Here is a 72,089-nt window from a genome sequence, read left to right as displayed (position 1 = left end):
TAGATTGTTGGTGATATAATTGGGCTAATCGGACTGGCCCACTTGTTTACCCTACTTCTCAGGACTTTAGTCTAATAGATTGGGCCAGCCCAAGGCTTGGATCCGACCCATTTTATATTTAGTCCCTTCAACCGGCGTAAGAAAAGTGGCTAGAAAAATTGGCCAAAAAAGTCGGCGACAGCGGTGACGGCGGATGGCGGCAACAAATAGTGGTAGTGAGGTAGAGAAATATGTGATATTCAACAAATTAGATGTTGAATGAGTAATATGTATCACATTTCAACAAATCGGTAGTTTGGTAAATTCCAACAGATAGTAAAATAGGCTTGGTGAATTTCAACAGATAGACAAATTTGATGACTTCAATAGATAAGATGATTTCAAGAGGCAGACAGATAAGTTAATTTCAACAAATAGTAGTTATTTTGGACAAATTGTGTGCTTTTAGCCAAAAAAAGATTAGAACTTAGGTATAATGACAAAAAAGATTAAAAAATAAATTTATGGTTAGTGTCTTTAAATTTATCACTTTAGACCTCAAATTGTCTTACTCATCCAATGTATTTTCCTAGGGCTTAACTAGATTTGTATCATATCATATGCCTAAGATATAAATATAAAATACGACCGAAAAGATAGTATTGATACCGATCCTGGCTTAAAAACAAAAATGCAAAAGTCTAGGGAACACACATCAAAGTTAGCAGCTTACAACATGCAAAATGTTATGTAAAATAATAATTTCGACAAATAAAAATATATATATATATACTAACTGATGTGTCATGAAATATATATATATATATGGAAAAAGCTTCCTACCCCCAGCTGGGGGTGACACCCAGTGAGGTGTCACCCGGGGGTTGGAAGGAAAAAACAGTTTTTTTTTTTTTTTTTTTTTTTTTTGATTTTCGACCAGTGGGGGCGCGCCACGTCACTGGGGGCGCCACCCCCACTGGGTGTAGGGAGCATTGTTGATATATATATATATATTAATTTGAAACAAATCCCCATTTTAGTAATATGATAAATGTCACAATAATGAGTAAAAAAATATAAAATTTATTAATTTATATAACACTATTATATTCTTACGGCCTTTGATAGGGTCGCGTGAAAAAGAGAATTCATATAACCGACCCTATTTAATGAAATTCAAAACTTAGTTTAATTTAGTTTGGTTTGATTTATTATGTTTTTACACAATAACCATATACATCTTAGTTAGACTTGGTATATATGCTTTTCATGCACGCTAGGGAACTTCTATACTATACCTCTCCTAACATGACCATTTTGCACATATTTGAAAAAACATAAAGACCCTTATTCTTTTCTTTTCCCATCGAAATTATTCCAATGTCACCTTTCTTTCTCTACACTTCATATAAAAACACCCATCACCATATGGATTCCTTGTGTCATCAACATTGAATCCTAACATTCTCCTATTTGTCACCGGAGAAAATGCACCCATCCCAAAACCAAATTCAGATCCAAGGCACCCGCAATGACCGCCAATACGGGCAGCCCCACATGACCAAGGATGACGGCCAATACGGACAGCCCCACAAGACCCATGATGACCGCCAATACGGGCAGCCCCACATGACCAAGGATAACCGCCAATACGGGCAGCCCCACATGACCCACGATGACCGCCAATACAGGCGGCACAAGACGACCCGGTACTATGTCCACCGGGTCCGAGAAAGCCTCACAACCCGGATCTCAAAAATAGTATGTGCAATATTTCTTACCGTACTCTTCATTTTGGGCATTATTTTCTTCATTTTATGGCTCAGTTTACGCCCGCACCGAACCAGATTCCATATCCGGGAATTTTCGGTCCCGGGTCTGAACCAATCAAACGGGTTCGAAAATGCGGAAGTTATATTCAACGTAACGGCCCGTAATTCAAACCAGGTGATAGGGATTCACTACGATGCGATGCAGGTGACTCTGTATTACCAAGATCAGGCCATTGGGAAGACTTTTTTGTTATTTCCATTTTATCAGAAGCCGAAAAATACTACGGTGCTTTACGGTGTACTGAGTGGGGCCACCTTGACGGTGAATAGCAACCGTTGGATGCAGTTTCAGAATGATCGTGATCAAGGGGTGGTGGTTTTTCGACTCCAAGTAACGTCGACCATCCGATTTAAGGTGTCCAAGTGGGATAGTAAGCACCACAAGATGCATGCCAACTGTGAAGCTGGGGTGGGCCCAGATGGCTCAATCTTGGCAAATTACAAAGACAAGAGATGCCCAGTTTACTTCACTTGATGAGTGTTTATAATTGGGATATGTAGATTCTGCTGTGTCTTTGGACATAGCAGGCTGTTGTGTTTTTTTTGAAGTGTTGTCTCAAATCTCTTTCGATAATTCGAACGGTTCATATTGTAGGATTCGTCAAGTAGATTATATATATAAAAAAATCAAGTTAATTAGATATCTGCAGCCCTATAATCAATGTACATTTGTTTTTATAAAACTTAACGATTAACTTAACTTTAATAAATTTTTGAAAACAATTAAGACTTAATTATAGGGTTATGAATATCCGATTAACTTGATTTTTTATATAAATAATATTTTTGGCAAACCTTATGATATGAATAGTTCAGATTATCAAAAAACATTCAGGACATCCTCCCACAGAAGGGCACATCAAGCTGGAGTGCCTTCAGTACCCCTAAGTCCTCATAATTGTGCTGCGTGTAGAGAAATATATATATATATATATATATTCACCAGAATGACACAGAGATGTGATCTAATGTTTGATATTTTTTGTGCACGTAAACCCTTTTTATTATTTTTATTTTTAATTTGTAGCATTGCATGTGTTTTTGCTTTCCCTTTTGGGTTTAGATTTGACTTTGTACAAAGAGAACCAAAATGTTTGTGCATACGTACTGACCCAACAAATGAAATCTATTGTCTTAACATTATTGATTTTAATGATGTATTTAATCATTTTGATTTGAAATAATTTTGGTATATTTTTGTTTTTATTGCTTATGCACAGGTTAAAAGACTGACCCATTGAGCTTCTGCTTGGGAAGAAGGTTCATGGGTTTTTTTGGCTATTTTAGCCATAAAAGACAAATTAGATTATTTTAGCCATAACAAACAAAATATCACATTTAACTCATAAATATTACACTATTTTCTCACAAAAAAGTCAAAAAAGCCAAAAAATTCTTCCCAAGCCAAGCTTTTTGGCCCACGATAAAATAACCAAAAAAAATCAAAAAGTCAAAAAGTCAACTCACTTTCCAAACGACACTTTTATTCTTATATGATGTTTTGGTCTAGCTATTACACAGTAGAATTTCTCCTCTCTTATTCTTTTCTATCAATTTAAAAAAAGTATTTAATTAATTATCTGTGTTCGAAAAGTAAAATACAATCTGAGACTCAAGTTTACATTAGATTACAGGCAGGAAATGAGTTAATAGCAATTTTTGTGGCTTTTACAAAAATTCAACCAATGACTAAGGCTTTGGGGTTTGATTTTTTAGTACTTTTTTAGTTTTTTAAATTTTTTATGAGATGAAAAAAGTTAATGTGTTTGAAAATTAGGAGTTCGGATCCTCTGCCGCGTTTCTCTGCGGCAGTCCCTGTGGCACTCCGAAAACGACGTCGTTTTGGGAGAAAATTTCAAAAAAAAAAAAGAAAACGAAAGCACAGAATCAAAGAGAGAGAGGAAGAAGATGGCCATCTGTGTCATGACTTACCAAGAACACAAGCTCTGTCGTCATCCAAAATGGCCATGGTCATCCAAAGAAAAATTTCCCAAGAACACACAGAATAATTTGAACAATCTAAAATGGCCATGGTCATCATTCGAAATGGCCATTTTTCCCAAGAACACAAACAATAATTTCATAATCATCATCAACAAAAACAACTAAAAAAAAAAAAAATTGCAGTCCCAGAAAAAAAGAAAAAAAAAAACAGAGAGAGAGAAAGAAGCAAAAACACAAAGAATACAAAAAATAAACCATCTATGAGAATCATAGAGAAAGAGGGGAAGAGGATGGCCATGGTCATCCAAAGAATAATTTCCCAAGAACACACACAAGTTCTGCATTTCAGATTCTGATTTCATAATCATCATCAACAACAATAACTATATGAAAAAAAATGTAGACCCAAAAAAAAAAAAAGAAAAACAAAATGGAGAGAGAGAGAGAGAGAGAGAGAGAGAGAAGCAAAAACACAAAGAATAAAAAAAATAAACCCAAGAATTGATATAAATGAGATTTACAAACCCAATCAACATATATGAGATTCACTAAAACTGATATAAACTCAAGAACACTGATATAATTTCATCATCATCATCAACAACAATAACTAAAAATAATAATAAAAAAAAGAGTAGATAAAGAGAGAGACTCAGATCTGGAGAACAGAGAGAGAGAGAGAGATGAGCGAGATTCGCAATCGGCAGCGACGGAAAGAGAAGAGAAGAGTTTGACGGTTTGATGGCGAAGGAGTCATCGGGGAGTTCGCCGGCGAGAGAGAAAGAACTCTCTTCCTCTGTGCTTTCTGCGTTCTTCTCCTTCTCTCTCTTCCTCTGCTTTCTTCTTCCTCTATTTCTCTTTGATTTTGTGCTTTCGTTTTGTTTTTTTTTTTTGAAATTTGTCGTTTTAGGGGTGCCGCAAGGACCGCCACAGAGAAAGGCGGCAGAGGATCTGGACTTGAAAAGTAGCCAGCGTTTGGTTTTGTTCTAGAATCACGATTTAGATAAAAAAAAAAAAAAAATCAAAATTCCTTTCAAGACTCATAATCAAACATACAACTTAAAATTCAATTCAAAAACTATTTTCAAACTCATATATCAAACACGCTTATAACTCAATTTAAAAATTCTTTTCAAAACTCTATTTAAAAAAAAATCAAAAAATTATTTTTTTATTTTGTCCTTTAAAATTATTTTTTATTTTATATCTTTTTCAATTTTTTTTAAAAATTTTTTCAAAGAGAAATATTTTGTTATTTTTTTAAGTATTGGTCAAATAATTTGTTATGATTTAGATATATATGAGTGATCCAAAAGTATTTAAAATTTAAAAAAAAATTAAAAAATAAATTAAAATTTTAAAACAATATTAAAAATATTAAAAATTTAAAAATATATATTTAAAATTAAAAATATTTAAAATAAAAAAATAAATTTTTTAAATTTTAAAAAGTATTTAAAATATTGAAAGGAAATACAACGCACAAATGTAGTAATACAACGCAAATTAAAAAGATTAATAAATATTTGCAATGAAAAATATTTACTCTAAAAAAATAAACCCAAAAAATTTCAAAATACAAGTCAAAATACTTTTCAAAACTTATAACTAAACAATTTTTTTTTTTTAAACTCATTTCAAAAACTCAAAATTTAAAATACAACTCAAAACTTAAATTATGATTCAAAAACTAAACCAAAGAGAGAGTTTTTTTAATTGTATAGAAAAGCAAGAATAATTGGTGTGTTTGACTTTATTTTTTTACTAATTTTTTAACTTTATGGTCTTTTGTGATTTTTTTTTTTTTTTTTGATTATTTGACATTTTGTTTTAGTTTTTTTAACTTTTTTACCCAAAAGCCTAATTCTCAAATGAGGCATAATTGGGTGTTCAGAGCCAATAATGCTTATGATAGAGTGGAAGAAGATTATCTCCAGTTGGTTAGTCCGTGGGTTTATTTTAATAATCAGAATCATTCATTTTTTAACATTCTTTTGATAAGATCAATCATAAAAAAAATAAAGTTGATCATATTACTATAGAAAAATATTTGGTGATCCGAATTTTTGTGGCTCAAAAGTGTCAAAATGACGTTGTTTTATACTCAAAACGACGTCGTTTTGAATGTTTTGAGCCATTCGAGTCATGATTTTTCGGGTCACCAATCATTGTTGATTACTATAACAACATAATTACATAAAAATTAAAATAAAAAAAATTAAAAAAAGAAATTCGATGTATTTTGGTCGTGGCTGGAAGCAAATGTGAACAATAAAGATGGAGCAATTTGGGGTGCAGGAAGAATTTTTTGGAGAAAGTTTTTTGCAACAAATATAGTTGGACCAAACTCTTTGGTTACCTTTTATTAATTCTGATCTTAGTCCTTCCAATGTATTTTCTTTTTCTTTTTCTTTTTATCTTTTCATTCATAAATCTCTTCTCTTTTCTTTAAATCTTTTGCATGCGTTTAAAAGGGCCCATGTTTTGGTCTGGATTGAAGAGGTCTCGGCCACTATTGATCCTCTTGTCATTGCTCAATTTTCTATTTTTTAATCTCTTCTTTTTCCATTTGCTGGGATTTCCAATCGAAAAGAAAAGAAAAGAAAAAGAAAAGTGTTATTATTGAGTCCAGATCCAATTCAATGATTTTTTTAGAATAATTTTTTTGTATGACTGATATTTTTATGCATAATTTTTGTAGAATTAAAATCTCAAGAATGCAAAATATCACATTAGAGGATCTGGATTCGCCATTATTTTCTATCACATATTGTTCACTTTTGCTACTGTTCAATTGTGTTTGGATAAACAAATTTGAAGAAAAAATAATTTAAAAAGTGAAGGAAATTATATAATATAAGCAAAAACTTCCATCCTATTTGAGGCTGGAAGTCGCACTCTAATTTTCTCATATTTTCTGAATTTTTAAATTTCTATAATACAAACGGCATTTTACAATTGATCTAAACTCTAGTTTGGGTAAATTAAAATCTTTTTTGTTTTTGCATTTTATATTTTGTGTGTCATTATTCTCTTTACTCTCTATTGACCATTTTCTGATTTTTCTTATGATCAATTTTTGTTCAAAAATATTATTTCACTAGAATATTTATATAGAATTTTACACTAAAAAATGATATGATAGTGTCATTTGTATAATTAGAAACATGTCAATGGACTCTTTGTTATAAAGTGTACATATCAAGACCCAACCAAATCATTATTAATTACACTTCGTATTGTTTAGTTTGTATATCACTACTGTTTGTTATTTTTTTACTTTTATTTTTGTGACATTACAATATGTGTTAATGGACAATTGGTATCTATATCTATATCTATGTTTTTATATACTAAGAAAATTAGATTTTCTAGGCTCATTTTTATTGTTTAATCTAATATTGAAACCCTCAGCAAACTGAGAAACTATGATATAATTTATACATAATGTTTAAATTTATTATTATCAAATATTTTTACTAATTAACTGATCAATGTTTTAGATTAAGTATAAGATTAGGGCTAGAATATGACCTATAATTTAAGGTGGCTCTATCTTAAATGAATTTTTCATACATAAGACAATTTATAAATTTGAGTAGACAAATTTTTAAACTTTACAAACAAGAAAAAACTAGCATATTGACAAAAGTGATTTATTACTATAATATGATAAATTAAAATTACGAAACTTAAAAAATAAAATGTATTTATATTTATCATAAATATAATTTTTTTTTATTTTTTACCAATTAAATTATGACTTGTATTTTTTATTAAGAATTTAAAACACATAATTAATAACAGAAGAATAAAATAAAAAAAACCTTTAACTCTAATAAAAAGGAAGAAAATTTAATTGATTTTAAACTATTTTTACTATATATTTTAGATAAATTTGATATTATTATTTAATTTTAAAACTTATTTTTAATTATTTATTTATATCCATACATAGCACGGGTATTATGCTAGTGTATATATATATATATATATGTATTTTCACTTTTTCATATTTATTTCCTTTCTAATTAGGGGTGTAACTCAGGCGGATTTGGGCAGATTAAGAGGTTGTCCTAACCCAGTCCGAATTATGCTAAGAGTTGCCTAGGTCCGTCCAAGCCCGAATTGGAACTCAAGGTTGTCTACCCAAGCCCTATCCGAGTTAAGCCGATTTGCCTGATTTGCACAAAAAATTTGAGTTTTATTTATTTATTAATTTATTGTAATTAAATTAATTAATTTTTTAAAATTAAGCTTTATTAACATTTTGTTTAAATCATTAATAATATCGAACCAAAATAATTTATATGATGTAAGAAAGATAAGAATTGAACAACCGATATTCCACTACAGTGATCTTTACAATTTTTAAGTGAGAAAAGAAACATATTAAGTTATATATTATATTACTTGTGTTTATAATATATATTAAATATGATAGAACAATTTAAATTATTTTAACATCATCTAATGACTAATAATTTCTATGTATATACAATATTTTTACATATTTATGTCTATATAATTCGAGTTGCAGATTGTTTGAGTTGTTTGGTGTTTTTGTCTAAGTCCGTCTAAATTTTTTGGACTTTTGATTTTTTACCCAACCCCGCACCAAATTTAAAAATATTTTGCTAAAACCCTAAAAAAATATTTTGCATCCCTATTTGCAATCATTCCTCAATTCCTTAATTCAAATACAACTTCATAGTAGCATAATCTATGCAATAAATCTAATCTGCCAACATAGTTATAGTAGGTGGAATTCTATTTACACCCAAAAATATTTAAATGGGCCCAATTTTTAATACACCTTATTAAATTATTTAAGATTGTCATTTGTGCTCAAAACACCTTTTTTTTTTTCCCTCCCAAATTACCCTTTTGAGGTACACTTAAATAAAATAAATTCAAAAATTCAAAATACTTTTTAAAAGCACTTTGAAAAATCATTCTTTTATTCACGTGCATACAGGGAACACGATCAGGGAACTCAGCACTGGTGAAGGAGAACAGTGAAGGAGGACGGCAAAGGAGAAGAAGAGACTGAACTTCGTGTTCGGACTTCCAGAACCGAACAAAGTAAATTTGTTCAAACTTTCAGAACCAAACAATAATGACGAAAAACAGATTCAATATTCGTTTTTATGTAATAAAAAAAAGCACAAAAACCAATAATTGTATTTTGATATTTATGTGAATACTTGCCTCGTCTTTAATGGTTTTTTTAAAAAACTGTTTTGATTATTACTCTCATCAATTATTTGATTTTATTCAAAGTTTATTCTATTTGCAAGTAACAATAAAATAAAAAACAATGATGTCGATAATAATAATGAGTTTTGATAGGATAGATTAGAATTTTGGAGTGAGAAAAAAGAAAAAGAAAAAATAATTGAAACGTGGGGAAAAAAATAAAGAGATTTAAATTGAAAGAATACGTATAATTGATTAGGGTATATCATAAAAAAAATATATATATATTTTATTTTAATATTTAATATGTAACCTTATTAGTAAATTTATATTAAGATATAATCAGAATTAAAATTTTAAAATTGAAGTTAGACAAACTAAGATAATTTTTTAGTTCAAATAGAATAGCCTTCTAGTAGGAGACCTCGGTCGAACCCCAAGTTGTCCGGAGAAGGGACTTGAATTTCATTATGAAGTTTTATTCATGAAAAGCCATTGATCTGCCTAGTTTTTAACTACTAACTAGTTAACTTGTTATTTTGTGCCACAAAATATATATATGATTTTCTCATATTAAGATCATAATATGAGAAAACTTGAGATGCTTACTACAGGTCTTATTCATTTTGTAGAGTACTCAATGTATTATTTATGAAAAAAATTAGTTCGATTCAATAATCGTAACTTTTTCATTTTATCACATTTGTTTTCAAAAAAATAGACGACAAATATATTTTTAAAATAGACCATCAATTTTTTTAGAAACAAATGTGATAGAATGAAAAAGATTACGATTATTAAATTAACTTAAGTTTATTCATGGATGATATACATTGAGGATCCTATAAAATAAACGGTTCAGATAATTGAAATGAGACTCGTAATAAACCCTATAGGCCTCTCAAGTTCTCTTATATTGAAATCTCAATATGAGAGAAGTTATAGTGTTTTTCGGCTTAGACCCGACCCATTGTATGTTTTGGATCCGGGTTTTGTTGTCGTTTATAGTTATTCATGTCTTGTTTCTCTTATTCCTCTTGAGTTTAGCTTTTGGTATGTGTTGGTTGTGTTTGGAATAGGTTGGTACCTTATTTTTCAAAAAATTCTTGTTGCTTAGAATTTGGCTTCTACGCTCGAGTGTAGATTCTTGCGCTCAAGCGGTCTATGACAACTCCCAGTACTTTGACAGGTCTGCAAAACTTCTGAAAGATTGTATTTTCCGCTCAAGCTTTACTTCTTGCGCTCGAGCGGTGACGCTTTTTTCCTTGTGTCGTGACACACGAGCGTCACTTCTTACGCTTGAGCGGTAATTATTTTTGTGTCAGGACGCTCAAGCGTAAGAAGTGACACTCGAGCGGTCTATACATATATCAGATCGTAGAACCACCTTTTTAGGTCACCTTTTTATCTCATTCTCTCTCTAAACACTCCAAAACCCTAGATTTAGACACTCTCTCTCTCTCTCTAAAACTTACATTCTGTTTACAAAAACACCAAGATCTAGTGATTTCTTCACCTCACTCCCTCTGTTAAAAAGGTAGAACACTATGTGGGCTCTCTTTTTATCCGAACAAAAGTGGATTTCGGCTTTTTTGAGGTTTCTTCACTCTCTCCTTGGTCTTCTAGCTTCGAGGTAGGGATTCTTCACTCTTGTATGAGTTTTACCTAAGCTATTTTCTATTTCAAGAGATTATAGTGGTATGTGGGTTTTTGGTAAAACCTAGGGTTTGAAATCAAAATGAAAAAGAGAGGTTTTTAAATCGTTTCTTGGAAAAGCTTGTGGGTGTGAAATTGGGGTTGATATATGTTGAAATGAGATATTTCCTACATTGAAATTGATTTTCAAAGAGAAAGGGATTTCACCTTAAAATGTGAATATTTGAGATTGTTGTAGACACCTCATTTTTGACCGCCCTCAAGACTTGGACGTCTCGCTTGTGCACTCGATGATTATGACTGCATGCGCTCGTTTTAGTGCCCGAAGTCCTCGGCGGAATGCCCTGTCTTTGAGCCTTTAACCCCTATCCATTCTATGCCTTGTTTTGGACCAAAACCCTTGCGCTTCAAACCACAAGACCCTAGGACCTGCAGGCCTCCTCTGGCAGGCTGCTGGCCACCTTTTGTGGGCTGTCGACCACCCTTGTGCCTTGTCGGCCAATGGTGTGGCTTGCTGGCCATTATTGGTGGCATGCCGGCCATTAGTGTCCTTTTTTCAGATATTTTGTTGACAGCTATGCTAGCTGTTGGCACAATTGGCTGCATCTCCCTATATGTGTATGGAGGGATATATTTTAGCCAAATGCATGTTTTTCTATATATAGGGGGTCTCTTCCCCCATTTTTGAGGGTTAGAATTTTTGGAGCAAAAATTATCTCTATCTCTCTATCTCTCTCTTGCAAGTTTGTGCATATTCGCTTAGATATTCTACACTTTTGCCTACACCTCCTTAACCAAAGTTGGTCATCTTGGAGCTAAGGTTATTGGAAGCCTTCTTGGAGCTCTAGAAGGTGGTTTTGGCTTGAATTGTTGTCTAGAGTTGATCTTCTCTTCAAGAGGTATAACACTTGCCTTTTTAACTTGCTTTGCATACTTGTTTTTCTATCTTTTTCTCACTAATTTTGGGCTGTTTTGGGCTATAAACTCTGTTTTTATAGGCTGGAATTGGTGGTTTTAGGCCATTTAAAGTTAGGGGGTGGTCCATTCTTCTTTCTTCCTTATTTGTAAGGCCTTTCCACATTTATTTCCTACTTTCAAACCATCTTTTTTGGGACTTTTAAACACTGAATTTCAAAGTATTTTCAGTGGTGAAAATCATGTTTTGAAGTCTAAATTTGGAGGGGTTAGCCTCCCCTCCTTGTGCCTTGTTTGCTAGCCTAGTTAGCTCTATGTGTTAGCTTAATTTTCTAGCCTTTTGTAGCTTAATTCCAGCATGTTTTAGGCTGTATTTTAGACTGTCTTGCCTCTTTTTTTGGCTGGTTGTTGCATTTGAGTCTTGTTTTGCATGCTTCTAGTGTAAGTGTCCTCATAAGCTTGATGTTTTAAGCCTTTAGACACCACTTGTTTGAGTTGATTGCATTGTTTTAGTATTTTTCTTACTTAATTTCAGCAAGCATAATCTCTACAACCTCCTTCATTTCTTGACTCTTTGTTTGCTTTGAGGGTTGTTTCAACCTTAGGAACGTTTAAGCTTGAGATTGAGGTCCATGTTTAATGGTTTAATCATCTTTTGGGGTTTATTATCAATGGCATGACACATCTCTCTTGCCTTAAACCACCCCTTGTTTGACACTTTCTTCTCTTTTAGAGGACTTAACTCACCAATAAACTTAATTGGTTAAAGAATGGAAGGGTAATTAAAATGAGTAACTAAAGTTGAAACTAAAATTGTGCAAAGATAAGAATTTGATTGTGTTTCGGTGTGTTCAATCGGATGTTAATTGAACTCAAGGAAAATTGGGGTATTTCAACTCATATATTCAAATACTCATCATATATAATGACCCATCAATACATATATTTGTTGTATTATTCCAACCGTCATACTCAATGACATACTCAAATTGATTAGTTTTAATTCACCTAATCATCATGCAGTGTCTACAATAATCAAGACTATCCTCCACCGATAGCCCAATGCAATTATTTCTAGACAGACAATAATGATATCAACAGATAATTTATCAACATCTTCAAAGGTGAGTGATTAATGAATCCAACTCCACCATTCTACCTTATAATGAGCCAATTTCATTATTTCCACTCAATTTCATATTCTTATAATAAATATCATTAATTACACTAATAATCCAAATATACCCAAACATGGCATTTTTCCCATTTTCTCAACATTGACCCAAAGATCCAAATATTATCAACAACATCAATAACCTCCTTTTTTTGACCCAAAACGCATATGTTTGAATCAAAAAAACAAAACCCCTCTTTCCAATATAACACATCTCAAACCCTAACTTCCCAAATCAAACCATTTATACAAAAAAATCAACATTTAGGTTAAAGCTCATAAAAATAAGTAGTTATCCCTACCTCAAAGTTGGAGCTCAAAGGAGAAGGTGAAGAAAATCGAAAGTGCTCCAAATCCCAAAATTTTCGGATTGATAGGTAGTCCTAGACAAGCTCCACACTTTTAACAAAGGCCCAATGGTAGAAGATCACTCATACTAGATCAAACCCTAGAGAGACGTTGGAGTTTTAGAGTGAGGTGCGCTCTAATGGAGGTTTTGAAAAGTAAGAGAGAGAAAGAACGTGTAAAAAGTGATTTAAAATCACCCAGCTGCCATCTGATATACGACTAGTCCGCTCGAGCGGAGAATAGGACGCTCGAGCGTCAAGCACAAAAACTAGACCCACTCGAGCGTCAAGACACAACTGCAAAACACACCCGCTCGAGCGCAAAGAGAAACCCGCTCGAGCGTAGATTACCCTCTCCCAGTATTTTTACAAACATTGAACACACACTCGAGCGCAAAAGGGTCCGCACAAGCGCGACCCGCTCGAGCACGACCCGCTCGAGCGTAAGGAAATCCGCTCGAGCATGAAAAACACATCTGCAGTACTTTTGCAGACGGACAAACTCCTGAAGGTGTGCAAACTCCGCTCGAGCGCAAGAAGACCCGCTCGAACGAATCACTAAAAATCTGGGCAACAAGAGTTGGGACAAAAGCTCAACCAACCTGTTTGAAACACGCCCAAGACAATTCTAAACTCAAATGCAAAGAGTTAAAGGGCAAAAATGAAATACAAACAACAACAACTATCAACGGAACCGAGTCCGAAATACAGTAAACATGAGAGGAAAAATCGGGATCGCTATGGTTTTTACTTTTGCTTACCAAACAAGAGAGAATCTGACCACTTTTTGACAAATCATATTTATCAATATTATGAAAATTTACAAACTCAAAAATTTTTTATCAAGAATTTTCCCATAAAATATATGTGCAGTGAAGATTTATTTTAGATGTAAGATTCACTATTCAAGAATTGAATTTGGATCATTCATCAAGATTCTCAGTAAATTATGAGTTTAAGCTTCTTGTTTCTTGCAATTTTTGCTTTGATATTCATCAACCAAATCACATTTGTACATCATCAAGTTTACTTTATATTAGTAGATCTACGACTTTCTAATACCGAACTTCTTACTCTCACTTTTCTCACATTATGAAATATTCTTTCTTGTTGTATATCAGTTTATAAATTCACATAGTTTGTAATGTATTTTCACTTAATTTGGGAACACACTACTAGAAATACGACTTTCTGCGTCTATTTTTTTGCGACCGTTTGTTTTGCGGTCGCAAAAAATCTCTTTTTAATTGACCCAATTCTCAAAAATAAAAAAATAAAAAACCCCCCAATCATTAAAAAAAACTTGACCCGTCCCCCTTTTTTTCCCCTTATTTCTCAAATCTGAACTCTCTCTCTCTCAAAATATGTCTCTCGCTTGACTCTCTCGCTCAAATCTCACTGTCTCTCTCACTAGACTCTCACTTTGAAGAAGATTTGAAAATTTTGATCGATTGTTGATGAAGATTTGAAGATTTCAATCTGCTGTTGATGAAGATTTCGATCGATCCATAACCGAGATTCATAATCGGTAAGCCTAAACACTTCTCTTTGTCCCTTTCTGTAATGTTTGGCACATCTTCATCGATTCATCTTCATCGCTCGAATCTTACTCTTTGTAATGTTTGACGTATCTTCATCGTTTAATTTGTAATGTGTAAATTGAAACATTAATCGATTCAACTGTCTGTCTCTCTCTGTAATCTTGCTCTCCTCTCTGCTCTTCGTACTCTCTCTCTCTCTCTCTATATATATATATATCCATGTAATGTATCACCGATATGTGTTGTTCAATTACAACAGTGTGTAAATTACAACAGTATCACCTCCAGATGGAATGTTGCTAATATATTGCTTAGTGTTGGTACTGTGAACGCCTATTTCTGAAATGTTTACCAGTTCTGAGCATTACTAAATAAAGACCTTTTTTTAAAAAAAAGGACTCCTAGACATGCTGTTGTTGATGAAGGTACCAGAAACCAGGGTGCTTCAAAGCTCTCCTTTGTTCATTTGACTTTGTTCACATGTTTGATAGTTTTATTTGATGGATTTAATCATACCTCTGTAGTCAAATAGTTTTATGAAATATGTTAGCTGTTTCAGATCCTTCCAATTTAGATTAATTTTTAAATTTTATTTTTTATTTTTTTAATGTTCATTGTTTTGTTAATTAGCTAGAAGGTTTAAGAAATGAATGTGGATGCTATTATTTGAAAGCTAATATCCATGCAGATTATCTTTAGAGTGAGTGACCTAATTCTGGGAAGTTGTATTAACAATTGTACTAGAAAGCAACACCAAACTGCCTTTTTCTTTTTCTTTTTTTCTTTTTTTTTTTCGCTTGATTTGGATGCTGTTTATGGCAGTCTGTTTGTTTGTTTCATTTTGTTCTCTTCTTGGCTTTAGCCTTTCTCTCTGGTGTTTGTTACTTCTATAGATTTCAAAAAATTGCAAATACCTTATGTTGTTGTGTTGTAACATCTATTAAAATCTTCTGCTGTTCAAATGGTTATGGTGATGCTTAATCTTTCTTTCCTTATTTCTTTCTTTGTATATATGAGAAAATTATATTATACTTTTCACTCTCTAGTTTTCTCCCAAACTTCAGTTTGATTAAATCTTCAAACTTTAACATATGTTTCATTATAATTCTCCAGTCACTCACTGTTAAAACTTGAATAATTCTAATTCCACATAATCGATCACAGAACCGAACATAACTACTCTCTAAGTGAACTCATTAAATCTGTTGGTTCCCACATATAAAAGAGTTGTGTCTGATGAAATTTACGTGGACGAACTGTTAAAAAACTTTGGACAAGTGTGAGGGTATGTGAGCACATTTTAAGGGTATTAGAAAGAAAAAATAATATGATAAATTATACTTTTCACCTTCTGTTTTTCACACAAATATCATTGAAGTCTTGAGAACTTAATTGCTACAATTAAATAATAACATACCAAAATAAAATTCAAGTAAAATGGAGTGTAAAAAATATAATTTACTTTATATATATATATATATATATATTATGGAACTCTTTTCTATATTTTGGTTTCCAGTGGTTGCATAAGGTAATGATCCTATAACTTTATTCAACACAGAGTCGCAGCTTACATTATTGGGAATTACAGGAATGGACAAAAAAAATATATATATGTATATATATATATATATATGTATTAGGGAACATTACCAATATGGATATCTTTTCTCTTCAAGTTACTATCAAGTCCTATTAACTTTTAATTGCAAGGCTTTCTGTGAGAGAGAGAGAGAGAGAAACACAGATTCTGTTGCATGTGTAGTGTAGTTGCTTGTTCTAATCTTGAGAGGATAAGGAGACTTAAGAAAAAAGCTGAATTTCTCGATGTATCTTTTAGAGAAAATGCAGTTTCCTCGCAGCAAGTATGTTTCAAAACTTTATTGAAGAATAAACATGCATCCTAGAATTATTTGACTGACAAGGACTGTATTCAAACATCTTGATTAGTTTGAACACATCCATCTTGAAGAGCTCCCTTCTATACCTCAAGTTCCAGCCACGTAATCCATCCTTGCCATTAAAAGGTTCCTAGACAGATAAATCCTTGGTCCTTGAAAGCAAATACAGTCATGAATATAAATCTTTTAAACAACTATTTCCCATCCATTGGTTAGACCAAAACATACATCTTATCCCATTGCCTAGTTTAATTGAAGCACTTGATTGAAAAAAAAGTTAAAAGACCCTAGGATTAGTTGTAGCTAATAATAAGATATCCCTTCATACTCTTGATAATCTGCTATGTTATTGGCGGATTGATTGTCACTTACCACCATGTACATCTTTCCCTGATATTTGATGTAGAAAATATTTTGACTCCTGTCCGTGGAATTGTTGCCAAAATTTTACATTAGGTGTTTTCATATTTTTAATCTAACATATTTGATCCTGATATTTAAGTTTCTCTCTAATTTCATAGTTTGCTAATGCTTAAACTGGTATGTATCTTCTTATAATTTTTACTTACTATTTTCCTTTTGGGTTTCATTGGTTAAAGCCATATCTTCATACTTCAACAAATGTCATGCTTCAAGGTACCCCATTGAACTCTCTTCTTGGAAATTCATTCATGCTGTGTGTATATTATGTTCTACACCTCTGGGAAATCATCAGTTTTCCCCTGTTTTTGCCTCTTTGTCTAGACTTGTTATAAAGATGGCCCAAAGGTATTCTATTTTATTGGTCCTGGGTAAACAAAATTCTTGTGTGTCAACATTTTCCACTATTTTTAACATGTTTTGATTGTAAGTTCAGCATGGTCCATAAAGAGTATTTATTTTGTCTTGTATGGATTTTTGTTCTTAAACTATCCTACTACTTTTGTCCCTTGAATTCTGAGATGATGGTACCATGAATTCTAGGGTGTGGCTGGGAGTATAAGCTTGAGAGAGGTGCAATACTTACAAATTAACAAATTTTACGTTTTATCAATTTGTATATATACATATGGAAATTATTAACACATTATACTAACATATTGTAGGTGTCAGATGCATCTAGTGGGCAACAACCTTCAAAAGAAAATGAATAGGTATGCCACTCTACTATATTTCTGCATGTATTTATGATATTTGCTGTGTATGAAGTTCTTGAAGGATATCACTATATTTCCCCATGTATTATGTCATATTAGGTCTGAAATTTATCCCTAGAGCATATCATATGGACCAAATCTGGTACTGCAAATGGGCTTTCTTCAGACTGTAATCTGATTCAATTGCAAATGGGTTTTCTTCAGGGACATCATTTACCTAGAAAGCAAGTAACATGCATATGCATAAAGGGTATATCATTTGCTGTGGAATGAGTTCAGACAATCATTGTCTTGATCCATAAATTTTAATGAGTAGTTATAATTATCTGAGTACAGATTGTTACACAATGGAATTTTAATTTATATCACAATTTTTTTCTTTGTTATGCTAGAATCTTATTCAAAATACGAATGAGATAAGACTGGAGTTATAATCCTTCATTTTTTAGGGGCTTGGCTCATCTAAATGACACCTCAAGAGGCCTTGAAAATTTGATTGGGCTGCAGGCCTATGAACCGAATACCGAGAGAGAGCCAAGTTCTGTATGCTGATTGACCCAAAAAATAGTGGCCATGTTTACTGAAAATTTGATTCCAAAAGTGATAGCAATAGGCACTATTGTTAGTCTATACAATATTTTAGTGCAGCTGCCTTTATCCCCATCAATGGTAACACAGACTTCTTGCCTAACATGAAATCAAAGCCTATTGAATTTGTTGCTTTTTAAACTTGGTTGCATCTATAAGTCTTTGTTTAATTGCCACTTGCAGATTGAGTTCAGATGTGGTGATTCATGACCATCATTTACTATACTAACACTTGTTCCACGTTTGGACTTCATAGATTTTAGAGCTTAGCTATTATCAAATTTAACATTAAATTTTTTCGATCCATCTAAGTAGCAAAATTCAAATTCCCTTATTGATCAATTACTAGAAGCGGGTCAAATTCAAGAATGATTGTCTTGATGATGGTCATACCAGTAGTTATTTAATTTTTTTTTCCCTTTTGTTTATTTATTTTTATTTTTTGACAACTCCACTAGTACCTGTCACATGCTAGTAAAATTCTATAGACAAATTTTAGATTAGCCAGATATTTATACATTCTAGCGAAGCTATATACATACCTTGACAGCTGCACATTAGCTTATGTAATTTTAGTTATAGTATGCATCTGAGATCCTACTCTTATGTGCTATATTGACAGGAAGTTCCTTAGCTTTCAGGTTGATAACTTGGAATTCTGAGGGAAATGAGGATCAACCCAATAAAGGTTGGTTTTTTTAATTTGGCAATAGATTACACTAGTAGTTCTATTATACATATTATAGTTCCCGCAATCCCTCTTGTTTCACTTGTTTTTGTTCTGATAACCAGAATTTTGATTATATTTTCTAGTCTTTCTTATGTTCATCTGACATAGAATAATTATGTGTGTGCTTGCTTACACATGCACATGCGCAACAAAAATTAACCCCATGAATCTGGAAGGACTTCTGCTCTCACCTTTATAGTGAAATAATTCATCTTTGTTGCTTGTGACATTTTGGTTGGCATCAATTATAGGTTGCCAAAGCATTAGTGGAAGTGTTTGCTGAAATGATTTTGATGAATATGGGTGCAAGGTGTTATGCCAGTTCATTGATAGAGTGGAGAAACACCCGAGCAAGAAAATTGATGAGAAGATTGGCCAGTTCTGGATTGTATTTTTTTCATAAAAGAACTTTTTTCAAGTTTTTAGTTGTAATAACTTTTACATGTAGCTCAAATTTTGAGACTCAAATAGAATGTTCAATAAAACTATAATGATATACTGTCTGAATTCTTGTCATTGTTATTCCTAGAGTGCTTAACGCTACACTTTCATTTTTTTATTTTTATTTTTATTTTTAATTTTTTGCTACGGTAACAAGATGGTCGTCAAAGATCATGGTAGTGTTTTTCTTTGTTTTTTGCGACGACAAAATAGCAGTCGTCATAAGTAGTTTAGGTGGTCGCAAATAATTTGCGACCATTGTTTTGCCGTCGCAAAAAGTATTTGCCACCCTCATATTCGCGACCCCTATTTGCCGTCGCATGGGCCGTCGCAAAAAGTCTTTTGCGACTGTTTTTTATTATTTGCGACGGTTTATAGCGGTCGCAAAAAGTGGTTTTTTTAGTAGTGACAATTAATAGTAGTTTTGTATATCTCCACGTTTACGAATGCATAATTGTTGAAAAGTGATAGTTAAATTTTAGAAAGGAAAATACTATGGATCCCAAATAATCTACCAAATTTTTCACGTGGGTGTGGGATCCACACAAATGTGTGAGTCCCACACCTATGTAAGAGATTTAGTAAAAAATTTAATAAATTATTTGGAGTCTCTAGTATAACTCTTTTAGAAATAGAACATTATAACTTGTTACACTCAATCTGGCACTTAAAGGGGCAAAAACTCACAATTAAAACAGTAATAACATGCCTCTATCAACAAATGAATCTTTCTTTATTTAACTTATTCTTTTGCAATATTTTCATTTGTGTTTAATATTATATTATTTTATAGTAGTATTACATATAATTTACAACAATGTGTTATCTCACTTTTATTATGCTTAATTCTAATTATTTTCATACTATGATATTATGCCTCGAAATTTATAGTACTTAATCACCACCAACCGTTCTTGAATTTAAAAAATGAATGAGTTAAATAGTAAGGGACAAAACTCGTTAGGTATGCGATATGCTTGTTCCATCTTAGTTTCAAACATATACCTGTCATAAGTAGTTGGCATATTAAATACTTTCATTACATTACCAGGACTTTCTAAAACGATTATGAAAGATTTTTATTGACTCATATTTGTGGAGATAACATTCTTTCATGATGCCAAAATAATTTTTGATTTTTTTTTTTTTTGGTGGGGGGGGGGGGAGTGTTTGCAGTGATATTTAGAAGTGAATTGTAGATATTTGTGTGAAGTTAATAGAAACACAATTTGAATGATACTATGGATTAAGAGTTTGTTATGTTGTATTAGTTATGTTGTTTTCAATAGTAAAGTCAGATTAACTAATATTGTTTCAAAATGATATGTAGTTATTTAATTTTAAATAAATCACCATGACATGAGAAACCATAAACAAATATATATATATATATATATATGCATGAAACCCAAATTAAATTACCTAAAAATTATTGAATGTGAGATTAGTAAGGTGTTGTTTGGTAACACTTACGTTTTCAGTTTTCTGTTTATATTTACAAAAATTTTAAAAACTCAAATAAAAACTTGTTTGGTAAATTTTTGATTTATAAATCAGTGGTCTTAGTTTATAAATTTGGTCAAAAAATGTAAACTCAAAAAATGTGTTTCCGTTTTGAGTTTTTTTTTTTTTTTATACCCAACACTAGCCACTACCTGCCACCATTTTCCACCACCGTCTTCCACCACCACTACCCACCACCCACCCCCCACCACCACCTGCCACCACCACTCACCACCCACCTACCACCACCACCCCCCACCCGCCACACCATCCACCACCCGCCACACCACCCACCTGCCACCACTACGCACTACCCACTGCACACCTGCCACTCACTCGCCACTACCACCCATCCCTCGCCGCCACCACCACCACTATCACCACCCACCCACCACCCACCTGAGATCTACCCACCACTACCATCGACCGCCCGCCACCACCACTAACCATCCACCTGCCACCACCATCCACCACTAGCCACCCACCACCAACACCACCCACCTGCCACCCACCCACCACCATCACCCATCACCACCCGCCACCCATTTGCCACCACCACCCACCACCCACCATCGCCCACCATCCACCACCCATTTGTTACCACCCACCACCCCCCACCGTCACCCACCCATCCACCTACCCGCCACTTACCCACCATCACCCGCCATCCACCACCCACCACTTGCCACCACCACCACCACCACCCCACTCGCTAACTCTCACTACCGTCACCCACCCGCCACCACCCACCCGCCACCACCCACTCACTACCACCCACTACCCGCCACCGTCACCCACTACCACCACTCGCCACCTACTCGCTACCGCCGCCCACCCGCCACCCACCTGCCACCACCACCCACTCGCTACCACCCACCACCCACCACCCACCACCCGCCACCGTCACCCACCCACCCACCACCACCACTCTCCCGCCACCACCCACCACCACCCGTTACCCATCACCCACCGTCACCGCTTTTCACCACCGTCTTCCGCCGCCACTTGCCACCACTTGCCATTTCTCACTCTTTTTTATATTTTAAATTTTTTAAAACATTTTGTCAATTACCAAACGCGTTTGTAGTTTATATTTTTCTAAAAATAAACAAAAAAAAAACAAAAACTAATTTATAAAATTTTTATAAATATAAACTGAAAACGTAAATGTTACCAAACAGACCCACGTTTTCAGTTTTCTGTTTATATTTACAAAAATTTTAAAAACTCAAATAAAAACTTGTTTTGTAAAATTTTTGATTTGTAAATCAGTGGTCTCAGTTTATAAATTTGGTCAAAAAATGAAAACACAAAAAATGTGTTTCCATTTTGAATTTTCAGTTTTTTTTTTTTATCTCCCAACATTAGCCACCACTCGCCACCATTAGCCACCACTCGCCACCATTTTCCACCACCGTCTTCCGCCACCACCCACCCTCCACCACCACTCACCACCCATCTGCTACCACCAGCCACCACCTGCCACCACCCACCTGCCACCCACTTGCCACCACAACCACCACCACCACCACCCACCTGTCATTAACCCCCTACCACCCACCACCTGCCACTACCATTCACCGCCCGCCACCACCACCCGCCACTTACTTGCCACTACCACTCACTACACATCTGCCACCACCATTCACCACCCGCCACCACCAGCCACCCACTACCACCAGCCACCTCCCACCCACCCGCCACCACCACCCATTACCACCACCATCACCCACCACCCACCCGCCACCCACCTGCCACCACCACCCACCGCCCATCACCACCACCACCACCACCACCCACTCGCTACCACTTACCACCCGCCACCGTTACCCACCCACCCACCACCACTACTACCCGCCACCCACCTGCCACCACCATCCACCACCCACCACCCACCACCACCACCCACTCGCTACTACCTACCACCCGCCATCGTCACCCACCCACCCACTATCACTACCACTACCACCACGACCCGCCACCACCCGCCATCCGCCACCTACTTGCTACCACCACCTACCACTCGCCGCCACCACCACCACCACCCACTCGCTACCACCCATCACCCGCCACCGTCACCCACCCACCCACCCGCTACCACCCACTTCCACCCGCCATCCGCCACCCACCAACCACCACTACCCACTCGCTACCACCCACCACCTGCCACTGTTACCCACCCACCCATCACCACCACTCGCCACCTACCTGCCACCCACCACTACCCGCCATCCGCCACTCACCACCCACTACCCACTACCTACCCGCCATCCACCACCACCCGCCATCCGCCACCACCACCTCCCACTCACTACCACCCACCACCTGCCACCGTCATCCACTCACCCACCACCACCACTCACCCGCCACCACCCACCACCACTAGCTACCCACCATTCACCGTCACCACTTTCCACCACCATCTTCCGCCTCCACTTGCCACCACTTGCCATTTCTCACTCTTTTTTATATTTTTAAAATTTTTTAAACATTTTGTCAATTACCAAACACGTTTGTAGTTTATGTTTTTCTAAAAATAAACAAAAAATAAACAAAAACCAGTTTATAAAATTTTTGTAAATCTAAACTGAAAACGTAAACGTTACCAAACACACACTAAGTATACCTCCATGTCTATTTATGAAGTTTTTTGTTTAAAATATATAATTACAATAGATGAAATATCTTGTGCAACGCACGTGGACACCATCACTGATATATATAAAAGTAGTGTTTACTTTCAAAATTTTTCTTTCTTCTATGTTGCCCAGTTCTCTTTTCTTCTTCTTTATTTATTTATTTATTTTTTTTAAAAAGTGCCATGTAACATACCTTTATACTAATTATTTTTAAAATATAATATTTAAAAGTTTTCTAATTAATCTAAACTACCCATAAATAAAAGTTAATAGAATTATATGAACAAAAAAAATTAAATTTCTTCTATTTTTCTCACTCATATTCAAGTATTCAAATTTTGTATTAAAATTAAATATATTTTTTATTTTCGTCTAGCTTATTCATATTTCATTATTAATTTATATTGAGTTTTCTATTTAACATGAAATTGTTTATTAGAAAAAGTTTACATTTAATTTAAATTTTATATAACTATATATAGAATCATATACAATATGTAGAAACAGTGTAAAAAAGATATTAAAGAAAAATCAATACTTAACATAATTAATTAGTCTATTGGTTTTTTCTTAATGTAACCACAACGCACTTATATTTAATTTTTTAAAATAAATTTGATATAATTTCTATTTCTACATATTTTTATTTCCAAATGAATAAAAAAATTAAAAAAAAATTAGAATCACTTTTAATTTTATGTTATTAATTTTTCTTCCAATTTAACTATTATTATTAATGTCAAAATGAATGTTTATTTTATTATGTTATAATTTAATATCATATAAAATCATTATATACATTTATTTCAGTTATATAGCACGACAAGATTAAGATTATTAAAATATATATAAATAATTAAAATACAATTATATATATTTAAATAATATTTTGGTAGAATGATATGGTTAAATTTATCAAAATAAATAATAAAAATCATTCTTTAATTTTAAATGACTTTTTCTTTTCTCTAATTTAATCACTATTTTTAATATTAAAATTAATATTTATTTTATTATCATATATATATATATATATATTTAAAATATACTTTCATAGTTCAATCGAGCGAAAATTACGCTGCATATTTCGTAATACATTTTTTTAAATAATTTTATACATATGTACACATAGATATATACATAAATAATTCAACTAAAATTATTATATATATATATATATATATTTGTTAAGGTTATATTTTATATTATGATAAAATTAATATTATTTTTTTGTAATGCATAGATTGTAAAATATTTTTAAAAATAATTTACATATAAACATATATAAATAATTTAACTTAATTTTATTTAATATTTTTGTTAAAAAAATTAATCCATACATCACACAAGTCAACTATATATATATAATAACACAATTCTAGTTGTAAAAATTGGGCGAGATTGCTAATACTCATGTGATTAGAGCATCTCCAATGCACTAGGCATATAATACTTGTTAGTTAAAATACCTAGTATGATTCACTTTTTTCAATTCCAATACACTAGGCATATGATTAGGCATTTTGGCTCAACTCATTTTCACTAGCTACATGTAGCTAGCCTTCAACGCTAGGCAAAATGTATTCAATCATTAGGATCATTTCCCTCCATCTTTGTTGTTGACGTGGAATTTTATAAAATTAATAGTATTTGGATAAATAGCTAAAATAAAGAGTTGGAGTAAAAACATAAAACAGTTGATAGGCAAAATAAAATATATACTTTATAGTAATATTCAGATAGGTAAAATGCCTACTACCGTTGGATATGCTCACTAATACATCAATTATTAAGATAATCATTTGGTTGATACCACTAATACATCAATTATTAAAATAATAATGATTTAGATCTCTTTTTTTTTTTTTTTTTAGAGTTTTATAATTTTTTTTAGATCTCAATCATTGATGGTGTGAGCCTCACATATATGAGTGAGTCTCACATATACATAAATGGTTGAAATTAAAAAGGGTTGTAGTGTCCCAAAAAAAAAAAAATCCCAAGGATTAATCTTATTTAAGCGACTGAGTTTGACTTCAACTATGACATTGTGGTTACCCACAAAAATAATCCATTCCTAACCTTATTAGACAAACCAAACATGGCCTAAAAGGATACACACAGGTAGATGGGTGGTAGCTTCCACCTATATCACACTTAACCGCACAGCATATTCCTATTCCAATACAAACTTTAAAAACCCCATTACGCGTTTATAAGAACCCAACAAGAAAAGCACAATGTTCCGTACTTTCTCAGAAAAAACAACATCCTTATATTTTACTCTGCACTACCAATCCTCCATTTCTAAGTTTTCAATCTCTTTTTCATACATATATGTTCTTTGTTTAGTACCAAATCATATCTTAAGCACCCATTTTTCGCCCGACTCTTTGGCCTTAAATAACGAGTTTTTACAAGTATCTCTTCTCCGACCCTTACTGCCCAACCTGAGAGAAAACAAAGCAGTTTAAACCTCCACTCTTCCTAAAAAACCATGTGTGAAACCAGAAGCTTCACCTTCTGGCTCTTCCAAGTCGTCGTGCTCTTCGGCCTCCTCATCTTCTTTCTCTGGCTAAGTCTTCACCCCAGACAACCAACCTACACCATCGTGCAATTCTCCATCCCAAATCCCAACAACACCAACACGAATTCAACGGCAAATGAGGATGGGCAAAGTGGCACGGTCTTGTTTGAACTCGAAATTGAAAACCCTAACCAAGATTCCAATATTTACCATGATGATACTTTCCTGACGTTTTATTACAGTGAAGAAGCTCTTGGACAAAAAACCATATCTTCTTTCCACCAAAAGAAGGGCACGACGAGCCAAATATTCGATCATGTGAATACTGATGCACAAGTGTGGAAGAAACTAATGAATGCAGTATCGAATGCAACGGCGGAGTTGAAGGTGACTGTGGTTTCTAAAATCCGGTATCGAATGTGGGGGCTGACTAGTAAGCATCACGGGATTAACTTGCAGGGTAATTTACCAATCGGTTCGGATGGGAAGATTTCGGGGAAGAAGAAGAAGATTAAGTTGGGTCACAATTCCAAGAAGTCGACGAAGAAGGGTACAAGATAACGAAGGACTATAGCAAAGAAGTTGACTTTTTTTGTTTTCCCCATAGATTAGTCATTTTTTGTAATGTTTGAATTCTTGTAAATATCATAGTATAACAGATATTGTAGGAAATATTAGGTTGTTATGTATCGTGTCGTTTTAGCCAGAATTTTGAACTTCTGCTACCATCATTCATCAATATATAGACTATTAGTGTTATATCGACCGATATATGACCTAATATATTCTTGTACAAAATTCATAGATGGCTTCTCCATAAATTGATCCTATCAATTAGAAAAGCAGACTATGCTTCATGGTTGTCTGGCAGTCATGTATTTTAAATTATCCACAAAACATACAAGAGATATGGATTGTTAATCAAATATCATCGATTTGTTTAAATATTGTATAATTCAATCTAAGCATGTTTGAACTGTCGAATGGGTTACACATCAACAAAATTCTCTTGTATCAACTTTTTGTGTTCATCATTAGGTGATTGCACTAAACCTATAACTTCACAACAGCATATAAAAATCAGCAACATTCCATACAAGCTAAACCCTTAACTTCATCTTTGTTATCTTCCAAGTAATTCTCTTTCTACTTCAATGTCCGGTGGTGGATAGCAACTTGTCTTTGCCATTCACGAATTGGAACCTGCAGGAAAGACCATTTAAATGTCGATATGGCATCATGATATTTAGCCCCAAGGGTAAGCCAACAACAAAATTTTGGCAGATGTACTCAACTAATTCTGATAAGACATCATTATATGCAAGAGTAACATGTATATATACTTACAGCAGGAAAGCCACCATAATCTCCAGGCTCATTGATGTCCTTGGTAACGCAGCTATTACCTGCTAGCCGTACCTGCAGTCCCAGATGTAATCAACTATTTTGATTCAACTTCATTAAAGTGGTTATAATCAACTTGTAAATATGACAGTCATACATGGTTGTCAGTGTGCATTCTGAGGAAAGTTATAATTCAGTATGCACAGATATCAACAGTTAATTGGCTAACATAATATGAATGTTCTATAGCTCTATGTATTCTCTTCAGAATAGTCAAGGACACACTTGAGAGAATTTAGCTATATACTGGCCTCATCTTTGAAGAAGTATAAAACTGTGTTGTCAAACCATGTTATCAGGATGTTCTACTCATGTACAGGGAGCATGACAGAACAGGCATTACAATAACTATATTACACGTGGTGTTTATACCTGCTGTCCTATGAAATTGTCTATTTTGGTGCAAATCAATCATTATTTGTTGGAGGCAATAGTATTTGTTGGCCAAGAACCATCCTGGTCAGTATACAAGTTTAGAGTTTTCGTCGAATGCATATGGGTATGACCAAAGTCCACATAAAGCATACACAACACAATGAACCCTTATTCCAGTCATACTAATAAGTAATAACCAACACTATCTTTGTCTTAACAAGAATCACAGGTACTATCTAAAGAATAAAAATTTTGCAGCTACAACAAATTAGGCATGAAGGAAAAGTTAATTCAACAGATTCTGTTAATTAATCGAAATTATAGGTGAAACAATAGAAGACTAATTAAAAAGCTCTGAAACAGGGAAAATCCAAACTAAAGGTGTAAGGGCACTGCTATTGTCAACTAATCCAGTAAATATACCTTTGAACCAATCGAGACATGATCACGAACTGCTACCCGTCCGCCTAAAGTAACATAGTCACCCATCCTAGAGAGTACAAAACCAAGTTATGAATCATAGGAACTTTGGAAGCTAACCAAATCCTTAAACTGAAAGTAAAAGCAAAATCAAAACATTGGTGCATTGAAAGTACAAGCTAATTAAATTTATGGATTAGTACAAATAAACATCAAGTTACATACGTCACTGAACCAGCAATCCCAGCTTGTCCACAAAGCATACAATATTTCCCGATAACCACGTTGTGACCTATCTGCAAAGTGAAGTGCACTGTCAGTTTCAAATTCAAGAACAAGTTAATAAGAAATCTAGGAAACTAAATCACACCTGAACTAAATTATCTATCTTTGTATGATCCCCTATTGTAGTGTCTCTCCAACTGCATAACCAAATATGTGGCACAGTTAGTCTTTCGAGTGCATCAAAATTTAGGATTTATGGCAACCACATGAGACAGAATTGAAGGCAACAGAAATCTCACCTGCCCCTGTCAATGCATGTACTTGCACCTATCTCCACATGGTGCCCTATCAGTGCTTTCAAGATCTAGATAAGGGAAGGGGGAAAAATCCGTAAACTGGACTAGATATAAGATGCAACCCTATTTGGTAATTGTTAAAAGACTGGGATAAAAAGAACAGAAGTAAAATTCAAGGACTACGTAGCTTCATATTTTTTTTCACAAAGAAGTGTAGATAATTGAATGCAAAGCAAGTTCTTGGACAATTATTTAATCCCATTTTGCTATTCATGTATCTTGGAAAATGTAAATATCCTAAGAAGCGCAAATACAAACAACTTTAATAAAAATCAGGACATAGCATGGCCGTTACATGACATTTATGAATTAGTATATATATTTTTACATGCGAACATGAGATTTTTTACATTATAAATTCAATTAGAGTATTATATCAAAATAGTAAGTCATTTCCTACATTCTACATATTGGAATAGAATTGTGAACAAGAAGTCTAGTATCTATTCTCGAAAGCTCTATTGATAAATAAATTGAAAGTTTTGAGCTTCAGAATTCCTAAAATTAAAAATCCAAAATGAGGAAGGATTGATATTTGATAGGTATAAACTCCACATTATTTTTATGTCAAAATGGAATCCTATGTTTTTTTATTCAAACTAGCAATATGCTTTGTGTAAGTCTAAGTGATGGACACGTGCGTCCCCAGTGTCAATAGTGTCTAGTTCTTTTAAAAAATGACATGTTTCAATGCACGACCTACAAATTTTATGCTTTTTGATTAATGCTCTGTAATAGATATATGATTGAGCTCTCATCATCAATTAATTATTATTATTAATGACAATCTAATGAAGAAAATGAAGCCTTGTACTAGTTACAAAAAGGTATAACATTGCACACAATTGAAGTAAAGAAAATGACCCATCTGAGCAATGGTGCCTGTTGTGACATCATTTTTGGCTTGGATTACCAGGGAGTTTATGACTATTCCCTGATTTTCTTACTATTGACGACAGGAGAGGTTTTTGGTTCTTTCAATTGTCAATGTATGATTACCCATGATGAAGGCAATCGCCTTCAAGAATGATTCAACTCAACTTTATTTGTTCCTTTACAAGAAACCCATGGATGAGTAATGTTGTGGGAAACAATTCAAGACTATTCCCAGTATGTACACAGGATCTGAAAGTGACTGAGAAAATTCGTCATTTCTAGAACTTCATTAACAGCCCCTTAGATTTATATCCTGTGAAACAATATCTATGTAGCAATCTAGAATTAACAAATTAAAATAGTACTATAAATTTCAGGAGTGGCCTCGGGCACCTATATATTTTACGGTTCTCAAGCAGTAAAATGCAACATGTGGACCATTCAATATTCTTTTTCATATAAATATGATGAACCATTCAATATATCTGTCAATATTACAAGATAATTTGTTTCATAATAGGTTCTTAGATATTTATATGTGAAAAATAAGAATGCTAAAGCACCATAGGTCCACAACAAAACAACAGTAACCTTGAATCAGAACTAATTTAAATATCACCTACTTGAGGCTTCTTCACCATATCGCCATGCTCATCCAGAAAAAAACCAAATCCTGCAAAGAAACAACATGAATCCAAGCTATAAGATGAGAATTTAAAACTGACAGAATTTCATTAGCAGCAGCATGCAATGCTCATCTATAAGAAACCAAAGGAAACAAAAACTGTGTCCTTCAGTGTCTATTGCGAAATCTATAATGTTGATAAACAGTCACTTAAAGAATTTACTGCATTGTTCAATGCTCATCTACCAAAGGAAATAAAGTTCCACATAGTCCAGTCGTACCATCTTGACCAATGCACACTCCATTGTGGATAACACAATAATCACCAATTGCACAATTACTGAGTGCAACATTATACCTGGAGAAAATATAGTAGTTCAATCAAAATCGAATAACAAAAATTACATAGTTAACAAGACAACTGTATCCAGACAAGATAAACAAGTTAAGCATACCCTAGTTTTGTTGATTGACCAATTGTGACAGCAGGTCCAATGATAGCCCCTGATCCAATATGAGCATTTGCACCAATGACAACTTCTGGATGAACTATGGCACCAATTTCTATGAGCGCTGTTGCAGCAACACACGCTGACTTGTGGAAAGTTCCACCTCCATTATGCCATTTCTGAAAGCCTTGGTCATCCTCTGATCTTGAATTTAAAGTGTAAAAAATTTCCAGTTAAAACCATAACTGTAAACTCAACTCATGCATAGACCATAGATATACAACACACTCATAAAACCCTAGTTAGGGACAGCATTTCAAGTTTAATGGAACACTATCATCAATCTGCCTCTGGCTAAGAAAATGAATAGAACAGAGAGATTAAACAAATGAACTACAAAAGTGAATGATTACTAGTTACCAAGGTATTAGGGGCAGCTATTTATTTCCTTTTGCATTTTTATTTATGCTCTCAGACCTCGTTTGGCAAGTGCCCCTTTTAGCCAAAAAGCCAAAAAGTTACTAAAAAAACCAAAAAACCAACAACCTATACAAAAAAGTCAAAGATTCCATTTTCTCTCTACTTTTTACACATCTTTTTATATAAAGCCAAAAAGTCATCCCAAACATACTAGTTTTTTTTATATCACATTTTAGTCAAAAAACCAAAAAATTACTAAAAAAGCCTGTTCCCAAACGAGGCCTCATTTATGGGTAAAATTACACTTGAACTATATATTAGTATCATTTTAACCCCTCTAAAAGCATTACAGTTGTCCACTTTCAACTATCAATTTGTATCAATGCGAACTTTCCGTTAAGGATTTGTTACATAAATGGATGGGAAATTAACATGTGACTAGCACATGACATCTCAAATATTGTGGAATGGAATGCCTATATGATCTCAAGTATTGAACATCAACAATAAGAACAGCCACCAGAAAGCAAAATTGCCTTAGCTAGGCTGGAACAAGAAAGACTCAAGAGTGGATTATCACTATTGAATAAGCTGCTTTGTTAGCATCCCTTGAAACCCATGAAAGGAAAGATGAAGCTGATATACTTCATAAATCTAACATCTGCCACAATGGAAGAATGTTCCCATGGAGAAACTAAGCCTTTGTTTGGATCGAGGAATGAGAAAATAAAAGAAATAATTATGGTCACTCGGAAAAATAAAATAACTGAATTGTGTTTGCTCACTGTCATGTTCAGAGGAGTGCTATTAGTCATATGGGTGAAAAAAAAGTTGTCTTTCTGTTCAAATTTTTTTTTTTTTAATCATTTATCACCAAACAACTCCATCCAAACTGAAATTCATATACACATAATGAAGAAATTTCACAAACAATTTTGGGTAGCATTATAAATGCAGTTAGCATGAGTGTAAAGAAATTATAAGCAACAGCACAGTCATTATTGAGGCATTTTCACGAACACCTTGAATGCAAGACAAATGGGTCAAAGAACGCGGGTTTATGAGAAAAAGATCGACGTTACTCAAATGGGTACAAAAGTCTGGTAGATTATCGCAGCTCACCGGTCTTAAAAGAGCCAAACTTGAATGCGAATTGATCAGCCGAGGATACGGAGAAATTGTGACGAGTAATACTGTGAAAAATAGTGGTGGATGAACCAACACAGGCTAATCGTCTGAGTGCCATTGATTGCTCTACCATAAACTTATTTCAAAAACTAATAGTAGAAAGGATTAACACCTGAAGACTAAGCTCAAACATGGCAATGTTTATGTTTAGTTTTTTGGGGGGAAAATATCAAAAATAAAGAAAGAAAAAATATAATTATAAATTCATGAAAATATAACCCTTAACACATACTCTAATTTAATAATTTATGATTATTTTGTGTATAGTTAAATTTTTTTTATTTATTACGAAAATGCATATAAAAAAACTTAAAAACAAAACGTCCTGAAAAGCTAGTTTTTTTACTGGTAATTAGGGGTGAGCAGCGGATATATCGATCCGTCAAAACCGACCGAACCGATCTGATCCTTTGCATTTTAGACAGATGCGTGATGACGAGCGGACGGTTGCGGCTTGATTTTCTTCAATCCGCCAATTTGGCGGACGGATGACGGATTTGAGATTCCTTTGGCCACAACCGAACCGCCAAACCGCGAGCACACCTAATAATTTATAAGATTTTATGTTTTCAATTTGTTTAAATATTTTGTTTGTGTTTTCAATTGAAAAAGAGTTTAAATATTCTGTTAAAAAAAAATTTTCAACTTCAATATATTTTTTGAATTGAAAGAAATAAACGTATTATTTATCTATATTTTTTGGTTTTTAAATTCAACAATGATAGAGACCACTAATTTTGGAGCTCTGAAAAGACCACTAATAACATGACACTCAATAAAAAAAGAAAAACAATACAACACCAAGGCCAAAACATCAAATCATTCTTGGTGGGGCTCACTGCCACATCATTAGTGATAGCACTAATTAGTGCTCTCACTCATTTTTCATATAGATGTAACAATACAGAGACATACAATCTCTACTACTGCCATGTTCATGGTTTTGGTAGTTTGAATTATTATTATATTTTAAGAACCACAAATTGTAATACTTTATGTGGATGAATCATGTTATGATTGTAATATGTGGATGAGCCATGCAGTGATTATGATATTTTAAAGTTTCAAACTTTTTTTTTTTTTGGATGAGACATACAGTGATTGTAATAGTTTTTTAAGTCATTCACTGTAATATTTTCTTCTTTTTTTTTTTTTTTTTTTGAGGAAGTGTACAAGTTGAATTATGTTGAAAATTTATAAAATCTTAAACCGTCAAACCGATTTGCATCCATCCGTCAAACCGTTAATCTGCTTAATCCACATCTGTCGGATTGGCGGACGGATGCGGATTGATTTTCTTCAATCCGCCAATTTGACGGACGAATGGCGGATTAAAGGTTCTGTGGCCGCAATCGACCTGCGCCCACCCCTACTGGTAATGTTTTTTCTCCCAACCCATTATTATGAAATTGGTTGCAGAATGAGGTCTCATTTGAGAATAAAATATTTTAGTAATTTTTTGATTTTTTTAATTAAAATATAAGGTAAAAAAATTAATATATCTAAAATGACTTTTTGATTTTTTTTTTATAAAAAGATTTGTAAAAAATAGAGAAAAATGAAATATTTAATTTTTTGACATAAATTATTGACTTTTTAATTTTTTTTAATTTTTTTTTTGTTTTTAAACAAAAATATTAAATTGTCAAACGACGCATGAATTCTCTCGACTTCAAATTTGGTGTTGGGTCCCAATAGCCCCCATTTTGACAATCTAAAAAAATCAAATTAATTTAATAATTATAAATTAATTAGCTCTATTATCATCAAATTAATTTATTTTTTTACAATAAATTTAAAAATTAAATAGATTAAATTATTAAAATAAAGTTCATAATAGTCCCACGTTTTGGAACAAATGTTGATAGGAAGTTTTTTTTTGAACCAATGTTGATAGGAAGTTTAGGTACATTTTTTATGAGGAAGCTTCCATCTAGTTTCCAGTCCAGCGTAGCGTGCTAGAGGGTCCGAGTTTAAAAATTGGCTATTCGTATTGTATTGTTTACTCTTTTAAGGTCTCGTTTGGGAACAGGTTAATTTAGTAATTTTTTAGTTATTTGGCTAAAAAAGTAGGTAAAAAAAACTTATATGTTTGTGATCACTTTTTAGCTAATTACCCAAAAATGTGCAAAAAGTAGAAAGAAAAGAGAATCTTTGACTTTTTGATATGAGTTGTTGACTTTTTAGCTAAAAATGTAACTTTTTAACTTTTTAGCTAAAAATGTAACTTTTTAACTTTTTAGCTAAAAAGATAAGTTCCCAAACGGGGCCTAAGTACCCTCAAGTAAATTCGTTTGTTTAAAACTTTAAATTGAATAAATTTTGTTGGTCATAAAAATGATGACCGTCAATTTTTAAAATCAAATTAGTCATCTCTATATTTTCCTAAATAAATACAATCAAATTACGTGATTATTGATATTTAAATTAATTTAATTTGAAAATAAAATTGCTTCCCATTGTAAAACCAAAATTATTATATAAACAGTAAATTTTTGCATTTTACATTTAATTTCATTTTATCATTGAATTTTTAATTGTTACACATAACCCCCTAAATTCAAGTCTAGTATGCCTTGTTTGGAAACTAAGTATTTTAGCTTTAAAGTTAAAAGGTCACAATAAGTTGTCACATTACTTTATGTATTTTTCTACATATCTTTTCGTAAAAAATAAAAAAATTATTAAAATAATCTATTCTCAAATAAGATTTAATCTAATAAGGTTGTTCCAAAAATTGCTGTTACAAAAATTGATGGAGGGACAAATATGAGACTTTAAAAAAAAAATAAAAGAATCTACTAAGGCTTGGTTTGGGAAGTGGGTTGATTTTTTGACTTTTTAGTTTTTTGGCTATTTTAGCCTGGACTAAAAAGCTTGGTTTGGGAAGGGTTTTTTGACTTTTTTAACTTTTTTTTGTAAGAGAAGAGTGTAATGATTATGAGTTGGATGTGATGTTTTATTTGTTGTGGCTAAAATAACCTATTTTGTTTTTTGTGACTAAAATAGCCTAAAAAACCTCAAATCTTTCTTCCCAAACGGTGCCTAAGAACTAAAGTAAGAAGACTAAAGTGAGACGTTTAAAAATACAATAATATTAAGGCCGTATTTGGGAATATGTTATTTTAATAATTTTTTTGATTTTTAGTTAAAAGATGTGTCCAAATGTAGAAAGAGTGATATGACAAGTTACAATAATCTTTTAATTTTTTAACTTTTTAATTAAAATAAACAGTTGATAAACGAGATCTAAGTATAATGAATATTTTCATGTGGTTGTTCTCCATTGATTTTTAAAATAACATCACATAAATAGGTCAAATTGTAACTTGGTTGGCATATTTTGAAAAGTAGGTTAAATTATTTTTTAGTTTTTTTTGACTTCTTTTTTTAAAAAAAAATATGTAAAAAATTAGAGTTTAATGTGAAAAAAAAAAAAAAACCAATAATTGATGGCACTTATCATACTGACGTGAAAGTCGTATGGATTAATTAACATCTCAGTACTTATAAGCTGTGTTGGATTGGTCAAAGCTGGTGTGCTGAGTGGGCAAAAGGCCATCAATGGTCTCGTTTGGTGTAACTGTTAAAACAGTTTATAAATTATAACTTAATAGATTATAGATTATGACTTTAATTAGAAGTTGTTAATCTGTTTGGTGTAGCTGTTGGATTATAGATTTAAGTTGCTGAATAGTATTTGTTAAATAAGCTGTGAAATGGTTTTTTTAATTAATTTTTATTTTTTGTTTGTCTACATTTCTCATAAAAAATAATAATAATAATCTATAGTCCATTTGAGTCTTTTTCTATTTTTAAAAAAATAAAAAATAAAAAAATTTAAGAGTATAACCATAAATTAACATCTCCACAGCAGAAGCTGATAATCAGAAGTAAGGGGTGAGCAGCTTTTCAGAATTAGTTTTTTTGAGTTAAAATAAGCTGTTAGAATCAGAAGCTGTTTGAAATAAGTTTAACCAAACAGTCCAAAATAACTTTTTCAAAGCTAAAAGCCATAAGTTGGCTCTGAAAAGCTGAAACAAACACCCCCAATGGGGGCTTGAGAATTAGGTTGCGTTTGGTAGAATTTTGTAATTATGATTTGAGAGTATGAGTTGTATTTTGAGTTTATAAGGTTTGGAATTATTATTTGAGTGTGAAAAATTTATTTGGTAAATAGTTTTGATTTGAGTGGGAAATTATTGATGTGACATTTGATATTTGATATAAAAATTTATAACTCATAACTAAGCATATAACTCAAAATTATTTTAAAGCACATAAAATTTTTTTAAAAATTCAAAAAATATTTTTTTCGATTATATAAAAATTAACATATCAATTGCAAAAAAAAAAAAAAAAAAAAAAAATTCACTATTCCGGTCAACCGGCAGGACGACCGGTTAGGCAAAATTTGCAAAAAAAATAAATTCGAAAAGCGCGCCTGTGACAGAGTTCTTTGTAGAGTTTTAAAAAACTGATTCCAAAACTCTTACCAAACATGGTATTCAAATGTAAGTGTATATTTTCAAAACACAACCAAACGGAGACAAAATATAAAAAAGTACAACAATGATAGAGATTACTAATTTTGGAGCTCTAAAAAGACCACTAATGACATGACACTTGATAAAAAAAAGAAAAAAAATACAACACCAAGGCCAAAACATCAAATCATTCATGGTGAGACCTACTGCCACATCATTAGTGGTAGCAGTAATTAGTACTCCACTCATTTTCCAAAAAAGTAAAGCAAATAATTTGACAATTGTAGTCATCTTCCCAAACAAGGCTTACATGCCTATGACCATCTTTAATTTACAGTCCACACTGTTTGGCAAGTTTTGTGGTTCTTGTAGAGTTGGAAGGAAAACGATGATGCCTCTGATTCCCCTGTTTTTCTCTGTTCTGCTTGTTATGCCACAAGTTACCTACCCATTATATACAATATGCTCAACAACCACCGCTAATTACACCGTCCATAGCCAATTTGAAAGCAACCTCAAAGGCCTCCTGTCCGGGTCACCTTACAATGATGGCAATCAATCCAACTTCTCCACCGCCATCAAAACCGATGACCCAGACAGAGTTTATGGCCTGTTCCTCTGCGGAGTTGATGTTGCAGCCAGTGTTTGCAATTTTTGCATCGACTCGGCAAGCGATGCGATTGTAAAACATTGTCCACTCAAGAAAGAGGCAGTCATATGGTATGAAAAGTGTTTGGTTTCCTACTCCAACAGACCTTCTTCTCTGCCAACGAAACGAGCCAAGCATTTTGTAAACGGCAGGAACAACATAATAGAGTAAGAGAGTCGGACAAATTGAATAAGATTTTGGGGAGTATGTTTGATAATCTGAGTATTGTTGCAACTTCCAATCCTTCTATCTCCATGAACGCAACCACTAATGTTAATTTTAGCGGTGGTTCGATGGATGGGATGGTGAAGTGTGCACCTGATTTGTCACCAATGGATTGCCGAAATTGCCTCTCTGAAGCTATTTCTGCTATTCCTAGCTGCATTCTTGGAAGTTGGGTTCGAAGGTTTACACCAAGCTGTATTGTAAGGTATGACTAGAACGGCATCTCTCCGGATCCTCCACTCAGGGCCGCAGAAGCTCCTTTGGCAGGGACGGAACCAGAAATTTTGACTAGTGGGAGCCAAGGTATGTGCATAAATAAATAAATAAATAATTTGAGTTAATTTTTGTATGTTTTTAATTAAAGATAATTTCTTAGGAGGAGGATACCTCCGGTCGAGATTTTGGACTGTAGGGCACGGTTTGGGCCTGTGAGGTTCACCATGGACCTCCTTTTCGATGATTCGAACTGTTCATTTTATGGGGCATTTCGTATATTTCATCTACAAAATAAATTAGGTCAATCTGATAACTATAACTTGTTAAGCTGTAAATTAGGTCTATCCTATAACTATTGTGAAAGAAGTATTTCAAGGAAAAAAAGAAAAAAAAAAAAAAAAAAAAACAAGATGAATTGTATGATCTTGTCTAGTGGGAGTCAAGGTATGTGCATAGAAGTATCTATCCATCTTCTATATATATATATATGCACTCATCGCATGTGACACCGCTTCTAGTTTCTTACATAACCATTGTTTCTTGGATAAATTCAATTTCTCTATTATTTTCATTTGATTGCTAAACTTAAGTGGTTACTAAAAGAAGACAATTTGCTTTGAAAAGGAAGTGAAGGAAGGAAAGTAGCAGCACGTATAATCAGCATAAGCATATCAGCACTCAGGCTAAGTTTGGGAAGTCCCAAATAAGTCAAAAAGTCAAAAAGTTACTCAAAAAGTTAAAAAGTTAACACTATTCACCAAAAGTCAACAATTACGGCTGCACAATTCCCAATTCAAATTTTCCTCTACAAACCAATTTTTACAATTTTTTATTACACATTTTTCTATAAAAGTCAAAAAGTTAACCCAAACATCCATATTTTCAATCTCAATTTTTTAGTCCAAAAAGACAAAAAGTGCACTTATTTAGTCTTCCCAAACTTGGCCTCATTGTTGTTTTAGTGCTGGTTGGTTCTAGTATCTACTATCAAAGAAGGAAAAGAACAGAGAAAGAAACTTGCCAAGAAGTTGAAGTACTCAACTTGGCAGGAAGAAGGTTTGGCAATGACTTCAACAATGAAGATTTAGGAGGAGAGAAGCAAACAGAATCACAAGACTTTCCTTCAGTCCAATTAGATCTTATACGTGCAGCTACAAAACATTTTTCTGAAGAAAATAAGCTCGGTGAAGGTGGATTTGGTCCAGTTTATAAGGTATTTTTAAGGCTATAAATCATAGTTTGTCGTGTAAGGTGACATGGTGAACTAAGTGATTTGCAGGGTTAAATTCAATAAACCAACACAACCTTAAATAGGCATTTATCAATTTCTTACTATGGTGCATTGCATGACTCATAAATTGTTGCAGGGTACATTACCAAATGGCAAGGAAATTTTAGTTAAGAGGCTCTCACAAACTTCTGGCCAAGGATTACATGAGTTTAAGAATGAAGTAACTTTAATTGCGAAACTACAACACAGGAATCTTGTTCGACTCTTGGGTTGTTGCTTGGAGGGAAATAAGTCACTGCTCATCTATGAGTACATGCCTAACAAAAGCTTAGATGTTTTCCTCTTTGGTTTGTACCCTTCTTATTTTTATTCACTTGCTAATCAATCCAATTTTAATGCCACCACAAATCAAACACTAGAGATAGTAATATGCTTGAATTTTGTACGTTTCATTGTTAGATCCAACTAAAGGTATGCAACTAGATCGGAAGACACTCCTTCTCATTATTAATGGAATTGTTCGAGGCCTTCTTCACCTACATAAGGATTCCCGACTTAGAATAATTCATAGGGACCTTAAAGCTAGCAATAATTCATAGGGAAATAATTCTCCTCGTATAATCCTGTTGGCCAAGTCCACGCTCCTCCGTACGACGTCGCTTTATCACCTGAAAACACAAACGTGAGCTAGCCGGCGGGTGGGTGCCGGAAACCTCTCCGATGCCTAAGTCAGTAAGCTTGACAAATAGACAAAGTTTTATGTTCTCAGAAAGAATTGTGTTCAAAATTACCTCCTCCAAGGTGATGTTTGTGGGCTTTTATAAGTTTCCCGTGGCACAATCCTAGTTGGACTTGTATTTCTACTTGCAGAATCCTCCTAGGATTCATACTCCTAAGGATAATGCTTATCCCTTTACACCCTCCCCCACTGCTTAAACCAAGTGGGATGGTTTTCTCCATGGCCGAACTACCATTTGACCGAGGTAAAGTAGGCCGAACTATCCTTAGTTCAGCCCTTCCCTTTACTCTTCCTAATATCGGTTTCTCATCTGTTCAACCCATGGTGTGTTTGGACCGAACCAACGACCCTCGACCAGTATAACTCCCAAACTGGTATACCTCTAAGGTCGGTATAACTTCCAGGCCGGTCTAACTTCAAGTTGCTCCCAGACCGAAGTACATTTACAATCCTCCAACCGAAGCAACTTTATCATTTGTGAGCCGAAGTAATTTCACCTCCTTGGGCCGGAGTAACCCTGCTCTCCTGGGCCGGAGTATCCATTACGCCCTTTTTACTTAGTCCTTCGCGTTTTGGGCCTCAAAGCCCAACTCGCAGCTCGGCCCAATTTTTCCCAAAAATTACCCTCTCAATTGCCCCTTAATTCCATCTGCGCAACATGATTGGGATTACTAGTCTACTAGCCGGGCTAGAGTTTATTAAGCCTTTTCAGCCAAGCTAAAAACCCTTTAGCCTCTCCAGCCGAGCGAAAAACCCTCGGGCTCTCCAACCGAGCTAATTTTACTTCGGGCTTCACTATGTTCGGTCAAAACGTCTCTTCAATCACAGCGACTGTAACGCTTCCCTTTCCAATGGCACGTGGCAGATTCTGATAGGCTGAGGACGGCTATCACGCCGTCTTTCATACTTCGTGAATTTTGAACAGTCCCGCCCAAATTTTGGGCTTCTTAACAAAAACAATCCCTGAGGCTAGGGTCCCTTCACTTTTGCTATTCCTTCATCTTCTCTCTCCGCTCTCTTGCTGCTCGTGTTCTTCCTTTTACTGCAACAGATTTTCAACTTCAGTCCCTTCTTCTTTAACCTGGTAAGCAAATCCACTTTCCCTTCATGTTTTTTTTTTTTTTGCTTTTACATTTGCTTTATGCACTTGTATATCTTGTTTCGTATGTTTTTTGCAAACATTTTGTCCATTTCTGGTTTGCTTCTGTATTTTCATGAAAAAACCATAGAACTTGTACGTGTATGAATTGTTATGTAGAAAAACCAGTCTTAGATCCAAAATCACATAGCAACCGAACTAGGATCCTGTTTGCCCCAAATACGTAGATCTCTGTAGTCAATAACCGAACTAGAACTTAAAAGTTTCAAAGGGTTACCAGGGCCAAACCGGCTTTCTTGGTTCCTAAACCGAACTCAGAAAGCCGCCCCTAGGGGCTCAACCGAAGTAACTTTCTTCACACTGCAACCGATTTAGGCCTTGGGGCTAAACCAGCTTTCTTAGTTTTTTAGACCGAACTCAGAAAACTGCCCCTAGACGTTAAACCGGTCTACCGAGCAAACTGCTCAAACCGAGCTACCAACCCTTTTGATGAAAGAACCAGTTCTTTGAGGCCGAAGTAAGGCTTTTATACCTTGCTTTTAAATTGTAGCACGGTCCGTTAATCAGTGCTTTAACCCCCTCTGTTTTTTACTTTGCAGACTTAGGTTACCCAGGCATTCCTGCGTGCGCTCAACCGAGCTACTGAGCACGATTTTTGCACCGATATAAATTATAAGTAATTTATTCATCAGATGGGTAAGTATAGATATCTAGTTGAGACCTCTGGTGGCATGGCCGAATTTAGGAAAGATTACCAAATTCCTGATGACGTCCAACTGGTGTTGGCCAAAAAAGATGTTATTCCTTGGGAAAACGAAGGCTTCGTCCCTTTTACCCTTCAATCCATAATAGAAACCGGACTACGGTTTCCTGTCCAACCATTAATCTGTGAATTTCTTAGGCAGACTAGATTATGCCCCACCCAACTGTCCACCAATACATACCGCATTATTATGGGAATAGCCGCACTAAACCATCAAGCCGGATTAAACCTTGGCCTGGCCAAAACATTCCATCAATACTCCATCGGTTCAAAAGATGCTGGGTGGGTCTATTACCTTAGGATTCGCCGCTGCCGAGAGAAGATAGTTAAACACACACCGGACAAAGATCTTAATGACGATGATTTTTTCTGGGTCTCTGGGAACTTTGAGGACTTTCAAGCCCAAATTCCTGGCCGACCTATAAATTGGAAAAAGGGAGAGCCCGGTAATTTGACTTCGGTCTTCTTCTTTGTACTTTACTTCGGTTTTTTTTAGTCTATTGACCGAACTAACACTTCTCTTTTTTGCAGATTTCGCTCACCTCCGTTCCCTGTATAGCTATCCCAACCTTGCGATTTTGCGAGCCGCACTGCGGATTAAAGAAAGAAGTTGGGCCAAGCTTCTAAACTTTGAACCGACCTACCGATATAGTGGTCGCCGAAAAGCAAGAGTAATCGATTTCTTTCTTGAGGAAGCACCAGAACCGGACCCAACCTTACCAGAAATACGACTTGTCCCATTAACTGCTGAAGAAGAGATGGCAAAGAAAAGCAGAGTTAGGGCCCTTCTGACCTCGACAACCAGAGCCGAAGTACCATCGACGATTGAGGCGCAGCCTGCCGTTGTGGCCCTCCCTTCTCAACGGCCTTCTTCATCCCGCCCTTCCAAACGCGCCCGATCTACATCGACCGAACAGCAATTTGTTGATGAGGTTGAATCCATCCCCCGAAGTCCTCAACCTTCCCCCCAACCGGGGCAAACTGACCGAGCTGAATCTCCGAAGTGGGCTCCGCCACTGACCTTCAACGACCGAGACATCAAAGCTACTGACTCGGTCGTGGCTGAAAAAGACCACTAATTGGCCTTTAACCTGGCCAAAAGTGTGTGCCTCCCCAAGGACATGGAGCACCACTTGAAGCAACTGAACACCGAAATGAAGTCAATTCGGTCTGCTTCCAAGTCCATGATCTTGGTAAGTAGCTCTGTCTGTTTTTTCTGCCTAAATTTTCCAACTTTTACTTTGGCTCAAAGGAAATCTTTGTTTTGCCAGGCCTTACAAAAGAACAATATTACATACAAGAAAGTCCAAGAACTAAGAAAAACCACAAGGCAAGCAATGGCGGAAGTCGAGGCAAAGGCGGCCGAACTAGCGGAGGCCGAAAGGAAAATGACCGAGCTTCAAGCAGAGAACGATCGACTTGCCGATCTGGTTAGCTCGGCTGAAGCGGAGAGGCAAAAAGCGGCCATTGCAATGAAAGACAAATATCTGCGTGAGCTGCTAAAGCTAGAAAGGAGAAAGGATACCAAAATAGGCCAACTAAAAAAGAGTGCGAAGGGAGCCGAAAAGCAGGGTTACAAGCAGGGCTACAAGAAGGCGAAGGAAGCCTATGTGAAACAATGCGATGCTGCCAAGGAGTTGTTCTTCAAATGTGGCTGGAGGGCGGCTGTTGAGCAGCTCGGTCATGACCAACAGACCGAGGTCTTCAACCCTCCAGACTACTTTATACCGAAGTCCCTTGCGGAGTATGCTGATACCCTGCAGCAAGAGTTTCTGGAAGACTCAGATTCCGATGACTCCTCTTCTGAAGATACTCCGGTCGATAATGTGGACCAGCCAGTTCGGTCGGTGCCCACTATTGAAGACCTAACTGTTGATCTTCCCAGTGAAACCGTGGTTCCAGCCGAAGTGACTCTCCCCATTGTGAATGAGCTCCCTCCAGAAGTCGGTCTTCAAGTTGGTGGTGATGCAGGTTTTGATGCTGATATTGAAGAACTTTTTTCCTGATTTTGTACCTTTTTTTTTTTGTAACCGAACTATGCCCCTTTGTAATGACTTTTCTTTGAATGAAAATTTTTACGCAACTCTTACTCCGGTTTTGATGTGTATGCTTGCACTTTGTAATGTCTTCTATTTACTTCAAGTGTTATTTCGGTTTTGGCTGGTTAAACTATGCTTACTAGCCAACCGCTCCTTAGCTGATATAATCACTTCGGCTGAGGAGTACAAAGTGTTTAATCTAGCCAATCCAGTTTCAGTCATACCCTTACTTAGGCTGAAGAGTAACAAGAGTTGGTTTATTCCTGCCAACCACTCTTTCAGCCTTGCACTTACTTCGGCTGAAGAGTAACAAGAGTTGGTTTATTCCAGCCAACCACTTTTCAGCCATACACTTGCTTCGGCTGAAGAGTAACAAGAGTTGGTTTATTCCAGCCAACCACTCTTCAGCCATACCCTTACTTCGGCTGAAGAGTAACAAGTGTTGGTTTATTCCAGCCAACCACTCTTCAGCCATACCCTTACTTCGGCTGAAGAGTAACAAGTGTTGGTTTATTCCAGCCAACCATTGAAGTTAGTTTTTCCAGCTAACTTATGGTATTTAGTTATTCCGACCAAATGTCCTGCGGCCTGGATCCTTATCCTGGGCTTAGGAAGGGTGTTGGTTTATTCCAGCCAACCCCTAAGTTAGTTTTTCCGGCTAACTTAAAGTAAAATGCTTGTAATGCGCCTAATCTTTACTAAAGCTAACTTTTACAAAAAATAACTTGTGCTGAAAAAGAATTTCTCATTTTATTGAAGGAAGAGAAAATTTACATATGTTTGAAAAAGAAAAGCTAAAAGTAAAATAACTTGAGATTGGCCGTATTCCATGGCCTAGGGATTGCCTTGCCATCCTTGTCTTCTAGGTGGTATGCCCCTTTGCCTGCTAACCCAACCACCTTATAAGGACCTTCCCAATTTGGGCCTAACTTGCCGTCTCCTGGGATCAAGGTGTTTCTCATTACTTTGCGTAGTACCCAATCCCCAATCTTGAATTGTCTTGGATGAACCTTTTTGCTGTATTTTCGGATTAACTCTCGTTGGTATGAGGCGATGTGGACTAGTGCTCTTTCTCTTCTTTCTTCTGCAAGGTCGAGTTCTAAGGCTATGGCTTCTCCATTTAAGTTTGGATCAAAATTTTCGCTTCGAATTGTGGGGATGCCAACTTCTAGTGGGATCACCGCTTCCATTCCATAAGCTAAGGAGAATGGTGTTTCTCCAGTTGATCGCCGGGGTGTGGTGCGGTAAGCCCATAAGACGTGAGGAAGTTCATCTGCCCACTTGCCTTTTGCTCTCTCTAGCCTTTTCTTTAGTCCATCCAAGACGACTTTATTTGATGCTTCAGCTTGCCCATTTGCTTGAGGATATGCCGGTGTGGAATTGTAGAACTCTATCTTGTACTCTTCACAAAAGCTTCTGAAGATTCTGCCGTCGAACTGAGTACCATTGTCTGAGATTAGTGCTTTTGGTATGCCAAACCGAGTGATGATATTCTGCCAAACAAACTTCTTCACATCTTTTTCTTTGATTGATGCCAATGCTTCTGCTTCCACCCACTTTGTGAAGTAGTCTGTTACTGCGAGAAAGAATTTTCTGCCGCCGGGTGCTGTTGGAAGTGGTCCTACTATGTCCAAGCCCCACATTGCGAAAGGCCATGGGCTAGTTAAGGGTAGGAGTTCTCTTGCTGGTTGATGTATTTGGTGTGCGAATTTCTGGCATTTTTCACACTTCTTCACATATTTCTCTGAGTCTGCTTGCATATATGGCCACCAATATCCTTGCGAAATATCCCTGTAAGCGAGCGATCTTCCCCCTTGATGACTTCCACACACCCCTTCGTGTATTTCGAACAGGAATACTTCTACTTTGCTGGGATGAACGCACTTGAGGTAAGGTCCAGAGAACGACTTCTTGTATAATGCCAAAGATGGAGATAGCCAAAATCGTTGCGACTTTGTCCTTATTCTGTTGGCTTCTTTTTTCTCTTCTGGTAGGATGCTGTCTTTTAGGAATAGGATGATGGGATCCATCCAAGAAGGGCCTAATTCTGTGCAACATACTTCTTCTGCTTCGGGGTCTTCTATGCTTGGTCTTGGTAAGAAGTCGATGAGTAATGGATGAGGGATTGATGTATCTGCCATTGAGGCAAGGCCTGCTAGCTCGTCCGCTCGGCTGTTTTCCTCCCTGCCAATTTGTTCTATCCTTACCACATCAAACTTCTTGATCTCTGTTCTGACTAACTCTTGGTACTTGGCCATTCTGTCGTCCTTTGCTTCGTATTCGCCAGAAATTTGGTTTACCACCAGCAGAGAGTCACTGTATACCATTAGTTCGGTTGCTTTCATGAAGTGCGCTGACTTGAGTCCTGCGAGAAGCGCCTCATACTCCGCTTCATTGTTAGATGCTGGGAAGCCAAGGTTGATTGCTTGCTCTATAACCAGGCCGTCTGGAGAGATGAGGACTATGCCAAGCCCTGCGCCATGTCGGTTGGATGCTCCATCCACAAAGAGCTTCCACATCTCTCCAACGAACAGTTTCCAGCAAGTGGAAGGATCAGATGATGTTGTGAGGTCAAGAATGGTGTTTTCTTCAAGGTCCATGTTGGCTGTCTGTCCTTTGTCCTCTGTTTGAACTGCTGGTGAGCCTTTGTTTGTCTCTCCCTTGTTGTCCTTAGTATGGTCTGCCTTGGTGCTTGGTTGACTGCCTTCCACTAGGGGTTGCGCTATTCCGGCGTCAACTTCCGTCCCTAGTTCGGTTGTGTCAGTTAGGTCGACTGGGCAGATATGATGACTTCCAGGAGTGAACTCCGCGATGAAGTCTGCCAAAGATTGGGCTTTTATTGCGGTCTTGGGTTGGAACTTGATGTCGAATTGTCCCAACTCTACTGCCCATTTCAAAATTCGCCCACTAAAGTTCGCCCTTTCAAACAAAGCTTTTAATGGAAAGGCTGTGAGGACGACTATGGTGTGGGCGTGAAAGTAGTGCGCCAACTTTCTGGATGCCATCATTAATGCTAATGCCAGTTTCTCCAGGGGCAAGTACCTTGTTTCGGCTCCCAATAATGTCTTGCTGACGTAAAAGATGGGCAAGTGTTGTATTCCTTCTGCACGAACCAACACTGCGCTGACTGCGTGCTGAGAGACTGTCAGGTGCAAAAAGAGTTCTTCACCAGGTACTGGAGTAACAAGTAGTGGTGGGGAAGACATGTATTCCTTCAAGCTTTCCAGAGCTCGGTCGCATTCTTCATCCCACTCAAACTTGGCCTTTAAAGCTTGGAAGAATGGTCGTAGTCTGTCTGATGACCTGCTTATGAACCGGTTGAGCGCAGCTGCCATACCAGTAAGATGCTGCACTTCTTTGACTGAGTTTGGTCTCTCCAATTCTTGGATTGCTTTAATCTGAGAGGGGTCTGCTTCTATACCTCGGTTGGTCACCAGGAAGCCCAAGAATTTGCCAGATCCAACTCCGAATGCGCATTTGGACGCATTGAGGCGCAACTTGTGTTTCTTCAGGATTTGGAACATCTCGCCTAGATCTTTAAGATGGTCATTCTCATCCTTGCTTTTGACCACCATGTCGTCGATGTAAGCCTCCATTGTTCTGCCTAACAATGGTTCAAACATCTTGGTGACCATCCGTTGGAATGTCGCCCCTGCGTTCTTTAGGCCAAAGGGCATGACCTTGTAGCAATATAACCCCCTTGGTGTTGTGAAGGATGTGACCTCCTGGTCTGGTTCATGCATGGCGATCTGGTGGTAGCCTCTGTATGCATCCAGAAAGCTAAGTCGGTTATGCCCTGCCGTTAGGTCCACCAGTTGATCTATCCTTGGTAGAGGAAAGCTATCTTTTGGGCACGCCTTGTTGACTGTTTTGTAGTCGACGCAGACACGCCATTTACCATTCTTTTTTGGCACTACGACTGTGTTGGAGATCCATCTTGGGTAGTGCACTTCTCTTATTGCTCCTGCCTCCAGCAGGTTGCCTACCTCTTCTGCCACTATTTCGGCGTGGTGGAGTGCCGATCTGCGTGTGCGTTGGATGACTGGTCTGGCGGATGGGTGGACATTGAGTTGGTGACTGATGAAGTTTGGATCAATACCTGGCATGTCGTAGGGCGTCCAGGAAAACACTTCGATATTAGAGGTCAAGAATTCCAAGACCTCTAATCTCTCAGTGCTGGACAACGATGAGCCAAGCAAGAAGAACTTATCCGGGTTCTTCTCATCTATTTTTACCTCCACCAAGTCCTCCACCGCTTTCTGATCAGCCTCTTTGCCGACGTCCGCGAATAGTTCATTACTTTCTAGCTCTTCCACCGAATGAACGTATCCTTTGGCCGCTCGGCTTCCATTCGCTGTGGCGAAGCATTGTTTTGACATGATCTGATCGCCATAGACTTCTTCAATTATGCCGGTGTCATTGGGGAACCGCATTACCTGATGGTATGATGACGCTACCGAACGCATGGCATGCAGCCATGTTCTGCCCAAGATGATGTTGTATGTGGAGGGGACCTTCAATACCCAGAACTCCACTTGTTTTGTTACACTTCCTGCTCTGACCGGAAGGATTATTTTGCCGACAGGCCACTCTGGCATGGAGTTGAATCCAATCAGGGGAGAAACTGCAGGCGCCAAGTCTTTGTCTTGCAGCTTTAGTTGCTTGAATGTGTCGTAATACATGATCTCACATGAACTACCCTGGTTAATCAGAATCCGCTTGACGTCAAAATCCTTGACTCGGAGAGTGACAACCAGGGCATCATTATGGGGGCAGTAAATTCGTTCCAAGTCCTTATCCGAAAAGGACATGACGTTTGTTGCCTCTGTCCTCCCCTTCTTGATGGCAGGTTGGGCACTTAATACTTCCCTAAAGTGCTCAGCCTTTTTGATTGAACCTCTGAGCTCGCATACGCGCTCAGGTTCAAAAACTCCATGAATTACATTGATAATGCCTTGAGGTGGTGCATCGATTGGCATTCTATTGGGATGGTCATTATGATCTTGGGGGGCCGGTTGCGCTCCTCCTTCAATGTATTTGTCCAAGTGGCCTGCTGCCACCAATTCTTCCAAGTGCTGTCTTAGTGGCGTGCAATTCTCAGTTCGGTGCCCCTTTTCTTTGTGGAAGGTGCACCGTGATCTGTCGTCGTAATTCTTCTGAGCTTCCCCTAGCTTGGCTGGCCACTTGACAAATGGCTCGTCTTTTATTTCGCTCAGAATCCGATATATTGGTTTTTTGAACACCGTTGTTATGGCAGTGCAGATTCTCAACCATCTTTTGTCTGGGTCTTCTCCGTTATCTCGTCTGCCACGCCCGTTTTTATTTTGCCGATCTACTGCATTGACCTTTGCTGAGGTCTTCTTTTCTGGTACTACGGTTGCACTAGATTTTGCTTTTGCACGTGCGCCATCCTCTTCTACCCTGATGTGCTGATGCACTCTCTCCATCAAGGCCTCCATGGTGAGGGGTGGCGTCATGGTAATTGAATCCCTTAGTCGGTTCCCTACTGGTAGGCCTCTTTTATATTGCGCAATGGCTAGATTGGTGGGGCAGTCTCCAATCTGGTTGAATGTCTCCCAGTAGCGACTGTTGTAAGATCTGAGGGTCTCTTTTTCACCCATGTCGATGGAGAGTAACTGGTCTATCTCCACCGGTGTTTTAGTGTTTGTTCGGAACCTCGTTACGAACGCTTCTGCCAATTGGGCCCAGGAGGCTATGCTGCCCTCTGGGAGCTTTTCGAACCAAGTCAAGCCTAGGTCGCCAAGACTTGACGGGAAGAGTATGCACATTAAGGCCTCGTTTCGCCTGTACAGAGCCATGACTTGGCGAAAGTGGCTCAGGTGTGAATACGGGTCCGTCTTCCCTTCATAGGTAGTGAATTTCGGCTGAAGGAAGCCTGTTGGTAAGGGCGCGTTTTCGATTGCTGGAACAAACGGCGAAGTCTGTAGTCTTGCCAACGCCTTGTCCGTTGGTTCGTAGGCCGGTCGCGGTATTGGCATTCCAACCTCGACGCTTCCATGCGTCCGAGGAGCCAACCGTTGTAAGGCCGAAACTCGGTGTGGATCCCTTGCCCTGGCATCCTCCTTGCATCGTGCTTTTTCTTCGAGTACGGTTCGTAAGTCGGATGACCTGGGCAGCTCTGTTTGTCTAGATCTGGTTTGGTGTGAATGTGAAGGCCAATACGTGCTTCCTTCAGTGTATGATCTTTCTGATCTCGTCCTCTCAGACCTGGAGTGACGAGTCCTGGAAGATAAGGAATGAGTGTCGCCTGTCCTGAGGCTTCTGTTTTCTCCTTGGGAGGGTGTAGTGTTCCTACTATGATTCTCTGAGTGGCGAGGGGGCGTCTTGTGCTTGCGCCCCTCTCCTGTCACCACATCTTTAGTCTTCATCTGGCGTTTCAAAGCCTCCATGTCCGCCGCCATCTTTCGAATTAGTTCATCTTGTTCCTTCACGCGATCTTCCAGGGCTTGGGGATCAATCCTCCTCCTTTGCCTGTCAGGACTTTGAGAGTGACGAGGGCTGCTATTCCGCCTTCCCCTGCCACTCCTCCTGGAATTATGTTGTTGGGGCTCCAAGTCCGCCATGGGAGGGACAGCAGGTAATCCTTCACGCCTTGCGTCCCCTTCTGGAGTTAGTCCGTCGACGGCGGACTGCGGCAAGTCTTCGATGTGTGCCATTGATTGAGAAAAGGAGAAGCTTAGTCAAGAGGTTTTTGTTCTTGTCTGTTTTTCCCACAGACGGCGCCAATTGTACGGGGGGGAAATAATTCTCCTCGTATAATCCTGTTGACCAAGTCCACGCTCCTCCGTACGACGTCGCTTTATCACCTGAAAACACAAACGTGAGCTAGCCGGCGGGTGTGTGCCGGAAACCTCTCCGATGCCTAAGTCAGTAAGCTTGACAAATAGACAAAGTTTTATGTTCTCAGAAAGAATTGTGTTCAAAATTACCTCCTCCAAGGTGATGTTTGTGGGCTTTTATAAGTTTCCCGTGGCACAATCCTAGTTGGACTTGTATTTCTACTTGCAGAATCCTCCTAGGATTCATACTCTTAAGGATAATGCTTATCCCTTTACACCCTCCCCCACTGCTTAAACCAAGTGGGATGGTTTTCTCCATGGCCGAACTACCATTTGACCGAGGTAAAGTAGGCCGAACTATCCTTAGTTCAGCCCTTCCCTTTACTCTTCCTAATATCGGTTTCTCATCTGTTCAACCCATGGTGTGTTTGGACCGAACCAACGACCCTCGACCAGTATAACTCCCAAACCGGTATACCTCTAAGGTCGGTATAACTTCCAGGCCGGTCTAACTTCAAGTTGCTCCCAGACCGAAGTACATTTACAATCCTCCAACCGAAGCAACTTTATCATTTGTGAGCCGAAGTAATTTCACCTCCTTGGGCCGGAGTAACCCTGCTCTCCTGGGCCGGAGTATCCATTACGCCCTTTTTACTTAGTCCTTCGCGTTTTGGGCCTCAAAGCCCAACTCGCAGCTCGGCCCAATTTTTCCCAAAAATTACCCTCTCAGATAGTAATATGCTTGAATTTTGTACGTTTCATTGTTAGATCCAACTAAAGGTATGCAACTAGATCGGAAGACACTCCTTCTCATTATTAATGGAATTGCTCGAGGCCTTCTTTACCTACATGAGGATTCCCGACTTAGAATAATTCATAGGGACCTTAAAGCTAGCAATGTTTTATTGGATCATGAAATGAATCCCAAGATATCAGATTTTGGAATGGCAAGGATTTTTGGTGGAAATCAAAGTGAAGCCAACACGAACAGAGTAGTTGGAACATAGTAAGCCTCTTCCTTTTCCACTTCCATACATACGTATAGATGCATGAGTTTGCATTTTTTAGTTAAATTATTTTCTTTGGTTTGAGCATGAACCTAGGAGTTCTTATAATTTATGTTCATATCACCTAGCTAACATTATTTGGGATGATTCAATCTATAAGAGTGGCTATATGGCTCCAGAGTATGCTATGGAAGGACAATTTTCAATTAAATCTGATGTTTTCAATTTTGGAGTTCTCTTGTTGGAGATGATAAGTGGGAAAAAGAACAGCGGCTTTTATCTTTATGAGAATGGTCATAGCCTCCTCACTTTTATATGTTCCTAGCTGTCTCTCTATATTTTAAAGGCACAATGATGAAATATGCCTTGATTTTAAACTCATTACTTGAAATATTGTCACAGGCATGGAAACTATGGTCGGAAGGTAAAGAATTGGAGCTAATGAATCCATTATTGGTGCAGTCATGTGTGACAGTTGAAGTGTCAAAATGCATCCATATTGGATTAATGTGCGGACAGGAAGATGCAGCAGATAGACCCACTATGTCATCTGTAGTTGTTATGTTGAGAAGCGACACTATGACACTTCCTCAACCAACACAACCAGCATTCTCTGTTGGGCAGCTAGTCTTGAAAACAGCTCAATCCTCACAAAATGTTAAATTACTCTCTATGAATGGGGTAACTATTTTAAATGTGTCGCCGCGGTAAATTTTACTATTAGATTATTGTTTTCTTGGTTCTTTGAAAAGATTTATGGGCATGAGCATTTTTATTGATCGAGCAATGGTAAGTGAGAATTTTGTTGCAATCATAATCCTTATCTGATGAATGTGGAATCTTCATTTGATGAAAGTTATAGGAATTTTATTATGCAGTAGTTCACGAGTATGGACATATGGTATTCTATGGTATTGTGATTGGTGGAGAAGGTGAGTAGGCGCGGGGGGAGGGTATTGTGTTAGATGATTAAGGAATATGAGAGGGCATGATGAATGATGATTGATTAAGAAGTACAGATATGTGATACTTCGAGAGTATTTTATAATTTTATGAATTTTATATAGAGAAAATCCTTCATAAATCCTCATTCCCACTCGTATATGTCATTGAGGACACCGGTGCTTTTATTGTGGACATGAGTACATTTGTTGGTGAAAAGTTCATGTGGTTGATAGAAACGCATAGGTGTCCCCTAGTATTTTAACCTATCTATAAATACCATCTTTTTGTCCAAATTTTTATCCGTCTATTTAATTTTTTGAAACTATCTTTTTTTTAATTATTTTAACCTATATTTCTCAATATTTTTAACATATTTGTTTAATTTTTTTAACTTATCTATCCAAATTATTTTTAGCATATCTGTTTGAATATTTTTAAACAATATGTCCAAATTATTTTAACATATGTATGCTAATATTTTTATACTTTTAATCTACCTGTCTAATATTTTCATACTTTTATCTATATGTCCAAATTGTTTTAATATTTTTAATCTATCTATCTAAATTATGTTAATATTTTTAACCTATCTGTCTAAATTATTTTAAGAGATAATTACTTACACGTCCTGTTATAAGGACATGTGTACCATTAAGTCTTACAAGTGTTTGTATAGATAAAAAGTCCTACAAGTGTTAGTGATGTTTTTCTAAATCTATCGCTAAAAAATGACAATTAGTGACAATTTTTTTGTAATGACCGTTGTAGTTGTCGCTAAAATCTAACAATTAGTGATGTTTATCTGTAACAAATTTTTCAATTTTCGTTAAAAACTAACAATTAATGACACTTTTTTTTATATCAAAATGTCACTAAAAAAATAAAATTTTGTGGTAACAATTAAAAGTGAACATGACTTTTTGATGCACCAAAAAATGAAGATGACTTATTGGTGCACCCATCTTCCTAATAAGACTTTTTCAGTCAGTTCCCCTTATATATCTATCCTAATATTTTTCCTTGACTGTTCAAATTGAATCTATCTGTCCTTCTATTTTTTGCTTATTTGTCTAAATTATTTCGACTTATTTGTCTCATAATTTGGACAAATAGACACGTCAAATTGAAAAAATGCTAATATTAATTTTGAAAGAGATAATAAACGGATCAGTGTCTGGAATTGCGCAACAATGAGAAGCCTAGCTCCTTTGTATTCAAATAAGAAAAACATCGAAGTGTACCAAATGATACATTGACGGCAACTACTTGGACCATGAGGCTTCCTGAGTCATTACCATACATGCCTTTCAATAAAGGAATGCCCATTACAAGAGTATTAGGAAGTGTGGAGTGAGAAAACAGAGTGATGGCCCATTCAAGACAATCAATATGTAACGTCTCGTATTTTAGAACTCGATTAACATTACCATATCTATCATTATTGTTCATTTTCATAAATAGAAATTAGCAACAAACTTGTGCTATGCATGGAGCAAAAATTTTATATTTTTTTAATACAAAATATTATAAAATAAATATTTTTTACCGTATTTATTTGAAATCTAAAAAGCAATTTCTATTAAAATAAAAATAGTTCAATAATTTTAAACTAACTATTAAAATTTAATTGTTAAAAAAATATCAAATTTTAAGGACTATTATATTCTAAACCCTAAAAGCCCTTTTTAACAAATGCTTGAGTTTAAGCTCCAAAACACACACACATATTTTTTTACTGTTCAAATTTTTATAAATGTTTTGAACAAAATGTAAATAGGCAGAATGTTAAAAACAAATTATTTCAAAAAATATTGTTTAGTTCAAAATCACAAATAATAATAATAATAATAATAATAATAATAATAATTGATTAAAAAAAACTAATGTTAGGTTTTATTTCTTGGCAATCCCGTTTGACAAAACTCCTTTGAGTTGTAATTTTATTCGCATTTTTATTTCAGTGAGGCTATGAGTTGTTAGATGCGAATCCAACCCGAATCAAGCCTTTCAGAGAAGTTTGTGATGCTAATGCTTTCAAGATTGTCACTTCGCTGATTATGACGGGGATCGAGCTGCCCGGTCAGCTCGCGCGGGTCCAGGGGGCAGCGCCCCTTGGCGGGTTCGGGGCACGGCAGGGTCGAGGGGCAGCGCCCCCGAAGCAAAATGCAAAAATGCATTCCAAGTTGCCTATCCGCTCGAGCGGACATTCCCCCGCTCGAGCGGAGAATCCCTGGTTCCAGCAGTTTGTCAGGCCTGTAAAAATACTGGAAGGTGTGATTTCGCGCTCGAGCGGGTTCTCTAGAGCTCGAGCGGACCTCTGTTATATCACGCGCAGATTTTACTGAAGACGCTCGAGCGGGATGTTGGGCGCTCGAGCGGACCGCGCGAACACAGTTCTTCCGGATTTCAATAAGGATTGGGTTTTCTTCCAAATCTAGGATTACTTTTTGGTTTTCTATAAGTAGTTGGTTTTCTCCCAAAACTAGACTACTCCTCAAGTCCTCCAGATCTTATTTTTTGGATTCTAAGGTTTATATCTGGGGATATTTTGTTAGTTCTCTTTGACGTTTTGTTGAGTATTCAACTCATGGTTTAAAGAGAGTACATCAAAGGTTTTGTTTGTTATACACAAGAGAGAGAGAGAGAGAGAGAGAGAGAGAGAGAGAGTTGTTCTTTGGTGGATTCTGAAGAATTCGAGCCTGAAGCTTCGGTGGATTCTGGAGTGGCTCATCGTAAAGACAATTCCGAGGTGAAGACGGGGTCGGAAGAGGCACATAGAGGTTGGTTCAATTAGGCGTGGATTCGCTAGGTAATTGAGAGTATACCTGTGTAATTCCTTTAAATCTTCTTAGTGGATTGTTTTGTGGCTGTTGCCTGTGATTTTTTTATCACAGTTGGAGGTGTCCAATTGTGGTTTTTTCCACATAAAATGGTTGTGTCTCTTTGTCGTGATTGTTTGATTGAGATTGTTATATTCTGCTTAAAATTGATACATAATCACAAATTAACATCTAGGAGATTTCTAGATTTTTCAACTAAGATGAACCAAAATAATAATTTTGTAACATTTGCACTTAAAAGAATTAATGTTAAGATAGTAATTTCTAATAATGATTCTTGTTTTTCTATCTTTAGTAAATTTTTTTTCATGTTTCAATAAAAAAAAAAATTTAAGTTTTATATACACTTAATCTAAATGCACCTAAAAAGTAAAATTTGTGAAGAAAACTGAAACAAAAAAATCACCAAAAATGAAAAGATCAAAATTAAAAACAAAAAATGATACATTTTTTGTAGTTTTTGTTTTACTAATTTTTTTTTTAAAAGTTTCTTTCATAAATATCTTAGTTTGTAAGTGTATTTGACTGAAATATTGAAACATAAAAGATGTTTATTGAAGACAAAAAAACAAAAAAAAAAAAAAAAAAAAAAAACTCAAAACCAATTTACAAAAATTAAACCAAACAAATATGATAGGTGTATTTTTAATAAAAATAATTTACTAATTATTAATAATTTTGTTACATATGTACTTTCTATATAAGAATTTAAAAAATAATTTGGAAAATCTTTCCATATCGTTTTTCTTAAATTATGTTACCATAATTGCAATATAATATTATTTGAAAATAATAATAATAATTATTATTATTTTTGTATAATTTGTAAATGATTCTTAATTTGAAAAAGAAACCCTACACCTACAAAAGTTAATTTGAAATAAAATTAATTTTAAATTAATCCATTATTACTTTAGAAATTTCCTTATAATGCTTCGAAAGATTCATATGGAAAGATTTTCAAAATTGCATTTTAAATTTTGGAAAGATTTATGTGTAGGGTTTCCTTTTCCAAATTAAGATTTATTTGAAAACAATACAAAAAAATATATATATTCAAATAATATTACATTTCAATTATGGAAGCACATTTTAAGATTGCTTTATAAAATATATGTCATACCAATATATATATATATATATATAAATAAATCACATATGGGCTATATATTCAAGGGAAATTTTTTAAGGACTCTGACATTAAGATTTTATAAGATAAATGACATATAGTATTTTCATTATAGTTGGGGTCCCTCAATATTTTCACTGTGAAAATTTGACTTGGAGAAATTTGTGCCCGACTCAGAGAAATTTTGGCCCGACTTGGAGAAATTTCCATCCCGACCCAGAGAAATTTATATCTTGACACAGAGAAATTTCAATTTTCACAGAGAAATTTCAAAATTTCTCTGGTATGATCATAGAGAAATTTCATCGAGAGACCTTATCTAATAAAAAAAAAAAAAAAAAACTTAGATCTCTCCTACTACACAAAGTTAAAGAGGGATGTTTCACTAGTTTTCCCTATATTGAACACATGCAAAATTAAATTATTTGAAAAAACATATTTTGGCTTATTAATTGTGCACAATTTTGCTATACGTATACTTAATCATGATTGATTTTTAAAATTTGTTAAAGTACTTTTTGCCCTCATATATAACTTGTTGCTAGTAAATAAATTTAAGCATTTAAACGTACGTATAGCCTCCCAAAAAAAAAAAAAAAAAACAGCAACATATTATAATAAGAACAATTAAAATGCTTATTGTTAAAAAGAAATAGAGATACAAAATTTATTTTTACTTTTTATTTTTTAAATATGGAGGTATATTCTTTAAATACTGAATTATCACAAACCTTCAATCATATTTCTCTAAAAAAATTGGAAACAACCCAGAATATTAACTTTTTTAATAGAGTATTTTAGTCAATAGAAAATATTCTAGCAGAGAACATATCTTGCTAATAGAAATTTCTCAAATGAAAAATGATTTTGGAGCCAATCTACACTTTAGATTTGTTGATGCGGTTCTCCCTCTCCACCTTACAACTATCACCTACTCCTAAACTATACCACACTTAGCCATGAATTTTAAAGAAAAAATTGGAACATAATCACTTAGAAAATAATAAATATTATAGCGATCCCGGTTTTGACCCGACACTTGTGGTGCTCCGGACTCGAGTTTAATGCTTTCATATTGTTGTTTACCTCTTTCTTCCCTTTGTATCTCTTGGAAATTGGCTTTTGGGTTGTAGTTGTGTGTTTGGAATAGGTTGGTTGCTTGTTTTTCAAAACTTTTGTTGCCTAAATTTTTGCTCCTCCGCTCGAGTGGCCATTATTGCACTCAAGCGGGCTTTGACGACTTTGTTTCTCCGCTCGAGCAGCATTTCCTGCGTTCGAGCGAGCTTTGTAAACTCTTAGTACTTTTGCAGGTCTGCAAAACTACTGGGAGAGTGATTTCTACGCTCGAGCGGCGTTTCCTACACTTGAGCAGCCTTTCTTGCGCTCGTGCGTTGGTCTGTTGTCTGCAAAACTACTAGATGTGTGTTTTTAACGCTCGAGTGTCACGTCTCGCGCTCGAGCGGTGAGCGTCTTTTTTATTGTGTCTTGGAGCTCGAGTAGCCTTTCTTGCGCTCGAGCGGAACAACTTATTGTGTTTGACGCTCGAGCATCAATTCTTGCGCTTGAGCGGACTATGCGAATATCAAATCGCGAAAATGACTTTTTACATCACTTTTTCAAATATTTTCATCCAAAAACCTAAAGTTGAGTCCCTCTTTCTCTAAAATACTCTCTCTCTCTCTCTCTCTACATTTTCACCTACTTCTAGTAATTTCCTCACCCTAATCCCTTTAATAAAAAGATAGACAATCTCAAGATCTACACTTTGATCCGAATAGAGTTGGATTTGGGCGTCATTGAAGTTCCACCCTTTCTTGGCTCATCTTCTCTCTTTGAGGTAGGGACTTTCTACACTTTGTTATGATTTTTAACTTAGTTATTTGTGGTTGTGTAACAATGGTGAGCTTTGGGAGTATTATGGACAAACCTAGGGTTTGGAATATAAAATCAAAAGAGGGGTTTTGGGTAAATGTGAAATAGATGGTCATGGGGTTAAATGTAAGGTTGTATTGTGGCCAAATGCTTGACTTGGGCCACTTGGGTTGCTATTTAAAAAAGGAAGGAGGGGGGGTTTGCCCTAAATGGTTCGAATATTTATTTTGAATAATAAATGAAATTGGTGTTACAAATATGAAATTGGATGGATATTGGTAGAAATGGTGGGATTGGATATGTATTATCTCATACCTATGGAAATTTTAATAAGATATTTATTTTGAGATTGAATATATGTTTAGAAATATTTGTATTGGGCTATCGGTAGAGGATAGTCATGTCTGGTGTAGAAATTGCACGAGAATTAAGTGAATTGAAACTAATCTCTTGTTGATTGTATTGAATATGACTATGTTTAAATACATTATATATGTATGGTTGTTTGTGGAAGAGAAAGGGGATGTACTCCATTGTTTGGGAGAAGATAGAGGATGAACTCCATTGAGATTAAGTTGGCCGGAGTGTCTTGGGTGAAAGTCCCGAAACCTTATATATACATGAGTGCTGATTCCCGCGAACAAAATTTCCGTAAAATGGCATAGTGAATTGTTTATGTGTTGGTTGCATTGACTAAAGAACCAACGAGTTGTAGTCCCAGTTGGGGTGTTGAAATATAAATGAAATTGGCTCATGAGTTAAGATGATATAAATTGACTATGAATAAACTGAAGGAAAATGGATTGAAATATGAATTTGGGTACCTTATGGTTATATAAATGAAGATGTTTTGTTTCAAGCATTGCATATGCATGCCATATTTATACCTTTGTTAAATTTCATATATTGTGTTAGATTGTTTTTACTGAGTTTTGGCTCACCTTATTTGGAAAAAATCATTTCAGGTGTTGGTAAAATGCCTCCGTCAAGGTAATAGCTTGGAGGACCTTTTGGGAGCAAGAGCTTCTTTGTTTTTGTTGTATATTTTGTATAGCCAAGGGCTTTAAACTGTAACGAGCTAGGCTCACTTTTGTGTGACCAAGTAATGACTTGGAAATATGTAAGCCTACAAGGCATATGACTATTTGTTTAGTTTCAATTCTTTCACCATTGCAACACATGTTGTAGATTTAGGATGAACATTTGTGAATGTATAACGTATGTGTTAACTTTTGTAAACGAACTCTGATGAATGAAAGTGTTTTACTTCTATTATTCTTCCACTTAAGAGTTGGTTGTATTGTATTATTTTGGGGGCGTTACACTTGATATCAGAGCGTACCAGGTTTGAATACTTTGGGTATGTAGGATGTGGTTAATACCACAATGGATTTGTCTCGCTTATTAGAGACTTAAGTATGGACGATATGTGCTTATATGATAACATGTTAATGTGATTACATGGGTATGTGATTGAAAGAGAATAACAACTAAGATATTTGTGGTTGTGTAACAACTAAGATTTTGTGTAGAAAGAGAATAAATTGGAGAAAAAAGATAAGGAATAAAGAATTTTGTGTTGTTTGTCATAACCTAAAAAAATTAAAAAGTCAAAAAGTCACTATCCTATTTAAGTCACATCATTTCTCTATCACATCTCCTCAAACACAACTTATACCCAACTCATATTTCATTAAAAGTCAAAAAGTACACTTATTTAGATCATCTCAAATCACCAAATTTTGAATTTTTGTAAAAGATAATAGTTTTGGACATACCAAGAAAGATTTTCTTTTAACTTTCCTTTTGGAAAACCTAAATCATAAAATAATTAGTATTTTTATTATTACATTAAAGTGTTAACCAATAGTATTTTTTTAAATTATTTTTTAAATTCAAAAGTTGAAAGTTTTGAAACCTTCACAAGACTCTTCACGAAAAATCACTTTACTGTAATATATAGTATAGATGCATAAACTACAACATTAACTTAAATAAACAACGAAAATCCTCTCTTGTATATATATGATGCACCAATAATTACAAATTATCAAAATATCCTCAGGCTTACAATTACATAAATTAAAAAAAAAAAGAAAGAAGATAACTCTTATTACAAAAGAAACATATTTAATCTACAAGAAAACAGTTCTATGACCAAAACAACAAAAAAGAAAAAAAAGAAAAGAGAGAGAAAGAGAGCTTCTCCAGCTCGAGCCCCGACTTTCAAACCTTATACCTAAAAAAGTTTAATAATGGGGGATGAACATATATCTACTAAAATTTCAATAATTTCAATTAATATAATCCTATACATATATGAGATCATGATACTCCACATAATACATATATAAATAGTATTATACTTTCATTGTCCAAAATAACATACATAAATATACATTTCTCAAAAATCGAACATTACCTTTCAAAAGAATTTATCCTTTATCCTCCCGTTTCCCCTTTAAAGGGTTTGAAAGATGATACTAATTTTGAAAGTTTGAAAATAATCTCAAGAAGTGTTCATGAATCCACTGAGGGGGTGTTTGTTTGGAAGGGTTGGAGAGGGGATTGGATTCTATATTCAATATACCATAGAGTCTATTGTTTGGTTGAGAATTTATAGTCAAAATAGGAGTTCCATCGGATTATGAATCCCATATATGTTGGACTATTGTGTCATAGGGCATGTGAAATAGAAATGGTAGGATTAGAATCGGAAAATTCTATTTCTACACATTTTTTAGTCTCTGTGCACACACTTAATAAAAGAAATTTATATTATAATTTTACCACAAAATAAAATGACCATAACAAATATAAATATACACACTAAATATTAAAACTAAGTTTTCTCTATACACATTTTTTAGAAACAATAATTCTCAATGCATATCTTTTGAAAAATTAAAAAATTAATACCTATATTTTTCCTCTATTGTTTTTCACTTCTTCCATTAGAACACTATTGTCTTCCATTACAACTAATATAACACTCTATTGTCTTCCATTACAACTAATATGTAGCGATGAAAATGTAACTTTTATGTGTAAAAATTGATTTTTTTTTTCTTTTGTTCGCAATTCTCATTCGGTAAACCAGTACTGAAAATTTTAGTTATGTTCATAAATCAACCGCCAAGATAATTTCATGATTTCGAAAATTAAACTTGTTCAAAAATATAAATTAAAAGAGGTCAAAAGGTTCAGGCAAATGCTCAAATCCATTATCAAAGATGGGTCCCTGATCAGACTTATCGTCAACGTTGTATAACCGGTTTGTGTTCTTCAAGTCTTCCTTGAACAGAATTGCTTCATGCCGTAAGCTCTCATAGATGCCATGGCAATTCTTTTGAGAGAACTTCTCTTCTATCTTGTTTGATTAGCAAAAAAATACAAACTTTATTTTGGATTCAAGCAGTGAGTGATTTGCCGAAAGATGTTTGAGATCTTAGGAAATGCTATGCACAGTGACTGATTTAGGGATTTGAAGGTGCAGGTGCAATAATGCTTGAGACCAGTGGTGTTCTAAAAGCACCACTAATGATGTGGCAATGGACGGGGTCTACTGCTTGTGTCTTGTTTTTTTTTTTTTTTAAATGCTTACCAACTCATTAGTGGTGCTTTAGAGCACCACTTTTAGTAGGATGTATCATTACCCTTTGAAAGCGTAGTTTGTGGGAAAAACCTATTTGGGTGATGTGTGTACATATTATGAATTAGGATTATAATTGAAATATTTTGTGTAGAATGAGAATAATAATATATAATCAAATTTGTAAGTGTGTCAACTGAGATATGATGTGCATTAAAGAGTGTGTGGAAATAGAATTTTCTATTAGAATCTCAAGAGATTAAGTTGTAAAATGACACATTTACCCTCCAAGTATTTGATTTCATTATGTATTGTATTTAGTAAAATAAAATAAAATATAAAAATCTCAATTAAAAAATAAAATAAATTTATTTAATTTTTTTGATGTTTATTTACTTAATTTTTTAAATAAATTTTTATATATTTTTTATTGATGTTTTATTTTAAGTTTTTGTTGATATTTCATTTCATTTCATTATTTAATTTTAATTGATTTTTTTATTTAATTTCATTATTTAATATTTAATATTTTTTTAAAATAAATCCATTTAAAATTTTGTCTTAAAAATAACACAATTTTTTATTGATGTTTTATTTATTTAATTTAGTTAATTAAAAAATTAAATTTATTTAATTTTTATAAAATAAAATAAAATAATTTTTTATTTAATCTACTCAAAAATAATTAAAATATTAAAGACAGATTTAATATTGCTATTACTAAGTAAACAATTAAAAAGGATAAAATAGTTTATTAATCATTTATCATTCTTCATAATATTTCAATTAAACATTGGATTAAATAGAATAGTCATTTCTAGACATCTAATCTTATGATAAAACAAATATGGGATACGATACATCCTTTCCAACTAAATAGTTTAGGGACTATATATCGCAGAATTAATAGTTCAATGGATTATAATCTCGTCTTATCCAATTAGATAGATAAACTAAAACAAAGGCTTGTTTTGAGAAGTTGGTTAAAAGTTGGCTTTTGAATTTTTTTTTTTTTTTAATGTGTAAAAAAATAGAACAGAAATGTAACCTAAAAAGGTCAAAAAAATAAAAAAATAAAAAATAAATTACTTTTAATCATGTTCCAAAACTCAACAATTATACTACAGTTCGATATCCAAGATACTTTCGCAAGTTGTAAATAACTTCAATAATCTACAACGTCATATAACCTAGAAAATTCCTATATTTTTTCCTCATATAATTAGAAAGGGAAAAGTTAAGGATCATGAAAATTTTTTTATGAAAATGATCATGAAAGATTTATGATCCTTGGATTACCTTGATTAGTGTGTGGTGCTTTATTCTAAATATAATTCAAGGGTCACAAAACTTTCATGATTATTTTCAGAAAAGATTTTTCATGATACCTAACATTGCTGAATTAGAAAATGAGTAACAATTTAACGAACCACAAAATGGAAGCAAAAAATATGGCTAAAATATTAAAGGCACAAAAATAATCATAAAATATCAAATTTACATTATTCAACAAAAATGCTTACATTTACAGGTCCAACTCTGAATCAACTACTACTATAAAATAATAGAGTTACAATGGTTAATCTCTAATCACAATTGAAAATATATGATCATCAAGATATATTTTCTCTCTTTTATCCTCTCTCTCTTGGCTCACTTTGTTTTTCTTCTTACTAGTGCTGTGTCGATTAATGCAAGACAAAAAGTCTCATTTCTTCTTTTTGTTGACAGGTACACCAAAAGGCTTCCAAGAGAAGTTTCACCAAAGAAAATATAACTTAGATATAAAATAAATATTTTTTACTCCAAGTGAGTCTTAGTGTGGGACTAGAGGTGTAAAAATTAGGGGTGAAAGAATAATCGGAAGGACCGATTAAACCGACCGAACCGACCGAACCGAATGATTTCGGTCGGTGTTTTAAGTTTTCAATCGTTCGGTTCGGTTCGATTTATGTTTTTCTGTACATTCGGTTCGGTTTACGATTTTTGATTTTTTTGACCGAACCGAACCGAACCGAACCAACTTATATAATATTAATAGGCCCAAAATGTGAAGCCCCAAACCTATGTAGGAATTACATGGCCTGAGCCCAAATTTTATGCAAAATGGATAGAAATATAGGCCCAAAATGTGAGGCCCAACTAGGAAAAAAAAAAAGGCCAAAAAATCGAAAAATTGAAAAAATCGCACCGCACCGTAATAAACCGAATCGCGCTGGTTTATGTCATTTTTCTGGGCGGTTCGGTTCACAAATATAAAAAACTGAAATGATCGGTTCGGTGCAAAACTAGTGAAAAAACCGACTGAACCGAACCGATTTCACCCCTAGTAAAAATGGTTCGGCCCTGCCTCAGTGTAGACACCCCATTTTTGACCGACGTTAAGACTCAGACGTCACCAACTGAGCGCTCGGTGATGTTGCATATTGTGCTCGTTCTGAGGTTGCGGAGTCTCGGCTGCGAACCTTGCCTCCGGACTTCGGAGCTCTTTTGTGCTTTGCCTCGGTTTGCGAAACAGGTCCTATTTTCTCTGTTTTCTCTTCCCAAAGGGAGGGAGAGGTCTCGTAGACCATCTCTTAGTGGCCGTAGGTTACGTTTCGTGGTCGTAGGCCATTTTTCCCGTTTGGAGCCCACTTTTCGATTTTCAGAGCCGTCGGCCGTGTGCTTCGGTTCGGGACTGCTTAACTACCTCCATTTGCTCCAGTTTTTGGCACACACCTTATTTCCTCCCTTTAGAGGGACACTGTGGCCCAGGAGACCACCTTCGTGGTCATACGCCACTTTCGGTGCCTAACAGTCTGTTTTCGGGGCCCCGAACCGCGCGTTTTGGCCCCTGAACCTTTGTTTTGCATCTGTTTTGGTCCATTTTTTTGTAGAGACCCTATTTTCATTGCTGGGGAGGTGGTAGGATGGTAGGAGGCCACCTTTTCCCCTGAAAAACCAGTTTTCTCTTTTTCTCTCTCCAAAAGTCGGTTTTTCTGACAGAAAGTTGGTTTTTCTCACTTTTGAGCCACAATTTCTGGTTTTTCACACCATCATTGTGTCGTGCTCATCTGGGAGGCCACCAATATAGGTAGGCCGACCAGTAATTCTTCTTGACCCTTTTGAACCCCTCTAAAAAGCTGGTTTTTCTCTCTCTTGGGTCGCATTTTCTGGTTTTTCACCACATAGTTGTATTCTACTCATCTGGGAGGCCACCTTTCTGGGGAGGCCGACCAGCTTTTTTGGTTGACCCTTTTGACCCCTGGTCGGCCGACCAGGGGGAATGGCCGGCCGGCCACCTTAGCTGGTCGGCCAGCTTTCTGCTTTTTGCTCTTCTCAAGTGCAACACAGCTGTGCCAGATGTGAAACATTTGACCCACTGTCCGAGGGTTTTGTCCTTGTTTTGGTCCTTAAAAGGGGGTTTGACCCCTTTGCTTGGTTGGTAGGAGGAGTTTGACCCTTTTGGTCAAGCTTCTTGAGGAAGTTTGACCTTTTTGGTCTAGCTTCCTCAAGAAGCTTGACCCCTTTGGTGAAGCTTCTTTTAGAAGCTTTGAACCTCTCTCTTGGCTTCTCCAAGAAGCCTTACTTCTCTCCCTCTATATAACCAACCCTCCATCTCATTTTGCAAGGGTTAGACATTTGGTTAAGGCATACAAACTCCATCCTCCATAGCCTTCTTCTCCAAGCTCCAAACCCTAATATTCTTGGCCTTTTTACACTACACCTCATAGCCTACCACCCCCACCATCCATTCCAGCATCTTGGAGGTCATTTGCAGAGCTTGAGGAGTCACATTCTTGGTCCATAAGTTGCTGAGGGTCGGCTCTACAAGGGTAAGCCTTCATTTACCCATTTTTTGCACTATTTTGCTCTATACTTTAGCTCCATTTGCAAGAATTTTCGAGCCTTGGTGTAAACTGAAAATAGTCTTATTTTGAGCTCCTCTTCATGTTTGATTAAGGATACTTTTCTGTTTGAGGTCTCTTACATCCTTGTATGCTTTATCTCTCTTTTAGGGCTTATTTTGCATGATATATCAGCCTTATTTTTGAGCATTTTTGGACCTCGGCCTAAACTGAAGAAAGTCTTTTTTTGACCTCCTCTTTAAGTTTGATTGAGGTCACTTTTCTGTTTAGAGTCATCTTCTTCCTTGCATGCTTCATTTCCTCATGCTTTGAGCCATGCATTTGAGCATTTGCATTGGTCTTGTTTTGGCATCTTGGCCACTGAAATCCAGTGGATTTTCAGTGGCCTTGATGTGTCTTTGAGCCCCAAAATCATAGAGGAGTGACCCTCTCACCCCTCATTCTCTTTACTAGCATGGTTGGCCTTCCAAAGGGACCCTATTTTGCATGCATTTTATGCCTTAGGTTCGGTCCTCGATATGCGTACACGTGTACACGCATTTCGGTTGTCTCTTTTCCATCTAATGGCCACTGATGTGAGTGTGGCTGAGGTCCACTCATGTTGGTGTAAGTCCATCGTGCATTGTGTATGCCATTTCAGTCCATAGCATTGCGTACGTTAGGTTACATGTTAGAGTATTGTGGATGCCATGTTCCATCGAGCATTGTGTATGCCATTTCATAGCATTGCGTATGCTAGGTTGTATGTTAGTCGCATTGTGTATGCCATCTCATTTGCATTGTGTTTGGGATAGGAGTTAGCCCAAGCACGGGAAACGAGGGACGTTTCGTACTCCAGGTGACGAAACGTGTCTCAATTCCCGGTCGCTGACACTCCGGATTACCCATGATGGAGTTTAGGTCTTGTTGTGTTTATATGTGCATTCATTTCACATCAAGTCGTGCAATTCGACTCCTCGGCCATCATGCATCGAGATGCGTGATTGGTGGTACGAGGATCGAAGACTACACTCCCTGAAGAGTAGTCATGCATACATATGTGAAAATACTTTGCCATGCCCCTTTCTTGCTCTCTGTTGCAGCAAATCAGAAATCAACAGCCTTCTGGAGCTTCGCACAACATTCCGGGATTAAGTGTAAATAGAGGCGAATCGGGGCATCGAAATGGATTTCCGCGCCAAGCAACTCAAGCATGCATCATTCATCATTCGGAACAGAGCTGAGGCGGTCCATGGATTTGCGTGCTAATTTACCTGCTTTCCTAGATTAATTTGTTAATTAATTAGGATTTTGTATTTATTCGGACTGTACTATTTGTTCGGACTGTATATTATTTATTCGGACCCTCCGAGCGAGGGCACAACTGTAATAAGTGTGCGTGCATGTGATGTATGTCTTCCAACCTCACGTCTTTCTCCCTTTTATTTACCAGCTTATGATGGTTAGATTAGGGCATATTTCAATTAGCATACTTATGCTTGCATGTTTGCATTCATTCATCTGTCTTGCATGCACCGGGCTCGGCGCATCATACTAACTGCATTGTATTTCAATTCCGAGTTGAATACTTGTTAGCTGTAGCATTTCACATGTCATTTTAGAATAGCCGAGCCTATTGTAATTGCATTTTTGCATGTGTTGCATTAGGCATTTCTGCATAGTTAGGATCATGCATGAATTTCTAACATAGCTTTTGTTTTGGCTTGGAGTACTCGGTAAGTTTTATGCTTTAGCATCCTTGCATGCGTGTGAGTGACTGCCATGACAGCATGTTTACCATGAGGCTAACTGCTTATGTGATATACCTGCCTGAATGCCTGTGGGTGAAGGTTGGATTATCTGAATTGGAATAATGCATTGACTGTGAGTTTTAAGCCCACTTGAGAGGGGCAAACCATCACGTTTTCTAAGCCCATCCGAGGGTGGCAAATCCACGTCTTAGCCTACTTGCGAGTAGCACCATCAAACCATTTTCAAAACAAACATGAGATGCTTTGTTCCAATTCAGGCGACACAGTCTATACTTGTATGCTGTGCGCATCACATAGTAATCTAGGCTAATACCCGGATTAAGAACGCATAATGTTTTCAAAACTAGATATCATGGTTAGTAGAGGCTGATCTTTGATCGAGCGAGCGGGGGTGCTCACGAAGCGACCTTCCCCAATCGTACCCAAGTTCTTGAGCCGAGGCCACTTTGGTGATGACGGACACGTGGCCTTAGGCAACGAGTCAGGGTTTCCTAAATTTCCCAAAATAAAATATTTAGGTGGCGACTCTGTATCTGGCAAAGCAGTCCGTGTTTGGCACTTCTTTAAGAAAAAATCTGTTTTCAAAAACGATTTACCGGATTAGGACTCTTTGATGATTTATCGGTCTTGCATTGCACTCCGTGAGATTAGATACAAGACCGTGACACAAATTGAGTCCGAACTGTAGTGAGGCCCGAGGGCGCGTCTACACCTGGCCCGGCTCATCCGAACTCGAATTTGGGTCAGCCTACCGTTAGACTTAGCGAGTTCCCACAGAAAATGGATTAGCCCACTCGCTCAAAATTGTGGCCCAAGCCAAGGGATACTCGGGCCTTGGATTGGGTTAGCGGGTCGGGTCTGACCATTTTTTAATTTTATTTTCCAAAAATTTTATTTTTTTCCCACAAAAAGAACTTAGAAATAAGAGGGCATCGAGTGGGCCGGGCCACGAGCCAGGCCTTGGAGTGGGCCTTGAGCGAGCCAGTGAACTAGGCCAAGCCTCAAAATAGATAGCCCAAGCCTAAGGTCTTGGATTGGACTCGGGCTCAGACCTAACTGGACTGTGCCGCACAAGGCCATAGACGGGCTTTGGGTGGGTCGGTAGGCCAATTTTACACCCCAATGTGGGACCCCCACTTGAAAGAAACCACCCAACAAGTCACTTCAACTACTTCCAATTCATAACATTCTCGAAGACATTCCTTATACTTTCAGGCCATAAGAATAGGGAGGCAATTAGGTACCCTATATTACAAACATATATATATATATATATATATCTAAACCAGACATTACTATCACATAACACAACTTAAGTTTCGTAAAGCCACCACCATACACTTTACTAGGTGCTAGCTATAAATTTTTTATGGTGTTATGTATATAACAACCCTCATAATCCAAAATCATAAACTATCATGATTTTCACAAATAATAACATAATGCGGAAAATAAATAATATACCCCGGATCAGTTATGTGAAAATTTCGAGTGATCCATAATTGATTGAGCGTAAACCTAATATCAATATTAGTAGAAAAATGTTTCTCTCTCTTGACTTTCTTTAGAATACATTATATTCATAATTATTTTGATGGGTAGTCTGAATGTCCTTTTATAGGTAGAGAGAGGACCAGTTTCCTTATTCAACAATGATTCCACTTTCCCATCAAAGTAGGATACTTGGAAAACACTCTTCTTTATTTATCAATTAATCGTAGCAAAAAATATGGAATCATAATCCTGCCAAATTTCTAATTCATATTACCATATCACGTGGGTCAATTTAATGACTAAATAAATAATTTTGTCTTACATTCTCCCACTTGGCCCATATGATAACTTACGTCAAGATTTAACAATGTTAACCTTAGGCGCATAATAAACCATATTCAATATTACATTTAGTTTGGTCATCATCATAATACTATAATTAAATAGTTCACTAATGTGAGTCATGGCGGTTCTACACCAATAAAGTGATATAGTCCCTTCCATATACTACAACACTAACAACTAGTTTAACATAGCTCTTTTAAGTGAAAAGTATAAAGAGGTCCAACGATAATGTCTTTTTATGAAAGACTATTCCTGTTATCATTTATTCATTCTTATATATGTACGTACTCATTTCATATTAGGAAATATATCATAAACATAGTTAATGAGATCTCAATGCGTCGAATAACACAATCAATCATAAACAACTGTTATGGATTACATTCAAGACCCAATTGAAGTTTCTTAATTGTCTTTAAGAGTAATCCCTTCATCAATAGATCTGCACTTTAAAAGTTATGCACTTATATGTTTTATTGACACTTTTGTTTCTGAAATTCTTCTTTAACGACAAAGTATTTCAATTCTATGTGTTTAGCATCATTACAATGCTTGTCATTCTAAGAAAATAAAATAATTGCGAAATTATCACAATAAATTCTCAACGACTTGGCAACAAAAGTTGACAATCCCAAGTCTTGAGATAAAGTTCCGCAATAACAATTCATGAATTATGGTCTCAAAGCACACCACAAATTCGACTTTCATAGGAAATATTTATTACAGTTCACTTCACAATTTTCATGATATTTCATCTTCACGTAATAAGAATAAATAATCAAACTGAACTTTCTACTATCAATGCATCCTTCAAAGTCTGAAACTAAATAACCAATCAATTCATGATTATCAGATCTCATAAATGTGAGCAAGTAATATTTTATTACTTATGATTACCTTATCACTTCCTCATTTAATCATTAAGCTTCTTACAATAAATGTATAAAGAATCATTTCCATTCTAATTGATTTTATAATTTTTTTCCCCCATAAGATTGGATTTATCTCCTTTCGAAACATAGATAACAGGTATTTGAAAACAATTCCACAAAGCCCAATTTCTTTACTCCCAATTACCGAACTTAAACTCAATTCCAAATTGCAATTTCTAGATAGAAGCACCCTAAACGAACATGATGATGATACATATAAAATGCTCCCTGAATAACCATATAAGACAATGGACATCTTCCACAAAATAATTATCATCATGCATGAAACACATAAATAGAACTGAGATAATAACAAGAAATCCAGCAATGCTCTACCTGCCTCAAGCATGGTAAACCAAGGATACACATTTCCTATACCCATGCCAATTTCCTAGTCACAAGTTGGAAGGTAATGGCATCTATGCTCAGTTCTTCAGGCGCTAGCTAGAAGGTACTAGCACCCCATATTCTAAGGGCAGCCAATTCTCTAGGCGCTAGCTGGAGGGAATAATACCCCTAATTCTTAGCGCATGCACATTTCCAACCATCACATTATTCAACAAACAAACATAACCCGAGTGTACTACATACACAAAATCTATTCAACCAATACAAATAATTCCAAGTGTACTACATACACATAATCTATTCAACATCACAATGTCATTCTCCACTGATAACCATGGACAAAACCTCTAAACATAAGTATTTAAGTATACGTAATACAATAATCCGATACTCCCTTGACTTTAAGCCCAACAACAATAATAATAATAACAATATTCAAAAGTTTCAAAACCCAACCTCAAGTTCAATTCTAGGTTTTTAATGCATCATGGTTTCTTTCTCTTTTCAAAATCAACTCTTTTATTTTCCAAAAACAAATTTCCACATTCCAATAGAACCACATCCAAGGATTTCCAACCATAATCCAAATTAACTTAACATGATTATCCAAATAAGTTCCCAATACCATAATTTATTCATCCTTTATACTAATAACACAATAATCACAACTCAAACTATCAAAACACAATCTTTAATCAACTTTACCCCTTTTTAACAACAAAACTGAGTTTTTACGACATCACATCAACGCCATACAATAAATGCAAGCCGTAGTTCTTCATTTTTACGACTTCCTTTTTTTGTGTGTCGTAAATAATATCCTAATCACGGCATGTCTATTGCCTAGGCTATTAATGCTAATAATGGCAATTTTTTTACGGCTTGCAATATTAGCCGTAAATAATAAATTTAATCGTCTGCAGGTATTTTTGCATACCTAGTCAATTTGGTGATTTTTCTCGCTAAGGTCACATTGTGATAAGTAGGTTTCATCATATATTTAATCATTGTATATCCTTCTCACTTTTAGAAAGCAATAATTGTGATAACCCTGTCCCGTATTTATGTTAATTAATCTTGATTATGATTGTGATTATGTGCTTAATATGATTTTGAGTGCCATTTATATGATTATATGTGTTTTTGAATTCCTATCTGTTCACCGTAGGAAAATCTGTTTGACTTTCTACTATAGAATTTAAATTGAATGTCGTAATGGCGACAGAAACTGAAATTGTTTGTATTTTTGCGATTAGCATGATTTTTAGAACCTACGGTGAAGTTTAATTAAAAATTTATTCGGATCAGAATAATTAGATTAAACTAATTGAATTAGGCTTAATTGATT

At 35.7% G+C, this 72,089-nt stretch overlaps 4 protein-coding genes and 1 long non-coding RNA gene across 6 annotated transcripts; 4 read left to right on the top strand and 1 right to left on the bottom strand.

The window, feature by feature from the left end:
* The first annotated feature begins 1,400 nt into the window (after positions 1-1,400).
* On the top strand, positions 1,401-2,452 carry LOC114306715 (NDR1/HIN1-like protein 26). The gene has a single exon (XM_082889724.1). It carries the CDS (start codon positions 1,468-1,470, stop codon positions 2,284-2,286), a length of 819 nt encoding a protein of 272 aa, XP_082745850.1. The 5' UTR covers positions 1,401-1,467; the 3' UTR covers positions 2,287-2,452.
* Positions 2,453-14,222: 11,770 nt separating this feature from the next.
* On the top strand, positions 14,223-19,464 carry LOC114324010 (uncharacterized). Of its 2 annotated transcripts, XR_014340707.1 has the most exons (4): positions 14,245-16,452; positions 17,088-17,124; positions 18,835-18,900; positions 19,194-19,464. It is a non-coding gene; the product is annotated as an uncharacterized LOC114324010 (long non-coding RNA). The 2 variants fall into 2 exon arrangements; XR_014340708.1 differs by lacking the exon at positions 18,835-18,900 and having other exon boundaries at positions 14,223-17,124.
* Positions 19,465-26,022: 6,558 nt separating this feature from the next.
* LOC114306841 (protein NDR1) lies at positions 26,023-26,613 on the top strand. The gene has a single exon (XM_028271715.2). The coding sequence runs from the start codon at positions 26,023-26,025 to the stop codon at positions 26,611-26,613; it is 591 nt and encodes a 196-aa protein (XP_028127516.2).
* A 353-nt stretch (positions 26,614-26,966) lies between these two features.
* Positions 26,967-32,647, bottom strand: LOC114306831 (putative UDP-3-O-acylglucosamine N-acyltransferase 2, mitochondrial). Its single transcript, XM_028252170.2, has 10 exons — positions 32,325-32,647; positions 30,789-30,981; positions 30,615-30,691; positions 30,332-30,381; positions 28,776-28,840; positions 28,622-28,673; positions 28,477-28,547; positions 28,255-28,321; positions 27,400-27,471; positions 26,967-27,255 (listed from the first exon to the last, which is right to left on the bottom strand). The coding sequence occupies exons 1-10, from the start codon at positions 32,461-32,463 to the stop codon at positions 27,199-27,201; spliced, it is 843 nt and encodes a 280-aa protein (XP_028107971.2). The 5' UTR covers positions 32,464-32,647; the 3' UTR covers positions 26,967-27,198.
* A 6,269-nt stretch (positions 32,648-38,916) lies between these two features.
* LOC145799979 (cysteine-rich receptor-like protein kinase 10) lies at positions 38,917-52,510 on the top strand (the record flags this gene model as incomplete). Its single annotated transcript, XM_082889628.1, has 5 exons — positions 38,917-39,180; positions 39,335-39,545; positions 51,407-51,644; positions 51,808-51,958; positions 52,048-52,510. Coding segments are annotated over 5 exons (1,173 nt in total), but the record flags the coding sequence as incomplete, so codon positions are not given.
* Between the last annotated feature and the right edge of the window lie 19,579 nt (positions 52,511-72,089).

This window comes from Camellia sinensis, chromosome 9 (assembly GCF_055761805.1).
Source record: "Camellia sinensis isolate YWXY chromosome 9, ASM5576180v1, whole genome shotgun sequence".
NCBI lineage: Eukaryota > Viridiplantae > Streptophyta > Magnoliopsida > Ericales > Theaceae > Camellia > Camellia sinensis.
The sequence above is the reverse complement of the archived record's forward strand: the minus strand, read 5'-3'. Positions and strand labels throughout refer to the sequence as shown.

Bases quoted from the DNA above. Each gene is read 5' to 3' on its own strand.
- LOC114306831 (XM_028252170.2), bottom strand. From the start codon at position 32,463: ATGGTAGAGCAATCAATGGCACTCAGACGATTAGCCTGTGTTGGTTCA. The intron at 30,982-32,324 runs GTGAGCTGCGAT...ATTCAAGATCAG, and splicing joins GTTTGGCTCTTTTAAGACCG to AGGATGACCAAGGCTTTCAG. The intron at 27,256-27,399 runs GTAAGTATATAT...TCTTTCCTGCAG, and splicing joins ATTATGGTGGCTTTCCTGCT to GTTCCAATTCGTGAATGGCA.
- LOC114306841 (XM_028271715.2), top strand. From the start codon at position 26,023: ATGTGTGAAACCAGAAGCTTCACCTTCTGGCTCTTCCAAGTCGTCGTG.
- LOC114306715 (XM_082889724.1), top strand. From the start codon at position 1,468: ATGCACCCATCCCAAAACCAAATTCAGATCCAAGGCACCCGCAATGAC.